The sequence below is a fragment of the Bidens hawaiensis genome, unplaced genomic scaffold (assembly GCF_021521415.1).
Source record: "Bidens hawaiensis isolate Kalapana, Puna unplaced genomic scaffold, B.hawaiensis_p1.1 tig00028592_1, whole genome shotgun sequence".
Classification (NCBI taxonomy): Eukaryota; Viridiplantae; Streptophyta; class Magnoliopsida; order Asterales; family Asteraceae; genus Bidens; species Bidens hawaiensis.
In genome coordinates, this window is record NW_027505125.1 from 187,121 (window position 1) to 259,209 (window position 72,089).

Sequence of the window (72,089 nt, forward strand, 5' to 3'; positions counted from 1 at the left end):
CATCAGACAAGCATTCAATTTCACCCAAACAGATCAAACTACTTATCATGACATCAGATCAGTTAACTCGATAGTCAAAAATTATCATCAATTTCAAACAAATTGCACAGATAGTTACTTAAGCACCTATCAGTTAACTTCAAACCAGTGACATATTCAAAACATGTTCAATCATTATTTAGTTGAAACATATTCAAAAACATATTCAATCAACATTCATTTAAAACATATTCAATCAACATTCATTTAAAACATATTCAAAACATATTCAATCAACATTCATTTAAAACATATTCAAAACATATTCAATCAACATTCAATTGAAACATATTTAAAACACATTCAATCAACATTTATAAGGTGTAACCTCTGTCAAAATAATCAGTTAGCACAGAGAGACACAAAACCAGGCACACATCCTTAATCAGATTTCATCAGAGTTGATCATTCCCAGGGCTTCAGAAGAAAGTTGAACCTGGTTCTATCAAGTGGTTTGGTGAATAGGTCAGCCAAATTGTCACTTGTATCAACCCTTTGCATTTCAATCAAACCTTTTTCACTGCAATCTCTGATGAAATGATGTCTGATTTCAATGTGCTTAGTTTTGGAATATTGAATTGGATTTTTAACAGTAAAATATGCAGCATTATTATCAATAAGAATAGGGGTGTTCAAGAAATTCAACCCATAGTCCAGCATCTGATTTTGAATCCATAGAACTTGTGCACAGCAGGCAGATGCAGCAACATATTCAGCTTCTGCAGTAGAGATTGAAACTGTAGTCTACTTTTTACATTGCCATGACACTAGCCTTTCACCCAAAAATTGACAACCTCCTGAGGTTGACTTTCTGTTCATGTTGCAGCCATCATAGTCACTGTCTGTATATGCAATCAGATCAAAAGCTTGGTTCTTTGGATACCAAATCCCTAAGTCTGGTCTTCCCCTCAAATATCTGAATATTCTTTTAACAGCATTCATGTGGGAGACTTTTGGACTTGATTAGAATCTTGCACACACACATACAGCAAACATGATATCTGGTCTTGTTGCAGTCAGATACATCAGAGATCCAATTTTGGCTCTATATTCATGTTCATCTATAGGCTCCCCCTTTTCATCTGCAATCATCTTTTATTTGGTGTCCATTGGAGTTGAAGCAGTCTTGTACTCATGACAGTTGAACTTGTTCAAGATGTCCTGCACATATTTGCTTTGATGAATGAAAATTCCCTCAGCCTTCTGTTGAACTTGCAATCCTAGAAAGAAGTTCATTTCTCCCATAGAACTCATGTTGTATTTGGACTTCATTACCCCTTCAAACTCCATACACATTTGTTCATTTGTAGAACCAAAGATGATGTCATCCACATACACTTGTACTAGAAGCAAGTCTGATCCCTTTCTTTTGTAGAAGAGTGTCTTGTCAATGGCTCCTCTTTTGAAACCATTTTCAAGAAGATGATTTGACAGCTCATCATACCATGCTCTAGGAGCCTGATGCAATCCATAAAGGGCTTTGTTTAACTTATACACCCTGTTTAGATACATTGGATCCTCAAAACCTGGAGGTTGAGCAACATACACCTCTTCATCAATCTTTCCCCATTTAGAAATGCAGACTTAACATCAAGCTGGAACACTTTAATGTTCTTTGAGGAAACATATGCAAGAAAAATCCTGATTGCTTCAAGTCTTGCAACTGGTGCAAAAACTTCCTCAAAGTCTATTCCTTCTTCTTGAAGACATCCCAGTGCTACAAGTCTAGCTTTATTCTTAATCACTAAACCCCTTTCATCCCTTTTGTTTCTAAAAACCCATTTGGTCCAATTGCATATCTGTCAAATGGCTTATCAACAAGATCCCACACATGCAGGTCTCTAAATTGTGCCAATTCGTCTTGCATTGCTTCCAACCAACTATTATCTTTTAATGCTTGTGCTATGTTCTTTTATTCTATTTGGGATAGAAAACAAGAGTAAAGACAAATGTTTGCAATTTCGGAATGACTTCTTGTAACTCTTTCATGCAAATCACCAATGATGTTTTCAGAAGGATGATTCTTTTCCAAATAAGGAGTTTGAACAATCATATCTGTAGACACAGTTGTGTCAAGATTTGACTCATTGAGTTCTGGTACTTCAATGATCAAATCAGTCTCTGCATCATGAAATTCTGGTACTTCATCATTATTTTGTCTTGAAGTAGATGCATCATTGTTTTCTAAGTTCAATCTTTGAAATAGATCTTGAAATCTTGCTGTAGATGCAGCTTCTTTTCCACTTGCTTGGTTGCTTGTGTCACCCTCATTCTGAACTTGATCATCCTGTACATCATGATTGTCTTGATTGTTCTCAGTATGATCATGTTCAACATTGTGATTGTTTTCTTGATTAGGTTCACCAATATCACATGAGGAGTTCTTCACAAAAGTATATTCATTTTCCTTTTCATCAACCTTCTTTCATAATTATTCCAAGTCCAATGACTTCTTCTTTTTCTCTTCAATTTCACTGGTCTTGTAAAAAGATTCATCAAAGTCTTCAGGATAAATCTTGAAAGACCTTATTAACTTCTCATGATCAAACAACCATGATGCACCAACAATTGTATTGATTTGATTCTCATTAAAAATGATGTCAGAAGATTCTATAACACTCAAGTGATCTTTTACATAGACTCTGTAGGCTTTTGAGTGTGTAGAATATCCAACAAAGAAACAATACAGGGACTTTGTTTGAAACTTATTCAAATAGTCTCTTGTGTTCAGTAGGAAACATTTTCATCCAAAGGGCTTGAAAAACTTAATGTAAGGTTTTCTGTTGTGAAATATTTCATATGATGTTTTGTTAAGCCTTTTGTTGACAAGCACCCTGTTCTGAACATGGCAGACTGTATTTATAGCTTCAGCCCAAAAAGTGACAGGCAGATTAGCATCTGCTAACATGGTTCTTGCAGCTTCAATAAGTGTTATGTTTCTTCTTTCTGCTACACCATTTTGTTCAGGAGTTCTAGGAGCTGAGAATTGTTGTTGTATTCCTTTTGCTTCACAGAATTCTTGCATAACTCCATTCTTGAACTCAGTGCCATTGTCACTTCTCATCATCTTGACTGTCTTTTTCAACTTGTTCTCAATCATTGTTACACAACCTTTAATCAACTCTGCAGTCTCATCCTTGGTACTTAGAAAATAAACCCAAGTGTATCTTGAATAGTCATCAATGATCACTAGACAATATCTTCTCTTCCCAATACTTGGTACACTAACTGGACCAAAGAGATCCATGTGAAGTAATTCAAGTACTTGATCAATTGAGTTGATGAGTTTTGACTTATGAGTAGATTTGTGTTGTTTTCCCTTTTGACATGAATCACAATGATCTTCCAACTTGAATTCTCTTGTAGGTAAACCTATGACATGCTCACCTTTGACAAGTCTATTCATGTTCTTCAAGTTCACATGACACAGTTTCCTATGCCACAATTTTGACTCATTTTCAGTGGCTTTGGAAACAAAACATGCACCTCCTCTTGAAATAGCTTCTTTCATATTCAATTCATACAAGTTACCATTTCTTGGTGCCATCATCATAATCATTTCAGGTGGGATTACAAACTCAGGTTTTAAAATGAAACAATGTGAATCATCAAAACTACTTTGTAACCCTTATCACACATTTGTGATATACTCAGCAGATTGTACTGAAGACCTTCAACATGAAATACATTATCAAATGAGACTTTCCCATTTGTTAAGATTCATTTTCCAACAATCTTTCCACCATTCTCATCACTCCCAAAAGCTACTAGACCTTCATACTTCTCTTCATAATTGACAAGAGATCTCTTGTCACAAGTCATGTGCCTAGAACAACCACTATCCATATACCATATGTCATTTAGAGGAGTGGACTGTTCCTGCACATACAAAGAAAATTTGACTAGTTAAGTGATGAAGTGCAAGCCTTATCAACTTGCAGTTCATCAGATTCAGTTTCAAACACAGCTTGGGAAGTGAGTGTTGTTGGTTTAGGATCTTCATGAGCCAATTCTAAGTTGTCTGAATGATCAGTTTCATAACCACACTCTCTTGGAGTTTTGACAAGTGAGGTTGGGCAGTGGTATTCATCTGAGTCAGTGGCATACTCCTTTATCACATAGTCCTTCTTCTCAGAGTAGTCTCTCACATCAGTAACTTGCTCAACCTTACTCTCAGTCTTAGGTTTCCAAAGGAAACCATGTGGTTCATATCCATGTCTTAATAGAAACTTCTCATCACCAGTGAGTTCTGTTGGTTTATTTCTAGTATGTGCATCTTTTCTTCTTGTCTTCTCACTGCTTGATGATCCTTGAGAGCTATCAGATTTGACTGATTGAGTATCTTGCTTGATTCTCACAGACTGATAGTTCTTTTTGGTCAATTTCTCATGCTTCTTAGGAGATTTGTCTTTTCTTGCTAGTTCAGCCACTTTCTTCTCAATCCTTGTCTCCTTTTCAGATTTCTTCTCTTCTTTGTTCATGGTTTCATTTCCACACACCTTTCCTTTTCCCAGATATTCATCATACTTCTGTTTATACAGGACAAAGTCTTGGCCATACTTTGTTCCATCTAGTACATGAAATGATTTGAATTTGAATCTTTCATTACATGAATCTGTGTGGTGACCATATTCATCACACCTTTTGCACCAAACCTTGCCTTTGAATATTTCATGTTCTTTTGGTTTCTTGTATCTTTCACTTGGCTTAGGTGTCTTGACTCCTAGAGTCTTCTGATTCTTTAAACCATCAAAATCAATTGAAAAAGGAACAAATTCCTCAATCTTGATGTCTTGTCTTTCAAGTTTGCTTTTGACAAAGACAATTTTCTCCATAATCATAGGTTCTTCATCACTGCTTTTTCTAACCCTTGACTGTCTTTTCTCATACTCTTCCATAGTTTCCACTTCTCCAACATCCAACACCTCATGACTAGAAAAGATTGGATAAACTGGGATAAAATTTTCTGTATCAACTTTTTCAGTCACCATCTTCTTTTTGTTGTTCTGCTTTATCTTACCCAATACAGCCTTGCTTGGTGGTCTGACTGCATTGTAGTTTATCTTCCTCATTTCACAAATATCAAAGGAAACATATTCTCTTTTCATTTTATCATTCTGTTTCTTCAATCTTGGTGGGACTAGTGGATACTTTGAGAGTTTATCAACAGATTCCGGTTTCTTATATTTTCTTCCTCTTTCAGCAGTTTTGATTTCCTTTTCAGTAATTTGATTACTCAAATCACTCAAATCATCTTGATCCAACTCAACTGAATCAAAGTCATCCTCAGAGACTTGAACTCCAATTGACTTATCCTCTTTTACTTCTTTCTTAATCACAAACTCTCCTTCTTCATTCACTTCTACCTTTTTGTACAAATCAACAAATTCTTCCTTGTCTTGAAAGACATCTCTGAATTGTTGAAAGTATGCATCTCTTTTCTCTTTGTCAACTTTTGGCATGAAGTTGTTGTTGAATGGAAGTGGTACTGTTTTGTATTTGTCTTGTTCATTCACCTGGTTCAGTATACCACATATGTTGCCTGTTGAGATCAAATTCTTCAGAAATTCAGTTTCAACCTTCAGTCTTGTGTTTTGCACCTTCTCTTCAACCAACATCTTCTTTAATCCATCAATCTCAGTGGTGTATCTGGTTTGAGTTCTGTAAATGATCATGCAATCATCTTCAAGGCTTTTAATCTTTTCATCACTGATCAACTCACTTGCCTCATACTCATTGATGATGCTTTGTTTTCTAAAACACTCACTTTCCAGCTTCCCTACTTTTGTTTTCAATTCAATGATAAGTTCATTTAAATCAACTGTAGGAGCAGAGTGTACCTGAGATGATGATCCTTTTTCTTTCTCAATTATGGCCATGAATGCCACATTTGCTTTCCTGATATCATCTGCAATGTCCTCTTCATGATTGCTCCAATCAAAATTTCCTTCATGCTGTGTAGTCACTGCCACATTTCCTTGATTTCTGATCTAATTTTGATTTGCTGGAACAGTGCTGTTTGGAACATTTTGAGCTGCTTGAAGGTTTTGATTGTTATTCATTTAAAAACCTTGAGTCTGTTACATACTTTGTTGTTGATTATTCATTTGAGGATGAAAGTTATTGAAGTTGGGGTTGTAATTGTTGTTGGGATTGAAGTTGTTAAAGTTGTTCATTTGACTGTTGTTGTTGTTGAATCTTGGCTGATTTTGCTGGTAATTCTGCTGACCTCTTGGTTGTTGATATTGATGCTGACCTCCTGGTTGTTGATTCTGGAATTGATTCATTTGAAAGTTTCTTGGTTGATTGCATTCTCTTGCAAAATGACCAGGTTGCTGACAATTGTAGCATATTGCTTTTGACTTGTCAAATCCAATCCTGTCATTAGGACCAGAAACCAGAGACCTACCAGTTCTGTTATACAGCGTTTTACTTTTCAAACCCAACATGGCAGCTTGCCACTTCAAATCCATGTCTTCCAAGTCATCTGCATCAATTTGTTCTAAATCATCTTGTACCACACTTGTGTGAATTAGATTCTTTGCAACAAATGCATTATATGACTCAGTAAACATAGACAACAAAGCTTGTGTTTCATTGCTTTGACCATGTCATGTGCCAGTATGAGGAACATTTCCACTTGGCATAGAGGCAGAATCAGTATCATCAATCAGTTGCACATTGAACCTCTGCTGATTTCCTTGATTACTTGTGCTACCTCCAATGAAAGATTTTGGAGTAACAACATTATGTTCAGCTGGTTCTTCAATAATGGGAATTTGCTGTTGGTTCTTGGTAGACAGTTTTCCCATGGGTGCAATCAATGCATTTGAAACATTAAAGCAGGGTATATCTTCCTTAATCATCTCATTCTCTATCATTTCAAGTTCTGCAGCCTGAAGAAAGCATAACACATCATCCAATTTCAATTCATTGAAATTTTGCTTCTGAAGGATGAACTTGCAAGCAGTATACCATTCTTTTGGCATTGAGTTGAGTAACTTTGTATTCAAATCAAAGTCAGTCATTACATAATCAGTTGTCCTCAACTCATTCACAATACTTAGAAAACGTTCTAGTATTGATTTCAACCTTTCTCCATCCTTATACTTGAACCTTTCCAACTGTTGCTTCAATATTTGCTTCTGTATGTTCTTTAGTTCAGTATTCCCTTCATACATTTCAAGGATGGCATCATACATTTTCTTGGCAGTTGTGTGATGTGCCACCTTGGTCAGAATCTCCCAAGACAAACCTAGCTTAATCATAGCTAAGGCTTTGTCATCCACCTTTCTCATTTTTTTCTCTTACAGCGGCAGTTGCAGTTGGATTTGCACCTTCTTCAACAGTAGTTTGTGGACCATTCTTGATGGAGTTCCACATATCAATATCATTATAGCATACGGCTGCTTCAAAGAGTACTTTCCATTTGATAAAGTTTTCCTGTCCATACAACCTTGGTATCTTGTTAGTAGACACCTCTTGTTCCTCATATCCAGACATTTTGAGAAATCAAAAAATCAGTTTCTTTGTAAAAACAGAGTTTCAAAAATAATCAGATCTGGAAACAGAATGCTCAGATCTGATGTGTCTGATGTGATTAGAACAAGATTTAGATATAAAGATTAGAACTTTAATTGAAATAAGGAAGAGAAAACACCGGTAGATTGTAGATCTGGAAGAAAAATGAAAAACGGGGCTGCTGATGTCACAAATCAATGGAACAGTGGTCTGCTTACGTCATTCTTCTTCAAATCTTCAATCAGCAACAATCTTTCCAAAATAGCAGTAACAAGCTCTGATACCACTTGTCGGTCCCCTCGATTTCAGCTGGATCTTAATTAATCATGTCATAACTCACACAGATTAACGTGTTGACAAGAGAGTTAATGACGGGTTGCTATATTTAGAAAGATATCCGTTTGTTAAAGGCGGAATCAATAACAAACATACGGTTGCAATGAATAATCAAAGGTAGAAAGCACACTTAAGATTCACTCAAAATATTTCCATTTATATAATATTAATCATACAAAAGGATAATCGATTTAGGGTTTTCTAGGAATCCTAAGACAGCCGTCACACAATATTCTTTCAATTAATGTGTCTGTCTTATCCGTATTGTGCCCCCTTTGGCGGCGTGCCCTAAACATTCTATTTATAGGCCTGCCAACCTAGGACAGCTGTCATTCCTTCTAGAAACCCTAAATACAGTCATACATATTCAAAATAAACTAAGTGTAAAACAAGTCTTCCGGGTAGGCTTTGCACCAATCTTGTCTTTCCGAGTATGCTCGGCCATCCTTCATAACTTGGTAACATAGAAGTGTGCTCGGGATCAGTTTCCGGGTAGACTTTACTTAAAGAGTATTTCACTAAGTAAAATACTCACCGAGTAGACTTCAGTCTTCTTGAATTTGCCAGACTTTGCCCGACAACTCCTTACGAGAAACCTTGTTCTTCAATGATCCATTTCAGCTCCTTGCTATAAAATAACTTATTAGCAAAGTGTACTCAGGAGTACTGTTCCTTGCTTGAGTTGAACCTTGCCCGATATTACTTAGAGATATTCCTTTAGATTATCAAGCATACTTAGATCATACTTATTAATGAATACCTTGCCCGGTCTTCCAATCACTTGGCTTCTTGGACTTGGTTAACCAAACCGTACTCGGAAGAGTAATATACTTGGCTCTGAAGAACAGACTTGCTTGATAAAGTGAACCTTGCCCGGATTTACATAAACTAGTGTACCTTACTCGGCAATGCACTACTTTGCAAACCCTGCTCGGATATCCACTTAAGAAGACTACTTGAAGTAAACCTTGCCCGGTAGGCAAAATATCGTACTCGGCCAAATAAAAGCTTGCTCGGAGGTCTAAGGTGTGCTCGGATTCATTACTTAGCAAATTCAGAGGAGGTTGAGAAGATTCCAATCTTCCATGTACTTTATTTAGGTCAAATATTGACTCAACAATCTCCCTTTAGGTCAATTGTTTGACTCAACAATTAACAAGTACTTAATCAAGTTTATGATCTTCTAAAAGATTTTAAGTCAAACATATGGTTATTGCTATCACTATTGTTTTTTATTATTAATGTTATTAGTATCGCTATTATCGTTATTATTTCATTACTACTATTATTGTCATTATTATTATTACCACTACAATTTTTGTAATATATAATATTTTTCAAGTCAAATGAATCGCTAAATAAAGAAAAATCGTTGCTTCAAACAAGTCCTAAGCCCTTTAGGATATTATATTATCATCATAACGGTTCTATCAAAACAAGTCATTTTTAGTTGGCGATCCTCTGTAAAGTTTTCATAGGACACCGCCATAAGAGAAACCTTTATTTTACATTAAAAATTTCATAAAAATGTCCCAAACTTTAGCACCAGCTAAGAATTTTTTTTATTATTATAAACTTTTTCAAAAGTTATTATAATAAAAGTTTCGCATTTTTTTTTTATTTTCATAAACTTAAACGAATTCTAAAGAGAACATTTTCCTTTTTCCCTTCGTCAACGCCAACAAATTCAGTTGAGAAATCATGACACCACCCTCACCATAACCTTCATACCTCAAACCTACCATTGAGAAGACAAGTTCATAAGTTTTCGTCTTGTTTTATTTTTATTATTATTTTTTTTCTTTTTCATATATATATTTATATATATTTAATCCTATTCAAATATAATTAAAGCAATTTTATGTATCAAATCATTTTAAGGATTATTAATGAAGTTTATAACTAAGTTTTCCTATTTGTGATTGTCGAGCCATTTTCGTTGTCATTCATGGTGCATTGCTAAATTTGTTTACTATCATCTCAATCGCATTTTATGACCGATTTCCCAAAACGTAACCGTTTAGTGGAAATGGGGATTTCAAACATGTTTAGGTACATGTTAAATTTATATTACTTTTACACGAATTGTTTTGATTCTCTTTTCGTCCAATGTTTGATGTTTATTTCGAAGGTTCAAGTATATACTTGGTTAATCTTGTTGTTATTCAAAATTGATGTTTTACAGGAATTTCATTCGTTAAACGAAGTTTCAAATTGATGTTATACGTTGTTTTAACTCCAAGAACTCAAACTATTTTGATATTTCGATATTAAAGTTGATCTATTTTATGCCAATGCATTTTCAATTTACGTGTTGATATTTTGTTAGCTCAATGCTACATTTAATTGCCATGTTATTCTTGACCCTGTTATTTACAACTAATTACTGTGACGGTCATGACCTCAATGTTTTATCCATGTTGTTATTGATAACCTAAGTTTTCCTGATTTCCATGTTATTATTCAAGAATCAAAAGTTTTATTCATCGACTTTATTATTCTTGAACCTCAATGTTTACATTTATCGAGGCATTACTGACTTCAAAAGTTTCATTTATTTATTTTTGTAATTTTGAACCCTGATAGCTCATTTATCAAATCTTCGATTTTGAATCATAAAGTTTTTATACATTAAAGAGTTCTCTTTTATTAATGTCTTGCAAAACCACACAATAGGGCAAACCACGTGGACCATAAGGCGAACTAAGTAATTACGGGTGCACACGTATCACACCCTCACTTAGGGCCTAGGCGTGTGACCAATAGTTGGTACCTGTTTTGAAATTTTATCAGAGTTTTAGCGGAAGTCTTTAGTTTATAATAAAATATTAGTTTATATTTTGAAACACTAGTTTATATGTAAAATATAATAAAATATTTGATTTAATAGAAAGCTTCTCGAATAATAGATATTCGAGTGTTTGATTTATAAACCTTGTTTGATTTTATAAAACTTGTTTAAATATGTTTGCAATATTTTAATAATTTAAAATATTGAGTCATCTCTACCTTGCGAGCATCTATCTCCATGAGTTGGCTATAATTCCATGCTACTTGTGCTAACTTTATTTCCTGTAATATTTGGGGGGGAAATACGTCAGCGATACGCTGGTGAATCGTTGACTCTAAAAATATTTTATACAATCTTTCTTTGACTGACAAGATAGTTTTCATGAAACATCCTCAGCAGAAACGTCTTTTATTTCTGGGATTTGTACCACTTGCCATACACACACAATTACGGTTCTCCGGGAACTGACGCCCATTGGGAACTGATGCCCATTAGAGAACTTTTATTATGATCTCTAGTCTGCGGCCACGTAGCCTTGACTGATAGACTAGATTAATTATGTTTGGATCCAGACACATGTGTACTCGGTCTGAGTTGCGTTTATTTTCTGTCTTGTATAAAACAGGGATCACGTAATCCCATAAATCTTTATTTGACTGACTTTGTTTAAGATAAACAACCCGTCTATCTTGAATGAAAAAGGTTTAACGTATTCACCTGTGACTGTCTGTTGTAAATGATGTGGTGATCTCGTTTGAAATCCTTTGTGAATGAATGAATGATTGACCAATAATAAAATAGGTTTATATAAATACCGGATCGTCTCTTAATCCGGCTACAGACCTTTAGTCTGGTTTTGATAGCTTAAACCTTGATTGATTGTTTGTTTGTTTGAATAAAACATTTTAGATATGAATTCCTTCTCTTTATTTGCCAATCATGTACTATGTTTCTTCTTCAAGAAGAAATGTCTATGATATGTTTCTTCTTCAAGAAGAAACGTCATTTATCTACAACCTTTATTTATAAAATCTAATGTTTCTTAATCATAAAGAAACACTAGTTTTTTATTATACCTCTTGTGGGTAAAGCTTATCTTTCTTACTATATCCTTAGGTATGTGAATACTTGCATTTCTTATCCATGAAGAAATTATATTTAGTTGTAGCCTTTGTTTATATAATTTTGTATTTCTTAATTATAAAGAAATTTTATTTAATTGTTATAATTTTATCAAGGTCTAGGCTATACCCCGGACTAGGGTCTAAGCCTTTTGAATAATAATATTTTATTTGGGCAGAACTCCTACCTTGCTTAGCTTATTATTTTCTAGGTTCTCGGTCAGCAATTCGACTCTTGCACGTATATTGAGAATCTTGATCAACAACTCCTAGACACGGAAATCTAGGCAACGTTCGGGCATCGCCGGGTCGTGCACATACCTCGAGGCGGGACTTCGGGTCGGAACGGTTTACGAGGTTGTTAAGCGTTACGAGGTCGACACGTAAAACGAGGTGCCCCGGTCGTCGGGTTTGTCGGTACGAACTTCAAGGTGTCGTCGGTATATGGTACGGATTACGAGGAGATGATGGTCGGGTCGGGGCACGAAAACTGAGGTAGAGAGAGAAAGTATTTTTCGAGAGATAGTGGGGTTGGGTGTGAAAATGAATGTGCAGAACACTCCTATTTATAGGCTGGTAAACAAACCCATCGTGATACGCGATGGTTGATGAAAACCCCGCCGCGTATCGCGACGTAGGGTTGATGACTCACCAGTAGCTTCGCCACGTGGCGAACGCGGTGCCACGTGGCAGCACATGGTGCCACCAGCACATGGTGCCACCTTATGACACGTGGCGGGACACGTGTCACGCTGTCAGACCACATCATCGCGATATGCGATGACGTTTGTTTTGGTTCGTCGGGTATCGCCGACAACCCATTTCTTGGGTTTTGAAAACATGCCCATCGCGATACGCAATGGGCGTCCTTCTGATCCGTCGCGTATCGCGACTGGACAGGAAGACATAATTTTCTCTTTTAGTCCTTGAACTTTTTAATTTGGCATTTTTGGTCCGAAATTTTCGTGATGTTACATCCTCCCCACCTTGGAATGAATCTCGTCCTCGAGATTCGGTGTGAGTGATTCCTTGCTCATCGATTTGCTATCAGACTTTTTCTAATTTGATGCTTAGGTTTAACTTAAACTTTGTTTGAAAGTTTGCAATTTATGTTATGTCATTAACTCACATCTTTGGATGATGTATTCAGTTAATAGTTCAGAATATCGTAACTAATTGTAAATTGCCAAGCACAGTGGCCAGTTGTGTTTAACTATTTACCTTACCTTTTGTATTCTAAACATTTACTGATGTTAACAAGACTGCTTCTTGGATTCAGTCTATCGAATCCTTTTAACTTACTCATCTCGATACCTTTCAAGATATTTATACTTGAGTAATGATATTCCTTTACTTCATGATTTTGATGAATTCTATCAATTATACTCTCGAACTTTAAATGTTCGGATAATTGATTTTCCTTGAGTAGACATGTTCTTATGTCTTATTTTAATTCATTCGTTTCATCTTTAGTTCATCCTTCTATTGATGATAAAGTGTAATATAATCTAACTTTAATTATCTCCTTTCATAGGTATTAGCATTCTTATGTAAAGACATGATCTGTATGCTAATATTTTTCATTATATACATTAGGGATTTAAATACCCTTCTATGATTACAAAAATTTCTCATTTAAAACGAGATTACAAACACTATACAAGAGCTAACTAAACTGTTAGTTATTTCTAATGCCTTGGCTTTCGTTGGCACACTCTTGTCTACTTCTATTCTTGATTATCGGTTGCTTCTCGTATGTTTAACATATTAGCCTTTCCTTTCTTAGCACCACTTCCATTTGCGTTGTTAGTTTTATTTGGACATTTTGAGCTGAAGTGTCCGTTTTCTCCACAGCTAAAACATACAACTGTTTTCCTTCTGCAATCGTCTTCCGAATGACCGAGTTTCTTGCAAAAGTTGCATGTGATCAATGGAATATTTTTGGGAAAGTTGGTTGGTCTTAAACATTTCCCGTGATGTCTTTTGCCACAGCTTTGGCAGATTGGTCTTGTAAATTTATAAGACCCTTCCTCTTTTTATTTGCTTTTTTTTGTTTTCTTTTCCTCGGTTTCTTCCTTTTTTCCTTTGTCATTCTTATCCTTTTCTTGATTTCTGATAAGACCATTCATAAGATAACCGGCTAATTCCATATCTGAATCAGCGGTTTTAGGCAAGTGAGATCTTACCATATCTCTAATTTTCCGAGGTAAACCCCAAATGTAGCGAGTTACTTTGTTGGATTCGGGTATTACCAAGTGTGGTACCAATCTACAATACTCATGGAATTTAGTATTGTATTCCTTGAGATTAGTGATTTCTACCTTGAGGTTCAAAAAACTTAGTTTGAATAAGATCGAGTTCGTGCATGGGAGAGAACTTTCATAACACTAGTTCTTTGAATTCTTCTTACTTCATTTGGTATATAGTTTCTCTACCCTTTGACATGATCAGGGTATTCCACCACTCTAAAGCTTCACCTTTTAAGTATTGAGACGAGTATTGAATCTTTTCAATTTCGGTACATCGGCTGATGATAACAATGGACTCGATTTCTTCAAGCCATCGTACAGCTAATATGGCACCTTTATCTCCATAGAATTCTTTTGGTCCAAATTCCTTGAATTTCTTAAAACTACTACCTTGAATTACTAGTTGTTTCTTGAATTTACGATTTAATTTGCTCTCCGCGTTTGAGCTATGAACACATTCTTCATGATGAGAAGGTTTCTTATACGGATGAGTTCTCGAAGATTTATTTGAATGTTCTATTTTATGTTTGTGTGACCCTTCTTTCATTGCATCGATGAAGGGAATCATTGCATTATGAATCATGTCTTAGATTTGAACAAGATATTGCGCAGGAATCTCCTGTGCAGATTTTGTTATATCCTTGGTGCTTCTATGAGTTGAAGCTTCATCTTTATTCCTTTGATTGTTTGGGTTCGACATTCTGTAAACAGAATAGATTTTAGTATGAACGAAATTCTTTATTTGTATACTAATGATTGAATGTTTACAACGAATGTGTGACATTATAAGTGCAAAATATTGATTTGTTTATGAAATGTTTAATTAAGTTCTTTGCATTTTGAGGAAATTTCTTTCTATTCTTTCTTGAGATTGTTCGTCTCATAATGACACAATCTAATTTTTTTATTCTTTGATTTAGAATTTTGAGATAGTCGTATGAAACGAAGATTATATATTATTTTCTAAGTATTTTAATGATGAAAGTTGATGGGGTTCTTGAGAGGCATCAATACTTTCTTATTGTGTATTCTTGAAATGGTTAATACATACCTTGTATACAAATAGACCCCAAGAATTTCTATAATTCTTATTTCTAGGTCATGTTTCATTTAATCCTTGCTAGTTATCTCGTGAAGTGTTGACTTGAGATTAATCATCTTTTTAAACTTTCTCCACGTGGACCTTTCCTTATTTTCTATCTATTACTCTCTTACTTCCAGAGGTACTTGGAAGAATTATCTTGAGAGTTTGTGCAATCTTTTTTTGACATGATTCTTTAAAAGATACATTACTAATTTCGAGGAAATTTAAATATATCTCTTATTTATGTTGTTACGAGATTGCACGACATTTATTACAATTGCATTGTTTACAACTACTAAGATTCTTATTTCTTCTATCGAATAATCAGATTCTTGATCTTGTTGTCTTGGTTGGTGTTTTCTCCTTTCTCTTTTTCTTTTCGCCTTTTCTCAGCATGCATTTCTTCCTTTAGTTTTGCTTCAGCTATTTTAGTGACATTGATTTCATAATGAGTTGAATCATCTTCAATGTCATACATTTCCATGTTTTGACATTCTCCTTTAGTGTGGGTAAAGTATAGATCTTGTATTGTTGAATAATATTCCTGTCCCTGAGGATTTCTTTTGAATAAGTCATTACTTCCTTTCCTTTCGACACCATTGGTTTCTTGGATCTACTTGATACGTCTCCATACGTGTTCTGATTCGGAATAATCTTGGCTAGCGGAATGTTAGAATCGAACGAATCTGAATCTTCCTCCATTGTTGTTTGGTATGAACTTTCATCACTAGATATAGGAATTGGGAGAAAAGATGTTCCCATATAGCCTTTCCCTTTACCGGAACGAAGCTTAACGGATTCTTCGCTAGATTGACGATCGTACATCTGTACGAGGTTATATTAGGGATAGGAGTGCGTTTTCATATCTTATCCGTACTTTTAATATTTTATTCGTATTTAATTTTTAATCATTCAATTATTTCTTTGATATCCTTACTTGGATACTAATGATTATTATAAACTTATTTCTGATCGAAGCCTAGGTATGATTAAATACCTAATTCGCTAAGATCGATGGCTCTGATACCAACTTATCACACCCTTAGTTAGGGCCTAGGCGTGTGACCAATAGTTGGTACCTGTTTTGAAATTTTATCAGAGTTTTTGCTGAAGTCTTTAGTTTATAATAAAATATTAGTTTATATTTTGAAACATTAGTTATTTGTAAAATATAATAAAATATTTAATTTAATAGAAAGCTTCTCGAATAATAGATATTCAAGGGTTTGATTTATAAACCTTGTTTGATTTTATAAAACTTGTTAAAATATGTTTGCAATATTTTAATAATTTAAAATATTGAGCCATCTCAACCTTGCGAGCATCTATCTTCATGAGTTGGCTATAATTCCATGCTACTTGTGCTAACTTTATTTCCCGTAATATTTTGGGGGAAAATACGTCAGCGATATGCTGGTGAATCGTTGACTCTAAAAATATTTTATAAAATCTTTCTTTGACTGACAAGATAGTTTTCATGAAACATCCTCAGCAGAAACGTCTTTTATTTCTGGGATTTGTACCACATGCCATACACACACAATTACGGTTCTCCGGGAACTGACGCCCATTGGGAACGGATGCCCATTGGAGAACTTTTATTATAATCTCTAGTCTGCGGCCACGTAGCCTTGACTGATAGACTAGATTAATTATGTTTGGATCCAGACACATGTGTACTCGGTCTGAGTTGCTTTTATTTTCTATCTTGTATAAAATAGGGATCACGTAATCCCATAAATCTTTATTTGACTGACTTTCTTTAAGATAAACAACCCGTTTATCTTGACTGAAAAAGATATAATGTATTCACCTGTGACTGTCTGTTGTGAATGATGTGGTGATCTCGTTTGAAAACCTTTGTGAATGAATGAATGATTGACCTATAATAAAATAGGTTTATATAAACACCGGATCGTCTCTTAATCCGGCTACAGACCTTTAGTCTGGTTTTGATAGCTTAAACCTTGATTGATTGTTTGTTTGTTTGAATAAAACATTTTAGATATGAATTCCTTCTCTTTATTTGCCAATCATGTACTATGTTTCTTCTTCAAGAAGAAATGTCTATGATATGTTTCTTCTTCAAGAAGAAATGTCATTTATCTACAACCTTTATATATAAAATCTAATGTTTCTTAATCATAAAGAAAGACTAGTTTTTTATTATACCTCTTGTGGGTAAAGCTTATCTTTCTTACTATATCCTTAGGTATGTGAATACTTGCATTTCTTATCCATGAAGAAATTATATTTAGTTGTAGCCTTTGTTTATATAATTTTGTATTTCTTAATTATAAAGAAATTTTATTTAATTGTTATAATTTTATCAAGGTTTAGGCTATACCCCGGACTAGGGTCTAAGCCTTTGGAATAATAATATTTTATTTGGGCAGAACTCCTACCTAGCTTAGCTTATTATTTTTCTAGATTCTCGGGCAGCACTTCGACGCTTGCACGTATATTGAGAATCTTGATCAACAACTCCTCGACATACATCGCGTATCGCCGTGTCGTGCACGTACCTCGAGGCGGGACGTCGGGTCGGCACGGTATACGAGGTCGTTAAGCGCTACGAGGTCGGCACGCAAAACGAGGTGCCCCGATCGTCGCGTTTATCGGTACGAACTTCAAGGTGTCGTCAGTATATGGTACGGATTACGAGGAGATGATGGTCGGGTCGGGGCACGAAAACCGAGGTAGTGAAAGAAAGTATATCTAGAGAGAGAGTGGGGTTGGGTGTGAAAATGAATGTGCCAAACACTCCTATTTATAGGCTGGTAAACGAACCCATCGCGATACGCGATGGTTGATGAAAACCTCGTTGCGTATCGCGACGTAGGGTTGATGACTCACTAGTAGCTTCGCCATGTGGCGAACGCGGTGCCACATGGCAGCACATGGTGCCACCATATGACACGTGGCGGGACACGTGTCACGCTGTCTGACCACGTCATCGCGATACGCGATGGCGTTGGTTTTGGTTCGTCGCGTATCGCCGACAACCCATTTCTTGGGTTTTGAAAACATGCCCATCGCGATACACGATGGGCGTCCTTCTGATCCGTCACGTATCGCGACTGGACAGGAAGACAGAATTTTCTCTTTTAGTCCTTGAACTTTTAAATTTGGCATTTTTGGTCCGAAATTTTCGTGATGTTACAAAACGTAATTATCAGAGTCCTCGCATGGAAATCATAGTAAGGACAGTTGTGTGCAATAACTCGAAACTTGGAACGATTTTGGAAAAACATGACAAATGCAATGTGATAAGTGCATGGTGGATACGACGCCGGTACATCCTATATATAAGTGTCCTTGTCATATTTCCCATTTGTGGCGTCTTTCGGTTCATTTAGAGATAGACATTATTCCCTTTTATTTTAATATGTATAAATAAAAATCTTTAAACCTTTAACAACTACATGTAGTAGTTGTTTTCTTTTAAAATTTTATTTTATTTTAATTTCGGCGCGAAATTTCTAAAAGTTGTGAATCCTGTAACATTCGTTAATTTTCAAAACTGAAAACCCGGCCCGTTTTAACTTTTCGATTTTGTTTCTATTTTAATTTATATAATATTATTAAGTAATCTCAATTTTTGTTTCATGTATTATTTGTGATCATTTCTATGAAATTATACTTTTCACCACCCTTGTAGTATTGTATACTTATTTAAAACATTCATAATCAAAGATCAAATATTCATGTACATGTCCCATGCAATTTACTTGAATTATTATTGAACTACTACTACTGCTGCTACTGCTACTACTACTTTTATTATTATTATTATTATTATTATTATTATTATTATTATTATTATTATTATTATTATTATCTTCTTAACTAATAAAAACTAATGAATGTTTTAATTAAAAAAAACTATTGAAAGAGTTAATGTAAGGTCCCGTTACCGGTAGCCCTACTTTCGTGTTGGATTTACTCATAAACGCAGTTCTAAATATCAGAGTTAATTAAAACATTCGCGGAACATTAAAAACATTCAAACCATTACATTCCATAACCATAATTCTTGTCTTATCGAGCATTCATAGTTATTTAAAAACAGAACATAGTCTTTTAAAATAAAACATCATAGAAAAATCTTCAGATGCCAGCTTCGTCCAACTCTGCCATGTGTCCTCCTCAAGCTACCTGCCTCATTCTACTCACCTGCGTGCATACTAAAAGTCAGCTACGCTAAGTGAGTTCTAGTTAATCACATACTCATACAATACCTTCTTACATTTCATACTTAACCTCTTAACTTTCTTTCATACACACATAAGTGCATACACTTTCATTCTTACCTTCATACTTTCTTTACATACATAATCATACGTTTTAAAGAGCCTTTCGCCCTATAACCTCATAGATATTATAAGGGTCTGGTCCCTGACATCACAGATGTTATAAGGGTCTGGTCCCTAACATCACAGATATTATAAGGGTCTGGTCCCTAACATCACAGATATTATTAGGGTTCCCTCTTCGTTACCATACAACCATGCCTTTCCTTCGTTTGTTAACCTTATCGCATTCATACATATAAGCAAATACATTATACTTACCTTATACGTAACACTACAACCTGACAGTACGTGCAATATCCGAAGATCGTTCACGTACTAACAAGCAATCATTCATACATTTCACATCATTCATATAAGGCATACACTTATCGCTTAGGATAAGTGTATTAACAAACATATAGAGTATGCACACAGCCCCGAAAACATAACACAGAAGTGGGGCTAGAAACTCACCTGAATCCTGTTACGCTCTCCGTTAATCGTTATTCCCTTCTTGAGTTGTGCACGGCTAACTGTATAATATTTACATGTATCAATTAACTACAACTACTCATGTTGTATTTCTATCTTTATATAACCCACAACGAACGGGGGTCCGGGGGCAGCGCCCCTGGCAGCGGGGTCTAGGGGCGGCAGCCCCTAGCAGGGTCCAAGGGGCGAACTTTTCACCAGGCGAAGTTATCAGTTAGGCGAACTTGTCACCAGGCGAAGTTATCAGTTAGGCGAACTTGGCCTTAGGCGAAGTTACCAGTTAGGCGAACTTGTCACCAGGCGAAGTTATCAGTTAGGCGAACTTGGCCTTATGCGAAGTTACCAGTTAGGCGAACTTGTCACCAGGCGAAGTTATCAGTTAGGCGAACTTGGCCTTAGGCGAAGTTACCAGTTAGGCGAACGTGCTTGCAAGCGAACTTGCTTGCAGGCGAAGTTCGCTTGTAGGCGAAGTTGTGCAGCAGCCGCCGCTGTTCATCCTTAATCCCCAAAATCATCATCGTTTTACCGAGAAATCCATGGGTATGGTGTTAACAAGTCCCGCGATCATTCCCATGGCCTTGTTTGGGTAAAACTTAGCCCGGAATGACGTAAAGTTTTGACCTTTATGGTAAAAACGTTCAATACTAATGTTAAGGGTTCATTAATCGAGACGTTTCCATTTTCGGGTTTATTACACTCGTTTTTATCATCAAGTTTACAACTTTATGTTTCGTTTATACTCGATCTACTCTCGTTCTAAGTTTCAAGACTAAACGTTTATAAAAACGAAATCTTTAGGATCAAAACATACCTTTTATACGTTCGGTGTGGTCGCGGTTTGCTTGGTTATCTCGTATATTGAAGATCTAATAATGGTCGGCTTGATTTTTGGACTCGAATCCGCTCTCTCTCTCTCGGCCGTATGAGGTGTAGTGTATGTGTGTGTTTTTGAGTGTGTAGAGATTTATGAAAGATGGAAATGATAGTTAGGGTTTTAGGATGGTTTAAGTGGATATTTATATCCCTTAAAGCCCATGGACCTAAGGCCCATTACCCTTAATCCATCTTAATTAATCTAAGTCCATGATCCGTTCTTTACTCGGTATTACTTACTTAATAACGCGAAATCACTAAACGTAACTTTCTTTATTTATTATTATAATATTCAGGATGTTACAGTTAAACCTTTTAAAAACCCCCACTAAACTATTTTTAATTTGTGTTTTAATTATATTAAACATTATTTAATTTCTTAAATTCTATAAAAATAACCACTCTAAAAATTCACTATAAAAGGAGGACTAATCCTCCATCTTTTTCACACCACAGTACATTATTTTCTTAAGTATAAGAGCACTAACAATTTGTGAGGTTCGATCGTTTCAATTTTTTTAAGCGCGCTTTCGGTTATTATTTTTAAGTTGTCTTCAATCTCAAAGGTGAGTTTCTCACACTCCCTACTCTTTTATTACTTTTAAGGGTAATGTAATACCCAGGCTAAAGCGGAATACACCCGGGTGTGATGTACAGATTGCTCAAAACACATGTGACACTATTAAGTGACAATATTATCATTAATTCATTCAAATCCCAAGTACACAAATTTATCAAATGAACAAATACAAAGAGAAAGGAACAAAACAAACGTATTCTTGTTTATTAATTAACTAACCTAACTTCTAGTGACTTCATCTGTTTCATCCTCTAATAAAGGTACCTGTAACATATATATAAAATAATGTCAACTAACTTAATAGTTGGTGAGTTCACACAGTTTAAATAATATATAAAAACCATACAACTCCATGAAAACTTGTGAAAACACATAAGGGTTCTTTACACTAGAATCAATGGTCCATAAGTGTAAAGAATAAATTAAGGTCTTTTCCAGTTGGGATTGTGCACCAACTTACTCAGATCGGAGTCTCTTTTCCACTAGAAACAATGGTCCATGAGTGCAAAGTGGGGCGTATGATCATACTTATCGAAGAAATTCATGCACGTAATAATTGAGCAAGTAACAAGTAAACACACAAGTCCATGATGAGAATTGTAGTTTGTAAATAATAAATAAATGAAATTGAATTTTGATAGGATATATATGCTACCCCCAAAATAGTAAAAAGGGTAAAAAGGAGGTGTGAGAAACTCACATTGAAGTTGAAGACAAACTTGAAATAAAATCGAAAGTGTGTAATTGAAACCAAAGCAATTGAACGTCACGAACTAAAATAATAAAAACAAAAGAATTACTAACTAATTTTATGGAAAATAAAGTGTTTGTTTTAAGGTTCATGCATTATTATTTATATATACTTTTACCCATTTTAGAGTATTTTAATAATTAAGTCTAACGGATTTTAACAAGCTATTATTTATAAGGTGAATATTTATAATGGAATTTTAGCATTGCCGGTATTGTTTTATTTTAGTATGAATGTTTGTTGGTTTATTTTAGGATTTATAAAATTACATCATTATTATATATTTTATTTATATAATTATTCTACGAGTTTTAACAAGTATTGTCGGGTTTGTAAAGGTTGATTCTTGAACAAAATTGCTAATGGAAATTAAAACAACTTTTATTTAACCATAAAAAATAATTTTATTGATTTTGAAATATATATATATATATATATATATATATATATGATCTAATATAATTAATAAAAAGGTTTTAAAAATATATAACATGGGTTTGCTGTGACCCGAATTCGAACCCGGGTCTCCATGACCACACAACACATACACAACCACTGGACCAAACAGTTTTGATTGTTAACAGATGGAAATAATTAATTTTAAACAAAAGCTCAACATCATCTTCTACACCAAAACCCTAGGTTTTCAATTCTCCAGATTCGTTCTAGGTTTGATTGATTTAGGTTGGGGTTTTGTTAGACGAATCAAAACAATGAAAACCCACCTATAAATTACCTCTAATGATGCTGGAATGAGGTTGAACGACGAGTTGGCCGGAACGGAAATATAAGAACAAGTTGATGATATCAACGAGTTTGTTAGTGAAATTTTATGTCCGTAACACGTTTAGGAGAAGATTAGGATGCTAATTATAGTTGTAATTGATCTGTTGGGTGATTAATTCACGTTAATGAAATTTTTATAATTATCCGGCGGTTTAGTGTTTGATTCCAAACGTTGGAGGTGTTAATACACGTAATGAGACTTGATTAAGCTTTAATATGATGGAGAAACGAGTTTATATCATTAAAATTGATTAAAAATAGAGTTTTGGGATGTTTTAATAGGTCGCCGGAAGTTCACCGCCGTCGCCGGATTTTGGGGCTGCCGGAAAAACGTGGGGGAAGAAGGGGGGTGGGGCTGGGCTTTTATTTTATTATTATTTTAAATGAAATTTACACATAAGCCCCTAAACTATCAAAACTTATATATTTTGTTTTTAAACTATATTTACACATTGAACCTTGGACTTTCATATGTTATAAAAATGAAACAAAAGTTTATAACCTTAGATATATTTTGTATTATACTTGGGTAGCTTGGGATTCGTTTAAGTACAACCTTAAATACCAGAGTTTTGTTATTTAAACGAAACGAGATTGAAAAACGATTAATTTATAACTTGACGAATCTTGAATTATATATTTATATTTATAAATAAAAACTAGAAAGTTAAACGGGTCGGATTTTCGGGTTTGAAAAGTAACGAATGTTACAGGTAAAATATGTATCCTACAAAATTTAATTACTTATGATTTCGCTTACAAACTACAATTCGTTACATGAACTTGTGTGTTTACCTGTTACTTGCTCAAATTTACTTGCTCATGGATTACTTCAAGATAGTATGATCATACTCCCCCTTTTGCACTCAAGACCTTGTTGTTATGAATGAAAAATGGCCTCATTATCCGAGTATGTTGGTGCGCAATCCCAATTGGAAATGACCTTATTTGCTTTTCACAAGTTTTCATGGAATTGTATGGTTTTTATGTATTATATCAAACTGTGTGAGCTCACCAACTATTAAGTTAGTTGACATTATTTTATACATATATTACATGTATGCTTATTAGAGGATAAAACAAGAGAAGATACTAGACTTATGATTATTAATAAAGTATTTGATATGTTTCATTTCCTTGTAACTTTCCTATTTCAAAACAACATGTTATTTGAATCATCAATTAAATAATGATAATATTGTCACTTAATAGTGTCACATGTGTTTTGAACAATATGTACGTCACACTCGGGCGTATTCCGCTTTAGCTAGGGTGTTACATATACCCCCGACTAGGGTCTAAGCCATTAAATATAATAAAATAATAACTTAGGCAAAACCCCTACCTTACGCGGGTATTCGGAGTTTATACGCGTAAGCTTTTACGCGCAACTCTTCTATTTTATGTCGCGTACTTGAATCTATATCGTTAGACCTTCGGGCTTGGCACGCACTTCGAGGGTTGGCACGCAAAACGAGGCAACATATGGGGAGGCCGCATCGTGCACATACTTCGAGATAGAATGTCGGATTACTTTTGGGTGGCACGAACTTCGAGGATTCGTTGGTTAAGAGCACAAATTACGAGATAACGATTGTCAGGTCGAGGTCACGATAAACGAGGTAGAGAAGTATACTAGAGAGAAAGAGAGTGATTTTTGGTGTGAAGGGGAATGTGCCATGACCCTCCTTTATATAGGCTGATTTTGCAGGGCCGCCGCGTATCGCGGCACGCCCTTTCTGGGATTTGGCGAGACAGCCATCGCGTAACGCGATGACTCCTTGGCTATACCCGTCGCGTATCGCAATGAGTTAAGATATTAGAATATTCATTTTTGATTCCTTTACTTTAATAAATTTGCCACATCTTGGTCTTGCTTCCACTTTCCAAAACAATAAGGCGGCTCTCAAGCGGCTCACGGAAATGCGAGCGTACGAAGTACGCCATCAAAGCACCACATTGCGTCCTTTGCCCATCGCCCAAGCCCGTGCCCGTGCGCGTCGGGTGCTTCACACCCTCCGCTAGGAACACTGGGTGCATGCTAGGCATAGAAGAATATTACTATGGAAACTCCACTCTTTATAAAGAGATTCCAAATCTTTCTTACTTTCCATGTGGGATGAGTTTTATCTTCCTTATTTATACATATGTGGAATGCTTTCACTTTTTTCCATCTTTCCATGTGTGATGGATTTTTTTCCCATTTTCTTAATATGAGATTGACTTCTTTATGGAATATTTTTATTTCCTTATTTAAAATTTTCCATTACTTATTTTTAAGAATAATTTTGATCCTTTAACTTTAATAATTTGTTAAATTTGAATCAAATTTTTTGGGATGTTACATGTATTGATGATACCATGGTCTTGTGATCTGATTTCACAGATCAATTTCGTGAATATAAATATTTTTGTACGTCAAAGTACGTTAAGAATTATTGTATTATATATTTTATCTATAAATTAAACTAGTTTCAATATAAATTTTAAGTTTCAATAATGTTTTTCTTATATATTAGTAGCGTCTTGTTTTCTTTTAAAAGTAACATCTAAAAGAAAGTTTCAGTCAATGAACTTTTGCTGAACTGATATTAGAGAGGAAATGAAGATTTAAACTGGAGGTCATAAAGTCTCAAGTTTGAATCCGATCTTAACATTACAGTGAGTCTTCGAGTGACGGGGTTTTCCCATCACTATCTATAATCGTGGACGTATGTTGTCGCCTTTTGCCATCGAGCCATCCCAAGTGACTAGAATTCATTTGTTGACCGTTTAAAAAGAAAAAAAAAAGAAAAAGGGTCTCCGGCTCTCCATTGGAAGAGAAGAAGAAGAAGTAGTCAAGGGGCTATAGTTAACCGGCTCTCCATTTAGTTATTAAAGTGACAAGAATAAAAAAACACCCAAAATATAATAATAATTCCAAGCAACGGTATAATAATAATCTAAAATCTTGGTATTTTGTTACATCAGTCCAAAACCAGCCTACAATAATAATATTCAAATTTCAAAAACCCCATTTACGCTCTATCATCTCCTTCCTTCCTTCCTTCCTTCCTTCCTGCCTGCAAACAAAACTCAAAATTAATTACAATCTTTACTTTCTGGGTTTTAATTACAAGCATCCGCAACCAAGCACCAATTTTCTTTTCTTTACTTTCTGGGTTTTAATTGCTTCTTTGTTTGTGTGGTGATCAAGAACAAGAATAAGATGGTTAAGCCGGCGGCTAATGGTCGAAATCCACGTCAGGTTCTGTCGGTTGTTAATGGCGGTCAACAACCGGAGAGCGTTGATTGTGGCGGTGGTGGGTTTGAGTTTACGAGAGATGCTGTTGCTGCCTTGTTGGCTGAGAGGATTAAAAACAAGAATACGCTTACATACAAGGTTTGTTGATTATTATTATTATTATTATTATTATTATTATTATTATTATTATTATTATTATTATTATTGTTTTTAATGGATGATGTTAATTTTGAGGGTGTTTTTTTAGGAGAAATGTGATGTGATGAATGATTATATTAAGCGCCTCCGGACGTGCGTCAAATGGTTTGAAGAACATGAAAGGGAGCTTTTGGTGGATCAAGAACAGAGTAACAAGGCCCTAGAGTCTGCAGAAAATAAATGCAAAGATACAGGTGAGCTTGTAATTTCGAGCAGGGTGTTCGTGGGTGGGTCGGTTCCATGCACACCTCAAATTTCAACAACGTTATCCGTCCTTTTTTATCCTAATTGAAACTTGTTTTTGCTACTTTACTGGTTGTAGAAATGCTAATGAGTGAAAAGGAAGAAGAACTGAATTCGATAATAATGGAGTTGCGCAAGAATTGCACAGTTTTACAGGACAAGTCTGCAAAAGAAGAATCGGATAAGTTGGTACGTGTTTGAATCTTGATCCTGGTTAAAGCTTATCGTTTTAATGGTGAAATTAATCGCAGGCCGCGATGGAATTGTTAACGAAGGAGAAGGAGGCTCGGTTGTCTGTAGAGAGATCACACGTGTCCATGTTGGAAGAACTTGAAAAGAATCAAAGAGAGTGTTCAAGTGCAAATCAAAAGGTTATTTATATATGATCTTGATGAAATATGCTCTTTTGTTATCTTATAAATACGTGCTACACTGAAATAACCCATCAACCGAATCAGAACTGAAATAGCTGACCTGAACTAATAACTGATGGTTATTTTTTTTAGTAACTGAAAGTTACAGTTAGATTTAATAACCAAACCGGACTTGTTTGAATCCAAATTTATTATTTCGTTCGGGCCAATAGGTTTCATGCCCAAGTTTACAAAGCTAAAGGACGAAAGGTGTAGTTTACTGTAAATAAAAATAAAAATGGCTAAGTTTGAGGAAAAAGCACCTTACGAAAAATAATAATAAAAAAAAACTTCACATTCACATAACTCCAGATAGGAAGTTAAGTCTATTTTAAGTTGGGCGCGTTTCTAGCCCAACTGCATTTTGTGAAAATGATTTGTAACCGAATCTAACTGTTTTTCATTTGGAAATAATTTGGTTCTCAGATATCATCACTTGACGACATGTACAAGAGACTGCAAGAATACAACACGAGCTTACAACAATACAACAGTAAGCTTCAATCAGAGCTTAATGAAGCAAACAAAATCCTTAAAAACGTCGAAAAAGAAAAGGTTGTGGTGTTGGAGAACCTCAGCAACTTAAGGGGCTACTGCACTTCTTTGCAAGACCAGTTGGCTGCTGCTAAAGTCAGTATCTTTAATCTTTTAATCAATTTACATTCATTTTTCATATATTAATATATGTTACGTATGTATTATTAGACAAGTAGCAATGAGACACTGAAACTAAAAGAAGCATTGGCAAGTGAAGTTGGATCTTTAAGATTGAATTTACAACAAGTGAGAGATGAACGTGATCGTGTGTTGTTACAAGTTCAAGATTTGTCAGTTGAAGTGTTGAAATATAAGGAGTCGACCGGGAAGTCGGTTGCTGAATTAGGGAGCCTTACTACGAAGTCAAGCGAGCTCGAGGTTCTGTTTGTTGGCTTTTTTTTATCTGCATCATAACTGCAATAACCAATGGTTTGGTTTTATATTTTTAAAAACTGAGTTTCCGGTTCGTTTTGGTTTTGCTATAGCCAAAAAAACCGAAGCGCAACAAGAAAAAAACCGATTTTAAGTAATTGTGCAGTTGAAACCTTTTAGGTCTAAGTGTGTAATAATAAAGTAACTATATTTTAACTAAAGAAAAAAAATCTAGTCCCAGCGTTTCAGGCCCAAATTCATGTCATTTTTCCAGTCCAAAATTTTCATGCACAAATGTTAAAACCGCTAAAACCAAAATCGAACCGAAGTCATTGTAAAACTGAAAACCCAAAAAACCGATTTTGAAGTAATTTATAAGAATTTAATAAATATTGTAGCCCAATAATTTTTTGCCGAAATGTGTAGTAATTGTTAACCAAAAAATTAGGCCTAAATTCATCATTTTGGTCCAAATAGTAAAACCGAACTGAATCATTGTAAAAAGCGAAAACTGAAACCGAACCCAATGTAAAAACTGAAAACCGAAACCGAATGGTTTCGAAACCCAAAAACCAAGTTTTCGGGCAACATGTTATTAAGTGTGATATATTTGCCGTTCTTTTTTCTGCAGGCAACATGTTCCTCACAAAGTGATCAAATAAAGAAATTACAAGAAAAACTTGCTGCTGCTGAGAATAAACTACAGGTTTGACCTTTTCTTTATGAACATGAGTCATGACACTTTGTTGTTTGACTTTTTTCTAGTTGACTGTTGACTAATTCTTGATTTATGTGCATGTTATAGATGTCTGATTTATCAGCATTTGAGATAAGAACAGGATATGAAGAACAACAAAGAGTTAACTGTGATTTACAGCTTCGTTTAGCCGAGGCAGAACTAAAACTCGTTGAAGGAGAATCTTTGCGTAAAAGGTTGCATAACACGATACTGGTAAGTTTCGTGCTCTATATAATGTGTTTTTTTTAACAAATATAATAAAGAAAGTGTGTTCATACTGTGTGCGTTATAAGTGGGATTATCCCGGGTATGCTTGTTTGTCTATTTTTAACAAATAATAATGAAAATAATAATACGAAAAAGCTGGGATTATACCGGGTGCATTTGTTTGCTTGTTTATTTTAACAAATTATAATTAAAAGTGTGGGATTATACTTTGTACATTTGTTTGTTTGTTTATTTTCAACAAATAATAATGAATAAAAATTTAGAAAGTGGGATTATACTAGGTATGTTGTAGGTGGGATTAGTGTGGGTGCATTTGTTTGTTTTGTTTAGTTTATTTTAAACAAATAATAATAATAAGTAGGATTAAACTGGGTGCGTTATAAGTGGGATTATACTGCGTATGTTTGTTCGTTTGTTTATATTCAACAAATTATCTATATAGCGTGCTTTTGTTTATCCACAGGAATTGAAAGGGAATATCCGAGTTTTTTGCAGGGTACGACCTATGTTGTCTGATGATGGTGCTGACAATGAACCAAAGACGGTTTCTTTTCCTACAGCAACTGAAAATATTGCTCGTGGCATTGAGTTATTGCAAAATGGTACCATAAAGATTCAATCTTTTTAGCAGGGTTGACTTTTTTGACCGTTCGTTTGATGCTAATATAATTGTTGTATTTTGTTGTGAAAAAGGACAAAAGCATTCTTTCACGTTTGATAAGGTATTTGTGCCTGAATCTTCACAAGAAGAGGTCTTTGTGGAAGTTTCACAGCTTGTCCAGAGTGCTTTGGATGGTTATAAGGTGATGCTTTTTGTCTGGTATTTAAAAGTTTTTAGTATGGGTAGAAAGGGTATAACAGTCTTTTCACAAAAAAGTTAAAAGAGTTTTGAATGCTGGTTAATGTCAAGGACCGAAAGCCGTAATATTACCGTCCATGCAATTAGCTCTTATTTTTATACATAAAAATGCGTTAATAGTTACAAAAAGCAATATTACCTTGATAATTGACTCGTACCCCTCTTAGCTGCTTGACTTGTTTGACCCAATTGACTCATTCTCTTTAAGCCGAACTATATATGTCCATTAAAAACACTCTTTGCGGCTTTCAACTTGCTTGACCCGTTTGACATGTTCCCCTTTTATCTAAACCTTTTTATTTGACCTGTTTGAGATAAAAACATAACCCATTTCGACCCATTCATGATTTTTTTTATGCAGGTTTGCATCTTTGCTTATGGTCAAACTGGTTCAGGAAAAACTCATACAATGATGGGTACACCTGGAAATTATGATGGTAAAGGACTAATACCGCGTTCGTTAGAACAAATATTCGAGTCCCGACAAATGCTTCAAAACCAAGGGTGGAAGTATGAAATGCAGGTTTGAATATTGAACCATGTTTCTTGTTTAGAATCCAAAGAAATTATTTCATATATACTGCTTTACAGGTTTCGATGTTGGAAATATATAATGAGACAATACGCGACCTGTTGACCACAAACCGACCCGTGTTAGCCGAGTTGGGTACCAAACAGTATGCAATTAAACATGATGCAAATGGAAACACACATGTTTCTGATTTGACTGTTGTTGATGTACGGAACAGTAGGGAGGTTTCGTTCTTGTTAAACCGGGCTGCACAAAGCAGGTAATGACATAAAAAACAGGTTAGGTTGTATGGGTGATGTGAGAAAAAGGGTAATTTGTGTATGGGGGAAAACGGGCCGGGTTGGGTAGGTGATGGGTAGAAAGGGGTAATTTTTTGTATGGGTCGGGCTGGTTGATATGAGACGTCATTTAATCCAAAATTTATATTTTTGACTCATTTGATCCAAAACACCTGGTCCAGTTTTTTCAGTTATAAACATATAGTGATTCTGTTATTTTAATAACGGTCTTATGCTTGAATAAAATGCTCAGCAGTTTTGTTGCCCCAAACTGTATTTGACCTGTTTAACCCGTTTAAATCATTTAACCCATTTGAGTTGTTTAGAAGGTCAAAATATGTAACCTTTTGTGACTGATCAAATGATGTAATTTCTGCATGGGCCAATACAGGATTCGGGTTCGTTGGCATGAGACATTCTTTTTTTTTTTAGATTTTCAATAATGCGGGTAACAGGTACTTTTTATGGGTCTAAACAAACCGGGCCAGGTTGGACCAAAGCACTTCTTGCCTACTTTTTTATTTCAATAACAATCTTTTTCTTTGAATAATGTTTCAAATTTTTATTTATTTGCGTCCTGTTTGACCTGTTTTCTTTTAAGCTAGTTATTGTTAAGATGGCCAATTTAAACTGTTTAAAATTCAGGTCTGTTAGTAAGACTCAAATGAACGAACAGTCTTCAAGAAGCCATTTCGTGTTCACTCTAAGGATCACGGGTGTTAACGAGGTAAATAAAAAACTTCATTGTTTTCTTTTTAATACCGTATCAATAATGGTGCTGTCGAACTTTCAAGCCTGGGTTAATTTGTAGAGCACAGAGCAACAAGTGCAAGGTGTACTTAATCTTATCGACCTTGCGGGTAGTGAGCGTCTTTCCAAAAGCGGGTCCACTGGGGATCGCTTAAAAGAAACTCAAGCTATTAATAAAAGTTTGTTAGCATTAAGTGACGTTATATTTGCTCTATCAAAGAGGGAAGAACATGTGCCTTATAGGAACTCAAAGCTTACATATCTTCTTCAGGTACCTAAGTTGACTTTAAGTTTGACTTTGTGATGGATTTGACTTTGACTTTGACTTTGTCTTTGATCTTGGGCAGCCTTGCTTAGGTGGAGATTCCAAGACTTTGATGGTTGTAAATGTTTCTCCAGCGCCTAGCTCGATTAACGAGTCACTTTGTTCTCTTCGCTTTGCTGCGAGAGTTAACGCATGTGAGATTGGAACGCCTCGGAGATATTTGTCTATGAAGCCATTGGATGCTAGATTTAGCTATGGCTGATGTGTTTTTGTGGTTATAAGAGTACACATGTGTTCGTAATTAGTAACTTGAAGTTGATGTCTTTTGAAAACTTTAACATTCTGGTGTTGATAGGTTGAAACATTGGAGAAAAAGGCTGAAATGATTGATGAATATTATTAACAAAAAAATCACAGTTTGGTTGGTTGCAATCTGATAGATGTTAGTATATTAATGTTGCTAATAGATGATATATGAATGTTGATACAGAGATGAAAAAACCCTGTAGTTTTGATAATTGTTTTCTTTCAACTTATATGTTACATATCTTATTGAAATGATTTAGTTTTTCGAATTTATGTGATGAAAATGACACGACATATTTAGTTGGATTGTTATTCACGTTGTCTCTTCATTGAAAATACATACCTTGCCTAACTTGGTTAAAGCTATATATGACTAATATAATATCATATTTTACCTATAAAATAGTTTTCAAATTCATGTCATATCATATATAGAGTTGTGCTTTTTGTATTGAGCTTAATTTTAACCATTATTGGCTTTAGACTATTAAATGCAATGGGGCTGAATATAACTTTCGGACACCCAAAATGCATCATGATTTTTATCTGTTAATTGCAAGGATTATGCATTATCTTGCGGATACATTGTGTATTGCTTCTCGGCTGTGATTGTGTCACTAAACAATAAGTATATGAAATATATACATATCATATATGAACTATTCAATCCCTTTACTGATGAAGGGGAACGCTTTATTGCGCAAATTGAAAGAGAAAATTGTCACTTTACACTCACGTCTCTTTCTTCATCTGCTTTCACAATACAACGAAAAACAAGGGGCTTCAAGCAAGTAAACCAGAATATGATGATTCTAAATTCTAATTTCCATATTGTAATTCAAGTCGAATAACAGAATCATAATTCACAAAACAAAACCCTTTTCCTTGCTTTTCTTGGTTCTCATCATTTCATGTACTCTAATTTCCATCTTGTAACTTTAACATACGTGTCTAAGATGGTCTAATGTGGCATGACTTGATGAACCTATCTGAAAAGTTAACATATTTGGTCCATAGTGACCGAAGCTGCGGAAATGCAATATCTAGCCACGGTTTTGCTCTGCCATTGAAATGAATTACCGCGGCATTTTGAGCATCCGCCTTGCTTGTATTTTCTTGATACCCGAGTCCCAACATATGCCATAAAGGATCAATAACATGAACATATCCACGAAATGCTATCAACCCCGGAGGGAGTGTTCCTAGCTGCCATAAACTTAAATCTGACTTCAAATTCTGCTTAAGAAAACAAGTTATTAGAGTTTAGTTGTAATAATATATAACCTTTTATAAATGTTTAAAGATTTTAAATTAAGTGAGGCAAATGCAACATATATGGATCATGGTTATTATGGTGGTTATTATTCTCAAATTTGACATATTGAACAATTATGAAACTTTATTATCAGTTAGTATTTTTTTCCCCTCCAGTATTACCTACTACATAATTTAGGTTAATTGAAAAAAAGTTGAGAGTTATTAGTGAAGAGGTATATACCCGCCTCAACACGGAGCAAGGCGGGTCAACCCACAAGATATAGACAAGAGGCTTGAAATCAAGACATTACGAAGTCACAAAGCCAAAACCTATGTGCATGGCGCATATCACATATGCTCATGCATCACATGCTCAGGCATCATATGCCCAGGCACCACACATGCTCAGGCATCATATGCCCAGGCACCACACATGCTCAGGCATCATATGCCCAAGCACCACACATGCTCAGGCATCATATGCCCAGGCACACATATGCTCGCGCATCACATATGCTCACGCATATCACATATGCGCGCGGCGCATCAGCGCGCGGCGCATATCACATGCTCGTGCATATCACATCTGCGCATGAAACATCTGCGCGTGAGAATAAAGAGAAGACCTCGCGCATCCTCAGGATTGGCGCATATCACACATGCACATAGTCAACCTCGTCCTTATCCAAATCAGGATTAGGGCAACCCTGATTGTGCACGTCAGACAACCTTCCAGAAGGTATCTTTTTAAGGAATAAGAATATGCTGATGTTGACAGCTGCCAAATGAAAGGTGGACAACTCAGCATGACACATGTGCTACCACGTGATTACAACCAATGAGAAAGCACCAGGTGTCCCAGAGGACACGTGGCGCAAAGCGATTGGAGGAGGCCAACAAGGCTGAGCCCAATCAGTGGAAACCCTAGCACTATAAATACAGCATCAACTCCACAAGGAGGGACATTCATTCACATTCAATCATATTCAATTACATTCAATCAGACAGTTACATCCAGCAACACAATCACACAGAGTATTCAGCTATTAAGCAATACTCTCCAGAATTCCTTACTCTCACATATTATTATCTTCTCCACAAATACTTATTCTCACACCGGAGGGTTACCCCAAAGAGGACCCCTCTGTCCCTTTCTGAGGGGTAAGTTGACGGTGCTGTTCATTTTGTAGGTGGAAGAACATAGATCCAAGAGAAACCATCGGTGAAATAGCATAATCACACCCGAGGAAAGTAGATCGTCTACCAGTGAGTCGATCCACGCTTCTTCATTGGCGCCATCCGTGGGACACGAACCCACGACCACGTTACAACGGCAACAAGATCTCATCAGATCTCTATAAAAAACCAATTTTCACCATGGTTTCTGGCGTCCGTAACGTTGATCAAGTTCTGGAGGATATTGAACGTGAGGATGTTAATGAGGGACAACAGTTTCTGAGGGCGCCGCGTGATTCTACGCGTGCCACCAGTAACCATCCTTTCATCACAACTCCTCATGACCAGACTGAAACTCCTCCAGACGATCTTACGTTACAAAATCTTGCCGGCGCGAAACAAAAAGGACCAATGGGTCCAGAAGATGAAACAAATGATCCTAAAGAATGGCTCATAAACGAGCAGCGGCGTCTAATGGACAAGTATAACGAGATGGTCAAACAGAAAAAGCTAGCCGACTTAACACAAAGGCAAGCGCTTGATAAGCAAACTGTTCATGGAACAAAAAGGCCGCGCGCGCCGGAAGAAGGACATTCTGTTCACACTGCACACACTGAGTTCAGTGATGAAGAAGTGCATAGCATGAGGAAGACGCGAGATACTCATGCAGGAGGCTCACAGCTCCGCGCGCCTGTGAACATGGCGCCTGGAGCCAGAGCCGATCTGGATCTACACATGCCGTACAGCCCACCAGTTAGAGGGCAAGTGGACGTAACCACACCGTATAGACCAGCCATCTTGGTGAAACATTCAAAGTTCACTGCGCGCATCGCGCAGGCTCCCATCTAGCACAAAACCAAGATGCCAAGTGGTTTGGGTAAATATGACAGCACAACAGATCCAGACGATTTCTTGCAAGGTTTTTACAACACGGGAAACCTAGAGAGCTGGACGATGCCAACATGGTGTCATATGTTTGCTCGCTGCCTAACGGGCGCGGCGCGTGTCTGGCTTGAAAGCTTGCCTACTGGGCAAATTGATGGGTTCGAGGAACTATTGGAAAAATTCCAAGCCCACATCGTACAGCAGCGCAGACACACGCGCGACCCTGATGACATCATGCACTGCGTGCGCAGGAATGATGAAACGATTGAAGACTACATCACTCGTTTCAATCAGGAGTCTCTGGCAATCGGAGGTATAACTGAGCAACTCCTGCGCGTGGCCTTTATACAGGGCGCGCGCAGTGATCAACTACGCCGAGCTCTCGTAAGCAGAGATGGCATGCCCACCACGTGGGCCAAGTTAATGGAAGCATCGCGAGTTTTCGCGAGGAATGAAAAACAAATTGCCCAAGATAGGGCAAGAGAAAGATCGCATCAAGCTGAGTCACCGCGCAGCAAAGAAAAGAGGGGCAAGCAGAACTCGGTATGGTCCAGGTTGCAACCAACCAGTTTTTCTTCCGCAGAAAAGCAGGCGCAACCAAGCTCACCCCAGCCCCAAAAAGATGTTCGTAATCGCGGGGAGGGTGACAAGAGGGAGGGCGGCAGAGATCCTAGCAGACCTCTGCCAAGAATATGGACTCCCCTCACTAAAACTCCTTCACAGGTGTTAAGCACCGAGAATGTCCAATTCAAAAGCCCCAAGCCACTACACTACAAGGGACCATCAGACAGTGGCAAGTACTGTGAATTTCACAAGTCCACAGGGCACAACACTGATGCCTGCCACCACTTGAAGGATGCAATTGAAAAGGACGTGAAATCAGGCAAGCTGGCTCACCTGGTGAAAAACTCAAGACCAGAAGATGAACAATCAGGAGCCTCAGCCAGCAAAAAGTACAAAAGAATCTGTGTAGCCGAGGGAGGAAGGCAAGGGCAGACCTCAAGAAAGAGAAGCGCGCAAATCCAAGGAGATTGGCGCGAGCAGCAAGTCATCTTCCCAAGAATCAGGGGAGGCCCTTCCATCAGCAGTCCTCTTGTTATCACTACACACATTGCTCATTACGAAGTGTCAAAAGTCCTGGCGGACACTGGTAGCGAATCAGACATAATGTATGAGCAATGTTTCAGGAAACTGGATCCGGCGGACCAAGCAAGGCTTGAAATTGTGAATGCGCCGATCTCTGGTGTTTCCAATGAAATCATTCATCTCCTAGGTCAAATACAATTTGAGCTAACTATGGGGGATGAGAAACACAAGCGAGCCGAAGTTGTTAACTTCTTGGTCTTGCCCACCACTTCTTGCCACAATATGATCTTGGGTAGGGGAACGATGGCCCAATTCAACGCCATACCGTCGCCAGCGCACGGCGCGTTGGGGTTCCCAACACCAACAGGTGTAACTTTTGTATACCGAGATCATTTGTGTGCAGTGACAAGTACTCCGCGGGAGGGGAGAATGAAAATTCCAATGGCAGAAAACGCGCCAGAGGAATGGTTTATCAACCCGAAATTCCCGGAGCAAAAAATCACAATTGGCGCTACGATATCAGACGACACGAGGTTGAGAATGAAAAGGTTGCTCACAGCATATATGTCGGTCTTTGCGTGGCAACACTCTGATATGACTGGGGTTCCGCGAGACCTGGCGCAGCATTCTCTAAACACCTTCAAGTCTGTAGAGCCAATTGCTCAAAAGAAGAGAGTCATGGGGGATGAGAAAGCGAGGGCCATGAATGAGCAGGTTGAGGATTTACTGCGCGCAAACATCATCCGCCCGATACGATACCAGACGTGGGTAGCCAATCCTGTGATGGTAAAGAAAAGTAACGGGTCGTGGAGGATGTGCATTGACTTCAAGGACCTCAACAAAGCGTGCCCAAAAGATTGTTACCCCCTCCCAAACATCGATGCAAAGGTGGACTCCGTGGCGCCATTCAAACTCAAATGTTTCCTGGATGCCTACAAGGGCTATCACCAGATTCAAATGGCACCACAAGATGAGGACAAGACCGCATTTAGAACCGACAAGGGTGTTTTTTGCTACACAAAAATGCCCTTTGGTTTGAAGAATGCGGGCGCCACCTACCAAAGACTTATGGATGCCGTTTTCAGCGAGCAAATCGGAAGAAACCTAGAAGTCTATGTGGATGATTTGGTGATCAAGAGCAGGGAGGAAAAGCAAATGCTCAAAGACATCGAGGAAACCCTTGGGCGCCTAAAGGAAGTTAACATGAAGCTCAATCCGAGCAAATGCACTTTCGGCGTACGAGAGGGAAAATTTCTAGGTGTAATGGTCACCAAGGATGGTTTCAAGGTGAACCCTGAGAAGGTGGAGGCCATCCTTGACATGCCTTCGCCATCCACCATGAAAGAAGTTCAGAAGCTCAATGGTAGATTGGTTTCAATCAACAGGTTCCTAGCGAACCATGCAAGCAAATCTACCCCATTTGTCAATACATTGAGAAACTGCTTAAAGAAAAGCCAGTTCAAATGGACTCCTGAGGCCGAGCAAGCGTTCAGCGAGATTAAAGAATGTTTGATAAATCTGCCCGCGCTCACAGCTCCACTTCCTGGTGAAACTTTGACATTATACCTATCAGCAGGAGAGCGCGCCATCGGCGCAGTATTATTGGTGGATCGCAAGGGAATCCAAACGCCAATATACTATGTGAGTCGGGTGCTGACAGATCCTGAGACGCGCTACTCCATCATGGAGAAGTTAGTTTTATCACTAACACACGCGTCGCGCAAGCTTCATAGATATTTCAATGGTCATCCCATTGAAGTTCTGACTGGTTACAACATCCAGCAAGTCTTGCGGCGCCCCGCGCTCTCAGGAAGGCTGACAAAGTGGGCGCTGGAATTAGGTGAGCACACGATCGCCTATAAGCCTCGTCCAGCAATAAAGGGACAAGTCTTGGCTGATTTCATCGCAGAAGTCCCCGAAGGAAGAGTTGAAGAGGCTCAGCGCGAGGTAGACCCTCCGCGAGCCAATGATGAAAAAAATGTTTGGAGATTGTTCACTGACGGAGCTTCAAACAATGAAGGGTCCGGCGCAGGGCTCAAACTGGTGGATCCAGAGAATCATGAATATACTTACGCCATCAGGTTGGACTTCAAGAGCACCAACAATGAGGTTGAGTATGAAGCCCTGCTGGCAGGCCTGCGCATCGCGCACAAATTCGGGGTTAAAAAGCTAGAGGCCCATGTTGATTCATACTTGGTAGCAGCACAGGTCAATGGCCTTTATGATGCCAAGGAGAACACCATGCCTCTATATCTAGAGCAGGCGAAAAAGCTCATCGAGCAATTTGACTGCTTCAGAATCATTCATATTCCGCGCAGTGAAAACAAATCTGCAGACGCGCTGAGTAAGATGGCATCAACCAGTTTTGATCACTTTGGCAAAGATGTCAGGGTAGAAGTAATGAGCAACCCGTCGGTGGTAGCGAAGTCTGTCCTGGTAACTCATACAACACCTTCATCATGGATAACTCCAATAATGGAATTCTTGAAGGAGGGAAGAGTACCAGATGATCGCGCGCAAGCGAGGAAGATAAGACACAAGGCGCAGAACTATGAACTGCTTGACGGTACATTATATCGACGCTCTTATCTTGGGCCGCTCATGAAATGCCTAGATGCTGAGGAAGCGAGCTATGTGATCAGAGAGATACACGAAGGAATCTGTGGAATTCATGCTGGCCCGCGCATGGTGGTTGCCAAGGCAATGAGCGCAGGCTATTATTGGCCAGGCATGTACTTGGACGCTCTAAAGGAGATCCAAAAATGCAAAGCATGTCAGAGCTATGCGCCAAACACCATGCGGCCAAAGAACAACTTGATTCCAGTGACCTCTGCATGGCCTTTCCACAAATGGGCAATCGACATTGTGGGTCCCCTACCGCAAGCGCCTGGGCGAGTAAAATTTTTGGTAGTGGCAGTAGATTATTTCACAAAATGGGTTGAAGCCAAGCCACTAGCAAAAATAACAGCCGAAGCGATGAAGCAGTTTATCTGGAGCCACATCATATGCCGTTTTGGCTTGCCCATGGAAATTGTGAGCGATAATGGCAAGCAATTCACTGACAAGAAGATATCCAGCTGGCTCAAGGAATTGCGCATCAACCAAATTTTCACTTCAGTTTATCACCCTCAGGGGAATGGACAAGTAGAACGCGCGAACCAAAGCTTGTTAAATGGGCTGAAGAAAAGGTTGGAGGGAGAATCCCGTTCTTGGGTCGAAGAGCTACCTAATGTCCTGTGGGCACACAGGACATTAAGCAAAACCAGCAATGGCGAATCCCCGTTCAGCCTAACCTATGGAACAGAGGCAATGATTCCAGCGGAAATTGGATGCCCATCCCATAGAGTGCTCATGATGAGCAAAATTGATAACGAGCGCGAAAGAAGGTTGGATCTCAACTTACTTGAAGGGCGCAGAGAGGCGGCTATCATCAGTGAAGCCAAGTACAAGAAAAAACTGGAAAAATATTACAAACAGCGTGTGAAAGAATGCCACTTCAAGAAAAATGATTTTGTCCTTCGAAACAATGAAGCTAGCCGCGCGATACCCCCGGGAAAAATGTCCCCCAATTGGGAGGGACCTTATCAAATCTCAGAAGAATTGGGGAAAGGCGCATATGCTTTAAAAGATTTGAATGGAAAGAAAATCCCGCGCGCATGGAACGCGGCACAGCTGAGAAAATGTTTCATGTAAATGTCAAATTTGTAATCAAGGCTTTTTAAGCCATTATGAATAATGATACGCGCTATCTTCTCTTAATGTGGATTCTACTACCTTTTGCATACGTGTTTCACACTTCTCTTTATTAGTTTTGAGCAATATGACAACATTGTATTGACATCAAAACGAAATAAAAACGAAGTAAAACATGCATGCGCGAGCTTCAAGCTCAAACGCGTTAACGAGTTTTAACTCTAAAACGTCAGGGCCTTAGCCCAATTCTACTACCTTTTGCATACATGTTTCACACTTCCCTTTATTAATTTTGAGCAATATGACAACATTGTATTGACATCAAAACAAAATAAAACGAAGTAAAACATACATGCGCAAACGCGTTAAAGAGTCTTAACTCTAAAACGTCAGGGCCTTAGCCCAATAATGTGAGCCTTAGCTCAAACAACTCACAACATCCATCCTGCATGCTGCGCAGCCTGACCATAAAATACCTAAACAAAACTAAGGCAAAGCGAATGCCAAAACATAGTTGTTAAGGTCTCAGGTCGAGGTCGCGCATAAAGTTGTAATGGATATCTGAGTAACACATTGACGCGTAAGGCTAAAAAACTCATAATTCCATAAACGCGCGATAACGTCGCGCAAAAGAGGAATAATGAAAGCGCCAAGACACGTGTCAACACAATCAAGATATGGCAAAATCACTTACAATATGACAAGGGTTAAGTATAATAAATTCCTTACAACCTTGTTCTTATTCCAACGTGCAAGCATATCTTATATAAAGAGATGAATGGGAATGCGCAAGATGCGAAGAAGGGAAAAACATAATTTCATTCAAAAGCATTGAAATTTACAAGTTTACAAGATGATGAGATACAAATTACAAATAAAAATAAAAATAAAAAACATGAAGGGCTTCTCAAGTCTCCACGTTGACATCAGCCTCTTCATCATCCTCATCATCGCCCTCAGCATCTGGCGCAGCCTGCTCCTCTTCATCTCCAAACTGACCATAGTCAAGTTCTTCATCTTGAATGGAGTCTTCTAGCACAACAGTGTCAGGAGCGGATCCTTTGGCCACGCCAGAGCCGCTAGCAATGCCAGCATTCCCCGCGCCATCATCGCCGCCACCAGCCCCTTCGCACTCGTCAAGTAATTTCTTTAGCGCGGCGAGATCGGGCTGGTCAGCAAGCGCGGATATCTGCAAATCATAAGCAAAAATATGAGTACAAAAAGACTTAGAAAATAAGTCAAGGTAATCTCATTAAGGTTAAAATACCTGCGCAAGGATGGGAATGGGAGTGTTCATATACTTCTCCCCCATCGCGGCCATTTCCGCGCAGGCAGCGTTGCTCTGATAAGGGTACTCGGATGGGTTCTTCTTCAACATGCCATATTCGTAACCATCCGTGAACCCTTCAGCTCGGCCCACCAAGCGTGCGGCAGCGTTGCAATCCATCACCAGGGCCTGAAACTCGCCTGAGTATTTCATCGCGTAAGCGCAACGAGTCATGCCCTGTGAGATCAGCCAGTGGCGATCCTGCGCGAGGCCAGCAACAGACGTCTCGAGGGCAGGAACCTGAGAGTTTAATAACTCAACAGTTTCTTTAGTCTTTGTTAGCTCCTCTTTGTCGGACGCTGCTGCCGCCAAGATTTCTTCTTTTTCCACCCGCGCAGCATCAAGTGCTTCCTGGCTAGACGCTGCCGTCGCCAGGGCTTCATCTTTATCGGCCTGCGCGGCCACCAGCTCCCTCTTCAGGCGCGCAACCTCACTCTCCAGTGATGATTTTTCAGTTATGGACTGGACAAGAGCTTGGTCACGCGCCTCCGCCTCAAGCTCCAACTCGCGCGCTCGGCGCGAGTATTTGGCCGCGTCCGCCTCCGCCGCCTGCAGCTTCTCCCGCGCAGCCTGAAGCTCATGACCGCGCTTCACGAAGGCGCTGTTGGCGCTGGCTCTGTTCTCACTGAGCTCGGCCTGGAGCTTCTCAGCTCTCTCGCGAGCATCAGAAAGATGCCAAGCAGACACCTTAGCCTCTTGCCTGGCTTCCGCAAGAGCATCACGTACTTTTACGTAATCAGAGCGAAGCTCTTGGGAGGCAGCAATGAAGGCCGACCCAGCAAACATATGATCATTGAGCAGGTCGTCGCGAGCGCGGTCCTCCTGGAACCTCCTTTCAGATGGAGGCACAGCATGAGCCCAGAATTCCGCACACACCCCCATGGACTGAAAGGTGCTGTCTTCAGTTATATTCCATCTCGGGCGGTAAATGTGATCGGCTTCCTGCAAAAGCAAAGTAATTATCTAAGTTATCAAAACACTAAGATGGAAGTACGCGCAGCGGAACAAAAAATAACCTATACCTGCGGGGATGAAGCAGAAAAGTCATCGCCAGCCCTACGAGAAGGCTCCGCCGCGAAACCTCGTGGCGCTGCAGGGCTGGCGCGGGCGCCCGCGGAGTCTTCAACTTCAAACTCCTCACCCTCCTCTGAAATAGGCCTCTTCTCCTGCGACCTAGAATCAAAATCGGTCTCGCGAGGAGGGCTATGCGCAGGAGGAGGTGAGGGAGGTCTCGACGCCGCCAAGTCGGCGCGCAAAACGGCCTCCTGCTCCTTAGTAATGCCGATGAGGGGAGATTCATCGCTTGCAGGAGCTGGAGCAGAGCCAACGGCGCTGGCACCGGCGCCAGGAGTGCCGCCAGAAGCTTGTGCGCCAGCTACGGCTTCTGTGAAAATAACAACAAAAAGAAATGGTTAAGGACTTGATCTAAAAGAAAGTCAGAAAACAAGAGCGCAATACGTACCTTGGCGCAACTCCGTTCGCGAAGCAAACATCACCATGAAGTCCATTCTACCCTTCTTTGAGGGTAAAACAGGGGACTTCGAAGAGACCGCCGGCGCAGCCTCGGCATCTTGTTGCGCTGTCGCCGGTTCTACAAACATTTGAGTGAACAAAGATTCATTAGTAACTCTATCAGAATCGCGCTCATAGAACCATAAAAGATAAGCAAAGGATAACAAAGTATACCTGTCGAAGGCGCAACACCGCTTCCCTTTTCCGCAGCGCGAAGGGAGGAGCTAGTGGCACCATGCCTCAGGTGGACAGGTGGTCTGCCCACTTTTTTAGGCAGGGAAGACAAGGAAACCTTGGTGGTAAACTCCTGGGTTTTCCCAAATCCCCCCGCCTGAGTAGGAGGGTCCTGAACAACAGGGGCAACATCTTTTTTCTGCTTCTTACTGACCCCTGCGCCAGTTTTCCCCTTAGCTTTACGCTTTAGTTGGGGCGCCTCCTCTTCCTCCTCCTCTTCCGCGAGCTCCAGCTCGTAATTTTCAAGCGCATCTACAATACATGCAACAGAAGTGTTAGTCAAATTTGGTATTATAAAGGAAAATGCATAAGTACAAAGGCTTACCAGGCGCATCGCTGTCGAAGACAAATCCCAGATCAACAGGGATGAACATGTCATCAAAGCGATCAGGGAAACCAACCTCCCCAGCGCCAAGCGCGACGGAACCACCCTCCATGTGCTCATCATAGGCAGCATGGATATACTCCTTGGTGACTGCACAAAACAAGTCAAATGAGTTCAGCAAAAAGAATTATATTCGCGCAGAAGTAAAGCAATGAGATAAAACTTACATAACCCGTCGACTTGGATAACGGGCTCAAGCGCGCTGTCCGCCCACCTCTTGCTCATACCAACCCCCACCAGCGCCTCCTCACAAATGTTCTTGGCGGGGGATGGTTCGGCGGTCAGCTTATTAACCCAGGCGCCAGTTGGGTTCTTGAAGACACCCACATCCGCGGGCGCAGAAGAAATCGCGCGCATAGTCATGCGGATGGGGATCACACCAGCCCTTATATAGAAGAACCTCTCAGACCAGTCATGAAGGCTCTTGAATGAAACAGTGGAGCACTTCACCTTCTGACTGCGAGGAATAAAAGAGAACCAAGAGTCTTGGATCTTGGGCTTGTAAAAATACTGAAAGCGCCGAGGGGTGGGCTCCTCGCGCTGGGATTTGCACATGAACTCAAAGTGAGTCATGCGCACAAGTCCAAATGGATGGACTTGGGATATATGAATCCCATAGAACTGAAGCAGTGCACCCACAAACCTTGTCATCGGGAGACGAAGGTTGCAGTGGGTGAAAAAATGGCTATATAGGGATATATAGCCGGTAGGCGGGTCCGCCGCCGTTTGCCCGGCCACAGGCAACATGCAGCCAAACAGGGTGGGAAAACCCTGAGAGGCGATAAGGCTGTCAAGATCAGCCTGCCTCAATTTGCAGGGGATTTCATTCCACCTCTTCACCGCCTTGGTCCTCCCTACCTCCTCCGATGAGCCCTCAGCAGCCTTCTTCCCCTTGCCGGTCTTCTTCAATGTAGACATTACTAACGATTTTCTACGGCAATGGATGGGGGAGATTGTATTGTCTGAACTATCAGACATACAACTGTAAAATCGAACAAGGGAAACTTCTGAAGAACAGATAGCTGGAAGCAGAACAAGGGTAATCGGAATACAAGGAAACAAAGAAAAGAGCTATGAATATTAAACAAGAAGATGAAGGATAAAAAGACTAAGGGCTGGCTTTTATAGGCCCAGGAGAGAGAAATTTTGGTGCTGAACGGACTTCACGCACCCCCACTCGCAGGTCTTGGCCAATGCGAGCGCGACACGTGTCCCTGACACTGTGTGAGGGGACATGAAAGGAAACTATACGGCTGCTGCCAGAGTTCACGCGCCACCACTCGCAGGAACGGACCAACGCGAGCGCGACACGTGTCCCTGACAGCGTGTGAGGGGACACGAAAGGCAACTGTAGCACCTCGAGCACACGAAAGGCCTGACACGTCTCCATCACGGGCCCATGTCAGCAACAACCAACCACGTCCAGGGACGATTCGTTTGCAACCAAGAGGATAGAATTTCGCGCAACGGTGAATAATAAGAAGAAAAAGACAAAACACCTATTAAAAGAGCAAACTATTTAGTCTAACATCTATCTTACCTCGCTCGCGCGAGACAAGACACACATTAGACTGGGGGGGCTTGAAGAGGTATATACCCGCCTCAACACGGAGCAAGGCGGGTCAACCCACAAGATATAGACAAGAGGCTTGAAATCAAGACATTACGAAGTCACAAAGCCAAAACCTATGCGCATGGCGCATATCACATATGCTCATGCATCACATGCTCAGGCATCATATGCCCAGGCACCACACATGCTCAGGCATCATATGCCCAGGCACCACACATGCTCATGCATCATATGCCCAGGCACACATATGCTCGCGCATCACATATGCTCACGCATATCACATATGCGCGCGGCGCATCAGCGCGCGGCGCATATCACATGCTCGTGCATATCACATCTGCGCATGAAACATCTGCGCGTGAGAATAAAGAGAAGACCTCGCGCATCCTCAGGATTGGCGCATATCACACATGCACATAGTCAACCTCGTCCTTATCCAAATCAGGATTAGGGCAACCCTGATTGTGCACGTCAGACAACCTTCCAGAAGGTATCTTTTTAAGGAATAAGAATATGCTGATGTTGACAGCTGCCAAATGAAAGGTGGACAACTCAGCATGACACATGTGCTACCACGTGATTACAACCAATGAGAAAGCACCAGGTGTCCCAGAGGACACGTGGCGCAAAGCGATTGGAGGAGGCCAACAAGGCTGAGCCCAATCAGTGGAAACCCTAGCACTATAAATACAGCATCAACTCCACAAGGAGGGACATTCATTCACATTCAATCATATTCAATTACATTCAATCAGACAGTTACATCCAGCAACACAATCACACAGAGTATTCAGCTATTAAGCAATACTCTCCAGAATTCCTTACTCTCACATATTATTATCTTCTCCACAAATACTTATTCTCACACCGGAGGGTTACCCCAAAGAGGACCCCTCTGTCCCTTTCTGAGGGGTAAGTTGACGGTGCTGTTCATTTTGTAGGTGGAAGAACATAGATCCAAGAGAAACCATCGGTGAAATAGCATAATCACACCCGAGGAAAGTAGATCGTCTACCAGTGAGTCGATCCACGCTTCTTCAATTAGTAACCAAGATTTATATACGTTTCACTTGCTTTACTAAGCTTTTAAACATTTATGAAATCATTACACAGGATTGGAACACCTAAAATTCATATATGCATGTTTCATTAAATGTTCCAATCATACGCAACTTTTTATAAATGTTAGAAAAGGACTAGAACACCTGATAAAAATTTTGTGTGACTTTAATGGGACGTTTTTGATTAGATTGTTTACCTCTTCAAGCCAGTAAAGGTAATCTTGACTTATGTTGGTATTCCTCCATGCTTCAAGATCAAATATGTTCATCCCATAGGCCCAAGCGCATTCGTTTGCGTTAAAATTAGTTGATATCAATGGATGAGAAAAGTTCAAGTAGCTCTTGAACCGTTTTGACATTACAAATTTATCCTCTCCCCTACATGTTTCAACCGCTCCGTTGACTTTACCATCCATATCAATCTCCCATAGAGGTGAAAGATCGGTTTGAACCACAAGGTCATCGTCTAGGAAGACTACCTTGTTAAGACTTGGGAACATCTGCATATACAATTATATTTGTATAGTCAAGAAAGTTATAAGTTGATTATTTTTATTCAACATATCCCCATAAATAAGCAAATTCTTAAAGGGTTTTGTACCGGTTGTGAATTTCTGACACCATATGTAAACCAATGTTACACGAAATTTATGGGTTTAATTGGGTTCCGTATAAACAGGTTTGACTCGAATCCACAAACACGATTAGCTGGGTTCACCTGTTTATCCCGTCTATTTTTTTTTATTTTAATCTGAAATGTTTTTTATGCCATAAGTTAAATTGGTGAGCGTGTTTTGCCAAAATTCAAAAACTCAAAAGAGAAACGGATACACAGCTTTATTATACTTGCAATGTAATTGTTTTTATATGCATTGAATCTTTGTGTTGTAAAACTGTATTGTTAAAAGTATTAATAAGGAAATAATAATTAAATAAAGGGTTAAAAAGGTGGTGTTTGTGAATATATGAATATTTATGTCATGTTCGGGATTCATATGTTTGACGCAATTTATGGGTTCGTGTCAGGCTAGACCCGGCCATGAACAGCCAAATACGAGTCATGTGACACCCCTAGCTTTATAGTATTGCTAATTGCATGACAAATTTATGGACCGAGTAACTAATTACGGTTAAAAAAAAACAATTTTCTTCCCAAAAGCATGACTTGGTATCAACACTACATACGTTTATATATATTCAAAAAATTAAATAGTATAAATAATAAGTGTTAAACTGAGATTACGTACCTCTGGTAGATAAATCCTAACATGGTTCATAAGCGAGTTATATTTGGGACTCATAGCCTGCAACTTGGCCGCAATAACAACCGGTTTCTCAGTGTTATTGGCCACTATAGCCGACGAGCCGCCTCTAAACTGTGCCCGCACTCTCTGATCCTTCTCCATGGCCTCCAACACCGGGACCTTCCCCTTGGCAAACCAATCAAAATGATGCAACGCCTTAACCTCAACAACCGCAGGCGTCAAGGGGTGCAACGAGAACCACGCTTGCATGGGTGAGTAGGTCTTTCGGTCCGTAATGATATGAATAACGACCGTTTCGGGGCGTAACGAGTTTTGGACCAGTGACGTGGCCACAACTGAGGCTGCGAGGATGTTGTCGGACGCAAGGACAAAGTGGAAGTATGAGTTGTCAACGAGTGCGGGCACGAGCTCGGGTGACGGGAGTTGGAGTCTGGCGTTGGCGTTTGTGGCGTGTTCGTTGGCCAGTTGGAGGGCCAGACAGTTGAGCTGTTTGGGTATGCTGCTGGATGCCACGTGGCGGTAGAGGTATTCTTGGATCTTGGCTTTTCTGGTTCTTTCTTCTAGAAGGGTTACCTGCAAAGGTGAAAATGAGGTGATGGTTAAGATTAAAAGATGGTAAAATGCAGTGTCAATCGTTGAATGGTTTAATCCAAAATGACATGTGCGTGTTTTTTATTCGTGTTAATTGGGTCTGCAAAAAGAATGGGTCAAAAACAAGTTACGTACACATGTTAACGCCCGATTTAACTCAAATGTGTCATACGAGTTGATGAGTAGTAATCAAGTTATAAAGACGTTAATCAGGTTGACATGTTTCAATAAACGGATTAATTAAACATGTCAATTAACCCGAACATGACCAATATAATTAAAATGGTCAACTTGGACACGACCTGTTAGTTAAAATGATCAACATTTTTAATTAAGCAAGTGAATCTGAACACGACATGACGTGTTAGCTATGAAAACACAAAACTGATTATTTTCTTGTGTGTGGAAGTATACCATGGATTTGAGCTTGATAGCAAAGGTCTTTGCATCGGGTCTACTACTACTACTAATGCCTTTCAAACTAGAAACAAAATCTTCCGAAGTTTTAGGAATATCAGCATCAGACCCTTCAGGTAAGTCATATTTTCCGGATGGGTCCTCCAGGATTTGGTATATTACTTCTGGGACCTTGAAGAAACCAAAATATCAAGCAAGTTAATTTAACCGGAAACTCTACACAATTACTCCTACTATATATATATATATATATATATATATATATATATATATATATATATATATATATGGTTTTGGGATATTACACTTGATTGGCGGTTTTTACTCAGCATGCTTGGTCCTAACTTCTTCAGACAACCTGCGCATAATAAAAAGGGTACTTTTGTCATTTACCTAAACATTTTGGTGACCTTTGACCGATTTTTTAGCATCCCATTAGTTGGCCTGTCAATTTAATATGGGTGGACTTTTGAATCATTCCATTTTTCTCATGTTAAATAATATAAAAAAAGTGTTTTTAAAGAGGTATTTTTACGTCATATGTTCTCTATAATTTTATAAATTTTGTATATACTCGATCGTATAAACTTATAAAATACCAGTTTTACCCCTCTTAAATGTACTATCATGTTGTTTTGTTACCTATGAAAGAACAGTTGAACATTATTGTTTCTCACTTTAATGGTTGATCATATTGTAAAAGAAATTTGAAAAAGAGATAAAATAAAGTATGAGAAAAAATTAAGTTATATTTTTATTAAATGGGCGAATATGATCTTTTAAGAAAATTATTTTTCCAAAGATCTATATGAAATTCAAATTATATTTTATTTACTTTGATGGCAACGTATGATAGTTTAAGCTAGTGCCTAGCGTTGTCGCGCTGGCTATATATGATATCTTAGAAGTTTGTAGGAATAGATATGTAATTTACTCTTTTTTTATTTATAAAATTGTTTATGAAATAATAACAAAAAAAGACTATGAATTAAGATCCTGACAATCACTTTTTACTTACTTAGTGAGAGTATGGGTTCCATTGATAGTAAAAATCATTATTGTAGTTCCGCTTACGGGCCGAGAGATTCGGTAAAAATGATATTAATAGATTAAACTTAAAATAACTAGAGTAATTATTATTACTCTACAGTTTTGAACTAAAATAAATTTACTAAAAGGGAATAAGTAGAGTAATAATAATTACTTTAGTATTAACGTATTTACTCTACTTAATTTTACGCACGTTAAATCTCTATATATGTATTCGATCCATAAACTCAGTGAAAAAAACTCAAGTTGTTGAAGATTTGCATCCATGAATATATTAAATATAGAATGTAATCAGTGGCACGTACCGATGGTGGAACATCTGGTCTGACCATCAATGGTGTCGACTGCAGTTAAGACGAAGACGAACCGCAAAAGAAAAGTTAAGAACAAAAGTGTATAAAAGAGCATCCTGTAAGACACCTTTTTTGATCCGACCTTCACTTTTATAAACTCCCTCACTCCTTTACCGGGTAGGACAGTTACATGTCGTAAACTTGGTGATATATGCAATTGCATTTTAACGATAGTGGTTTCGGTTTCGGTTTGTGAAGAGGTAGGTCCCAGCAGAGCCCAGTTGGACCCGCAAGACTCACCTTGAAGAGAGACGTCTGCGCAGAAACCAACTGGATACGCAGGACCCACCATGCTCAGAGACGTGACGTCCTTACGCGCAGTACGCAAGCTGTTCCCGCAGGAAATGCCTCCCAATGGTGAAGTACTCTGCCTGTTCCCGCAGCTGCGGATACAAGCCATCAGGGAAGGCCACCCGCGCAGCAAGGCTACACGCACAAGGCACTTAGCTCTCAATAATTCAGTTGTCACTTGAAGGAATGAGCAAAGCCGGGAACAATCCCGCACAAAGGCGGGAGGGGGAATACTCCCGCCCAACTAAGCCAGTCCGTACGATACGGGAAGATCTTCTGTACTGTACCTGACGAGGTATGGGCAAAAGATCTGACCAAAGATACGACAGCTCATTGACAACAGTATGGCGAGCAGCATGCTCTTGTACTGTATGTCACTATTAGCCGCTGCCTACTCACCAACTCCTGTCATACCACGTGCATAGCCGGCAGTTGGTGGAAAAGGAATAGTACACAGCAGGCCTGTTCACTATCAGCCGCTGCCTACCCACCAACTACCAGCAGGGCACGTGCGTAGGCCACAGTTGGTAGAACAGGAATACTATTCAGCCGGCCACACCTTCTTGGAAACCTACCTTCGGCTATAAATACCCCAAATGGTATGATCTTATCATCTTATCATCATATACTATCTCGTATTACATATTATACCTGATATCTGCTCTAGCAATCTCTTAATATACATTTATATTCAAGAGCAATCTAGTCTGATTCTCACGCCGGAGGGTGGTCACAAGGAGGAACCCCCCACTTCTCAGTGACGAGCTCACGGTGTCTGTTTTGCATGTTATCAGAAGAACCATCTTTGCCGGGTCTAACCCCTCGTGGGAAACATCTATTCAACCCCCAGGTTACCCGTAATCTGCCAGGGGTCCGGTTAGTGTTTCTTCATTGGCGCCATCCGTGCATAAAAGCTAGAACTTCATTTCTTTTCAGTTTTTTCAAACTTCTGGAAAGATGGTTAAAGAAACTCCGGTAACCACAACCCCACCTACTGGGGGGAATACCGGTGACTACACAGTCTTTACAAACACTACCCCGGTTACCCAAGCCGGGGCAAGTGAAGTAAATTTTACGAACACTACCCCAGTTACCCAAGCTGGGGCAAGTGCAGTAAATAATCGCTCACTGGGATTCACCGATACCCAGTTAGAGAAACGAACAAGGCTCCCCCGCCAAACACTCGATGAAGTTAAGGCATGGGCGGAGGCACGTCAGAAGGAATTCCAAGCTGAGCTGGACGAACGCTTGCGTTCCGTCCAACAGGCTGACGAATTCGAAGAATACTTGGACGATGATTCGGAGGAATCCGATAGAGACGCAAACCCTCGTCATAAGGCGAAAGGGAAGCGTAAAGAAACGGACTCCCAACCGAGAAGGCGTTTTGGGGAAGCCTTCAAACCAAAAAACCCAGGTGGAAGCCCACGTGACTTCTCCAAAAAATTTAGACCAACTGTTGCAAATGCGGGAACGTCCAAATTTGCAAGGGACATTGCGGAAGCAATTGCCCCAAAAAGTGCCAAACAAATGTCCAACATAGGCACATATGATGGTATATCTGACCCAGACGATCATTTGAACAGATTCATAGCGGGGGCAACCGTCAGCAATTGGACGGAACCTACGTGGTGTTACATGTTCCAAATGACGCTTGTTGGGCCAGCTAGAGCGTGGTTCGATCGTCTACCGGTCAACCACATCTACGACTGGGCAGACTTCCAACAGAAGTTTAGCCAACACTTCAGCCAACAACGAAAGTATACCGAAGAGCAATGGACAATCCTCAAATGCATTCGAGGGGAAGATGAATCTTTGCCAGACTTCATCACTCGCTTCAACTCAAAGAAGCTAAGTCTGGGTAACATTAGCGAAGATCTTGTTCGCGCTGCTTTTATTCAGGGTGCGAACGACCCAGAGCTCATCCGCACCTTAACGGGTAAAGATGGCATGCCATCCACATGGGATGCCATCATGACAGCAGCTAAACGCTTTGCGGAAACTGAGAGGCAACTGGGTAGAGATCTCCCACAGAGCACAAACCTCTACACCCAGAAAACAAGAGAAGACAACGTCCTTACCGCCCGACTAAACAAAAAGCGGAAGCTAGGCATTTGGCAGTCAAGGGTAAACTTTGACACCTCATCCGGCTTGCAACATCGGTTGGGCGGAAGGGATAGCGTACAGTCGCACCAGAACTCCAGATGGACGCCACTCACCAAAAGCGTCACCGAGATATTCGCCACGGAGGAGCTCCCATGGCCAAAGGCTCCAATAATCCGACATCGTCACAATACTGATCGGAGCAAATACTGTGATTTTCACAGGACAAAAGGCCACAACACTGAAGAATGCACAGACGTAAAGGGCATGGTCGAAGCATTTGTCAGAGATGGGACGCTCGCGCACCTCGTGGCGCAATGAATGCTGAGCAGGCTGATGCGTGTAGAACCCCAGCTGGGGAAAAACACGAATAAAATTGCAGCTTCAATGTTGGAGACTACATACTGCGTAAACAACGAGATCCCGAACCAGGTGCATATCGGCTCGATGGTACTCCCATCCCAATAACATGGAAGGGAGCTCAATTACACAGTTTGCATGTAGATCAATTCCAAATTTGTAAAGAAAAGGCCCAGAGCCACTTCTAATGGAAATGATTCTCCTTAGAACATCGACATTGATAATTTTACATTTATACTTTTAAACTTTCCACACGGATATGCCGGTCTTCACCGCATACATGTGTGAAAGTCGTTGCGTGGGGAAGGCGGCAAAACCCGCATAAACCCAAAAAACGGAAACCTTCACGCAGGTCAGTTAAGGGTAAAGTTCAGTCATCCCACTAAATGAAAGTGCCGGTCTATCCGCATGAATCATGATAGAGGAAACTGAACACTAACCTATTAACAACCGGGCGTCGAACGGTTAATTTATTCAACACTGATGCCGGTTTTCACCGCATACATAAGTGTGAAAGTCGTTGCGTGGGGAAGGCGGCAAAACCCGCATAAACCCAAAAAACGGCAAACCTTCACGCAGGTCAGTCAAAGGTAAACTTTGGTCATCCAACTAAATGAAAGTGCCGGTCCTAACCGCACAAATCATGAGAGGAAACCGAACCTATTGACAACCGCGCGTCGAACGGTTAACTTATTCAAAATACTTTAGAAAATTTCTAACAGAAGGATGAGGAAAAACCTCCATGCAGGTCAAATATAGGTAAAGTTTAGCCATCCTACTAAGTGCAAGTGACGGTCCTACCCGCACAATCACGAAAGAGGAAGCAAAACTTCAACCTATTATCTACCACGTTCAAAGGTTAACTTATCCTAAACACTAAGAAATTTCTAAAAAGATGAGGAAAACCTCCACGCAGGTCAGATATAGGTAAAGTTTAGCCATCCTACTAAGTGCAAGTGACGGTCCTACCCGCACAATCACGAAAGAGGAAGCAAAACTTCAACCTATTATCTACCACGTTCAAAGGTTAACTTATCCTAAACACTAAGAAATTTCTAAAAAGATGAGGAAAACCCCCACGCAGGTCAGATATAGGTAAAGTTTAGCCATCCTACTAAGTGCAAGTGACGGTCCTACCCGCACAATCACGAAAGAGGAAGCAAAACTTCAACCTATTATCTACCACGTTCGAAGGTTAACTTATTCTAAACACTTGGAAAATTGCTAATTTAAACTAAAGTATGCAAGTCATAACGTTTATAAAGCAAGGAATCCAGTGAAAAAAGCGGTCTTACCCGCACAAAGATTTATATTTCATAATATTCATTACAAGAATGGCCGGGTAACTACCCGCCTACAAGAAAATAAATCTATACAAGCTAAACCTATCCTAACAGTGGGAAGGGATCTTCAGGATCAGGCTTCAGGGCCACTTCCACTTGGACCCGCATCATCAGTAGAACGTGGCGGTTCAAGGAAAGCTTTAAGGATAGCTAGCCCATCATCAGCAGCAGCAACTTGGTTCACCTTCTCCACCACCGGATGCGGGAAGGCGGCATACTGATTCACTGCTTGGTCGTAAACAGCTTCAGTATCAACATTATACAAAAGGGAAGTTGGAAGGCGGGATGCCTTTCTCAACGAACCCTAGACTAAGCAGGAAGCCGGCCTTTTCCCCATCCTCATGAGAAGCGTTGAGGGCTGCGCTCATAGAATCGTCATAAGACGTATCTGCGAAGACCCGATGCACAACCTACAAGAGAATTACAAGTATCAAAACCTTTTCTATTTATAAAGAAAAGCGTGAAGACATGAAGCTAAACATACCTGAGACAACGCTTCTCGAAGAAGCCATTCATTGGCAACCAGAGCTTCTTGGAGGGCGGCTTGATCTTGGTTACAGGCGCGTTCGGCTTCACTTTTATTAAGGTTGGCAAGCAACACTTCCTTTGCAGCAGCCTCTTCGACGCCCTTTAGCTTCCGCTCAATGTGGTCAAGCACGCCCCTCTAGTCCAGGATCTCTTGGAGCTTCTTCGCGGTAGTTTTGATGTGGTCATTGGTATGGATTGGTTATCCGCGCATCAAGCCGCAATAGGTTGTCATGAGAAGGAGTTCGTATTCCAATAGCTAATGGAGAAGTCCTAACTGTTCAAGGAGAAGAGGGTGGTACCGCCATGGGTGTTATCTCGATGTTGAGAGCTCAAAAGTTGTTACGTAAGGGACACTTGGCAGTTTTGGCAATGGTGTCCGATACGAGGACGGAAGAGAAACGAATCGAGGATATTCCTATCGTCAGGGATTTTCCTGAGGTATTTCCTGAAGAGCTACTTGGTCTTCCGCCCCACAGACAGGTCGAATTTCAGATCGAAATAACCCCGGGAGCAACTCCTATTGCTCGCGCACCTTATCGACTCGCTCCTAATGAGTTGGAGGAATTGTCGAAACAATTGAAAGACTTGTTAGACAAGGGTTTTATTCGTCCGAGTTCATCACCATGGGGAGCTCCTGTGTTATTCGTAAAGAAGAAGGATGGAACTTTCCGAATGTGAATCGACTGCAGAGAGCTTAACAAGATTACGATCAAGAACCGATACCCTTTACCACGTATTGATGATCTGTTTGACCAGTTGCAAGGATCTGGTTATTATTCAAAAATCGATCTTAGATCGGGTTATCATCAACTCAGAGTTCGGGAGGAGGACATATCAAAGACGACATTTTGCACCCGTTATGGCCACTATGAGTTTGCGGTTATGCCATTTGGGTTAACGAACGCACCCGCAGTATTCATGGATCTCATGAATCGCGTTTGTAAACCATATCTAGATAAGTTTGTCATTGTGTTTATTGACGATATCTTTATATACTCAAAGACTAAGGAGGATCATGAACGACATTTATGGTTGATTTTGGAACTTCTGAGGAAAAAGCAACTTTTCGCAAAGTTTTCAAAATGCGAATTTTGGATCCGAGAGGTTCAATTCTTAGGTCATGTGGTTAACACGAAAGGTATTCATGTTGACCCAACTAAGGTTGAGTCCATTAAGGATTGGCCGACCCCAAGAACGCCAACCGAGATTCGCCAATTTCTTGGTTTGGCTGGTTATTATCGGAGGTTCATTGAAGGATTCTCACAGATCGCACAACCACTCACTGCTCTAACCCAAAAAGGAATTTTGTACAAGTGGGGATAGGAGCAGGAATCAGCATTTCAAACGCTTAAGCAAAAACTTTGTAGTGCACCGATTCTATCTTTGCCAGATGGGGTCGATGACTTTGTTGTATATTGTGACACTTCCATCCAAGGTCTTGGATGTGTACTTATGCAACGCATGAAAGTTATAGCGTATGCTTCTAGACAATTGAAAGTCCACGAGAGAAATTATACGACTCACGATTTGGAATTGGGAGCTGTTGTCTTCGCATTAAAGATTTGGAGACATTATCTTTATGGAACACAGTGTACCATCTGCACTGACCATAAGAGTCTTCAACATATATTCGAGCAGAAAGAGCTCAATATGAGGCAAAAGAGATGGGTAGAACTTCTCAACGACTATGAGTGTGCTATTAAGTATTATCCGGGAAAAGCGAATGTGGTAGCTGACGCTTTAAGTCGTAAGGAAAACGTGAAGCCTCGAAGAGTTCGAGCATTGCAGTTAACTATACATACATGATTGCCGGAAAGAATTCGAGAGGCTCAGCTTGAAGCCTTAAAAGCAGAGAATTTTGATTTCTAAGCCTTGCGTGGAATCAATGGGAAATCCGAAGTCGAATCCGATGGAATTCGGTATTACAACGGCCGGATTTGGGTACCTCGTTATGGGAATTTGCATGAATTGGTCATGTACGAGGCGCAAAAATCTCGGTATTCTGTACACCCAGGTTCAGATAAGATGTACCAGGACTTACAAGAACTCTACTGGTGGCCTGCTATGAAAGAAGAAATTGATAACTATGTGGCAAAGTGCTTGACATGTGCTAAGGTAAAGGTTGAGTATAGGAAACCATCTGGTTTGCTTCAGCAACCAGTAATCCCAATGGGTAAATGGGAACAAATATCCATGTATTTCATAACTAAATTACCTAAGACTCCTAATGGATACGATACTATTTGGGTAATAGTGGATCATCTGACAAAATCAACACATTTTCTAACTATCCGCGAGACCGATAAGATGGATAGGTTAGCTCGGAATTATATTAAGGAAATTTTCGCTCGTCATGGAGTACCAATTTCTATTATATCTGACGAGATGCTCGATTTACTTCAAATTTTTGGCAGTCATTACAAAAGGCATTGGGAACACGCCTAGATAAGAGTACAACTTACCATCCGTAGATAGATGGTTAGAGTGAACGAACGATACAAACTTTGGAGGATATGCTTAGGGCTTGCGTCATTGATTTTGGTAAGAATTGGGAAACTCACTTACCTTTAGTTGAGTTCTCCTATAATAATAGTTACCACACGAGTATAAAAGCAGAACCTTTCGAAGCTCTGTATGGGCAAAAGTGTTGATCACTACTCTGCTGGGCAGGAGTCGGTGAAAGTCAGCTAACTGGACCCGAGATACTCCACGAAACGGATGAACGAATTGTGCAAATCAGGAATCATATGGCAGCCGCCCGAGATCGCCAAAAGAGCTACGCTGGTAAACGTAGGAAACCTCTAGATTTTGAAGTTGGAGACAGAGTGCTTTTGAAAGTGTCATCTTGGAAAGGTGTTATACGTTTTGGGAAACGTGGAAAACTAAACCTGCGCTATGTAGGACCATTCGAAATTATTAAATGAATTGGCCCTGTTGCATACAAACTGGAATTACCATAACAACTCAGTGGAGTACACAACGTTTTCCATGTGTCGATAAGAAGTGTTTAGCAGACGAAACTCTCATAGTTCCTTTAGAGGAATTAGAGACTGAAAAAAAGTTACACTTCGTGGAAGAACCTGTTGAGATTATGGATAGGGAGGTAAAAACCCAAAGACACAACAAAACCTCTATTGTTCGTGTACGTTGGAACTCGAGACGTGGACCAGAATTCACGTGGGAGCGCGAGGATCAGATGAAAGAAAAGTATCCTCACTTATTCGAACCCAATGACAACTGCCAAAATTCAGGTTAACTTCGTTAACTAAACACAGTTAGACCTTGTTGACTACGTCTGAAAACTCAGTTAGTTCTGTTAACTATGTTAATGAACTCTTATACATGTAGTGTCATGTATGTGTACATTTAAGTTAATGTGTCGTTGGTGACTTAAACAAGAATAAGTGGCTAATTATAACTAGAATAATAAACTCGTCATGCATGTTATAATAAATATGGTATGTGGCATGTACTGTATATGATAAGTATAATGTGTTATACGATTAATATGTTATATTATAGTTGTTACATGATTATGTGATTTATAAGAAAGCTAGGTGATTAAACAAGTTACATTATATGTCATATTACATGTTGGTTATTTAATGGAACCTTAGATTATAATACATAGGAAATGTTTTATAAATTATGTAACATGTCACATATGGATTAATAAAAAATAGCCTAAGGTATTATTCCATTAAATCAATAATAAAGGTTTATTAATACAAAGAGGTTACAAACTATTGGATTTCCAAAACTTTTCCTTACCCTTTCCCTCTCTTGCCTTGGCCGTGAACCACACACACACACACACTCTCTCTCTCTCTCTCACTTTGTTTTCCAAACACTCTCTTTCAATCTCATTTCCATACACAAAAGGTTGGGTGATTATTGGGATGCAAGGGGAGTAAACATTTGGATCAATCAAGTGAGTAGGTTATTATGTTTTATTTTATAAATATGAACCTTGTATCCAAATAATTTGGATCATAGAAAGGGGATGATCAAAGTTTGATGAATCAAAAGAGTTGTATGTGTTTTGGTTTAGAAGTTTGAGTCTTTTATAAGTACATTTGTTTTTCTTATGAAATCAAATGGATAATAAGAATACATGAAATTTGATTGTTTAAGAATAAACTTTGATGATTTAAAATCATAAGGATGTAAAAATCATGACTTTTGTGAATTGTGGTTTGAATCTGTTTGCTGACAGACTTTGTGTCTTAGATTGTATGGTGAATAACTTGATGATACGTTGTGTTTCTGGTTGATTTTTGATTCTATGAATAATTAATTTGAATATCGTTTTCAAAAGGTCGAGATTATTAATTTTTGGAATTTGTTTGAATGTTTTTTATTAATTTACAAAATCGGGTTGCAAACCTGATTTAGAGGTAAAGTTTCTGAGTTGTGTTACAAATTGCATAACTTGATGTTAAAACTTGATATGGATATAATTCCACTTCTGTAATGTTGTAAATTGAAGTAGAAATCTAATCCAATTGGTCTTCCATCAATTGGACAAATATAGAATTTTTGACAAATATTTGTATACTGCTGTGTCAAAATAGAGATAAAAATTAGGTTGATGTAGTGTGTGAATATTCTGTATGTTTTAGCAAATTATAAAATTATGAGGAAAATATATGTTATACCTAATAATTGTGAGAATATGTGTGAATTATTTGGTAATTTAATTTCAAGGTTTGGTTGGTGAGAAAAATTGGTTTGGATGATTGAAAATTATGATCAATATATTGATTAGTTAAAATAGTTGTAATTTGTAATATATTGATTATGCTAATTTAAATTTTGACTTTATGGATCAACTTAGAACTAATTGACTAAGTGGTTAGTCTTACTTGTGAAATGTTGAAAGTGATAGAATTGCATGAAAAGTGGCTAAGTGCACATTACTTGATTGTTGTTAAAGTTGTGACTAAGAACATAATGTAAACATTCTAAGTCTAACGAATTGGTCAAAAGTCATCAACGGGTCGTCGGTCAACATTTTGGTCAAAGGTCAACTTTGGTCAACGGTCAACATTTTGGTCAACGGTCAACAAAACTCAATTTTTAGTCTTCGGTCATCAAGACTTGGACTTTTTAGTCAACGGTCAACAACTTGGACCTTTTAGTCAAAAGTCAAACGAAAAGTCAAACTTTGGTCAAAGTTAACAAAAGTCAAACTTTGGTCAAAGTCAACAAAAAAGTCAAACTTTGGTCAAACTTTAAATAAACAAGGGAATTGTTTGGATACTAAGGGTTCTAGGAATCGCTTAGCAAATACTTAAAGTGCTTGTATGATTTAGGCACTAGAACAACTTGACTTAAGAAGTTGACTTTGAATTTGAAACGCATTCGAGGTGAGTTTCACTACCCCACTTCTTACTTACTCCTTTTGGGGGGGGGGGGGGGGAAGCATGCAACATGAAAAACTGTTTTTGGATATTGTAGACTTTTTAATACCTCATGTGTACATTGTGAACTTAAACTGAAGTCCCCCATGCACATTGGACCGTTAACGATTGTACATTGGCTCGGTAATGAAAGGTAGTACTGCTGGGTTTGACAAACCCCCTAGGGGCTCTCGGTTGAGGGAGTCGTCGGGCGTCTCATTTACTAGAAACACACTAGTCTTATATTAGACTCTGTGGGTGGCAACAAACTAACAAGTCAGCCTCGGTCACAATGGAACACACATTAATGTAACATGATTGCTAGCCTAATTAACTAGCGGTATTACTAATGCATAAATTATCCATGTTTTACTACTTACACTGTTTACTTACTAAATGGTTTGTTTGATAAACTTGTTTTAAACTCAAACTGTGAACTCACCAATCGTCGTGTTGACCCGTTTTAGCATGTCTTTCTTAGGTCGTTGATAGTGCAAGGATAGGAGTTGCATTCATGATCACCAATAGACATTGCATCATAAGTTGGAATCTTCTTACTTAATATTGTTATGGTTTGCGCGTGTTTTTGGCGCCTTAGTCTATTTGATTTTGTTTAGGGATGTTTTCCCGTTATGTTTTGCTTCCGCATATTAAAACTGTAACACCCCGTAACCGCAGCGGAAACGTAAACGGGATGCAACAGACGCCTCTGATATCAACCACATTATTTATAAAAAAAACTGAATGCATTAATATACTTCAAAATTACATTATCTCGTAATTCATTACCGTTTAGGTGATACACACATCATACAATACGATTCATAATTCTATTTATTATAATGTATCCTAACATCCCGCACGCAAATCTTACACACATCAAGCACTTAGCACGTAAGCAATCACTTCATCTTAGTTGTACCTGAAAAGCATGTGAGAAAACGGGTCAACTACGAATAGTTGGTGAGTTTCACAATTTGAGTAAGCCTTGATAAATCAATATCATAATATAATATTATCTGGGGTCACTGTTAACCCAGTACTGTTCCCTTTCCGGGGGCAATGTTAACCCAGAAACACCTCTTTGGACATCTGGGGACACTGTTAACCAAGTACGGTACCCATTCCGGGGGCAATGTTAACCCCGATACACTTCTAGAGACATCTGGGGACACTGTTAACCCAGTACTGTACCCATTCCGTACGATTCCCGTACAATCAAATATTTATAAATACACGCAAATCCATGCGTTCAGTATGTACTTAAACATTTCAATAGTAACATGCTTCCGCCGCGGGAAAATATTTGAAAACAATTCAGAAAAAGGGGCTCGTGAAACTCATCTTAGCACATGCAAGCAGGTAACAACAGTCATTATCAGTTAACATGTCCAATCTGTAATATGATCCTTGCGATCGTTACTATACAATCACTATTAATATAACTTTAGCCAAGTTAACCGGTACATCTGGGGACACTGTTAGCCCAGCACTGTACCCGTTCTGGGGGCAATGTTAACCCAGAAACACTTCTTCGGACTCAGATTGTGATATCGTTTAGAGTTCCATGGTCACAATTACTATTAGTCGTTTTTCTCGTTTTGCGTGTCTAGCACGGTTATCCGTTTTTACGTTTCAAAAATAAGTTTGGTCACACACGACCCGAAAGTAGTGGTTGATTGATAATTTAATTAAATTTGTGAAATTTGAGCTCGGTTTAGACGCCTCAATTCGTCGCGGGACCCGTTTCCGTCTTTAGTGCACCGGAAACCGTTAAATCGTTTAAAATTACCCAAATCATCCGAATTATTTTCGGATGATTTATTTTTACTTGTTTAACTCAGTTAAATGAAAATAGTTCATTTTTAGGGTTTTTATACACCAGTCAGTTCGTTTAAGCGAACTTTACCGGTTTACGCGTTTTAAGCTTTAAAAGTTTGTTTTTATCTTCTTTTTAGCACAATTAATTATCCGTTTAGTCTCGGATCTTGAAATTTTGCACAAATCACTTTTTGACAGTGGGGAAGTTTATAAAAATATTTCCAGAATTAAGTTTTATATTTATAATTTATTTATCTATTTTTAAACACCATTTAAACACTAAATATGTCGTTAATACCAAACGATCTTAGAAAAAAACCCAAATTTTTCCTGGATGTCCCCTGCCATCCACATAGTCCCCTGTAAATTTTCCAGAACCAAAATCTCTTTTTACATGCCATTTTCACTAAAACCGAGCTAGAAAACCCTAGAACTCGTTTAACCCAAAAGCCTACTTAGACTTCTCCAAATAACCTAAAATTTTGTGTGTGACTTATACATGTTATGAAAAGCTTATCTGGAATTTTCCAGAATTTTTCATGATATTTAACTATTTTTCACCATTTTTAGCCAAAACCGAGCATTAAATTCACCAAATATTCATCCTTTGTCCAAAAATTACCAAACATTCACAGAACTCATATTTTCATGTGTAGAACCTCCCTGTAAAATTTCATGATCCAACTCTAAACCTACCACAATCTGTCCTAAAACTCCAAAACCGAACATAACCGAATATACCTTTCGTTTTCCGCCACTACAAGCTACAAACTCGTCTTTCCGCCTTATCTACCACTAAACACAGAACCTACAACCAACATACCACAATACCAAGCAAGTTACACTCACTATCAAGCCTCTTACGCTATAGTTTCGGTTATGATTCAAAAACAAAGATTTAAACCGTAAAAATTCGTTTTTGGTTCGTTTAACTTCTTTTTTGGACCAAGATCCATTGTATAACCCGTATACATCACTTGATCATGCAAGAATCGGTTTTCATCTTTGAAACCTCATTTTCTTGCAAACAAACTCAAGAAACGAAGATGAAAACGAATATAACTCGATCTTTACCTCGTTGTTATTGCTATAAAACCCGGTTTTTAGTTCATGATCTTGAGAGGAAAGGAAGATTGTTGATGGTTGGATGAAAAAAAGAAAAAATGAAAGAATGGGGATAACCCCATTTCCGATCGGCACTCTTAGGGGGGTGGGGTGGGACCCAGCTCTCCATTTCTATCCACACATTTGGATTCTCGTAATCCGGATAATGTTTTGGATAATCTGGTTCAGTTCGTTTTTCGGTCAAATGTCTAATTCGGCTTAAAACGAGGCTAAAACGATCGTTTTCGGCTTAAAAAATGTAATTTATTTAAAACCGATTTAAAAACTTTAAAAACTTAAACAACGACATTTATTAACTTAAAACATCATATTATTAATTATTGCACATCTTTTTCGGCTTGATCGATTGTCTCTTGCTCTGTTTGGTATTAAAGGTTTCGTTTACGTACCGACGTATCATTAAATCGAAATTCTTTTTCTGTGCCGTACTTTACTTATCCCGAAGCATTAATGCTTCGTAAAATCACTAAATATTATAGATATCGTCTATAACTGAACCCTCGATTCGTTCGGGTTTCAATAACTATCGATCGATCAATCGCATATTCAATACGATGAATTATATATTCACGTGTAATCAATACAGTGAATCATGTATTCCCGTATAATTACTATGGTAATTCATGTACCCGACATTAAATATGAAGTAACTATTGTCTACCGGTTAGGGTATACCGGGTTTCGTCGGAATCGTTACATTCTCCCCCCGTTAAGAAATTTCGTCCTCGAAATTTTACACGCCCACTATCCCCTTCCGAGAGAAAGGTGGGGGTTTTCCCTTCAGAATTCACCATCGCGTTACCAGGTATAATCTGGTCCTCGCTGTGAATTCCACTTATTCTTAATCAATAAAGCTTGGTGTGTCAAAACTGTTTAGTTTTCCCGTTTACTATCTCTACGGAATTATTTATTATATCAAGCATGTTTTCTATGAGTACCTCCATTACTAGTACTTTCGTTGACTCATCGCTTAGGTACTTTTCAATCCTTATACATGGAAAAACATCATGTATAGTACTTAGCCCCTGGAGTACTTTAATTGATAAACTAAATGACCAATCATGAAGATAGTCTCAAGAGGTCCAATTTATTAAGGTGCTATTTTCGGTTTTGCCAAACCTCATATCACCTTTCTAAGGTGATGCCTTAAAAATGCCTTGTCACCTCTTTCCAGTGACAATGGTTTCCTTTGAATGTTGGCATAAATCCTTTGCCAATCTCACGTTGCTTTCAACTTATCTTAAATATTATAAATCCGATTGGTTGATTCTCGAATCGATTCAAATATTATGGCTTGAGTGACGCCCATTTTCAATTTAACAAATTGGTGATAATTACTTCACCCATAGAAAGCATCAAGCTCTCGATGCTTCCTTCCCCGCCTTTCAATAATGGAAGTAGGATGACTATTTCGATCTGAGATAATTGAAAATGGTACTCCACGACGAGATACCGTTTCACCATCATGAACCTGGGGCGAGAGTTCATTGTGGTAATCGTCATGGATTGTGATGAAATGCGAGGATTGGTTAATCGATCCGCGATTACCCAATTTACATCATGCCTTTGATATACCTTGGGAATTTGCGTCCCGAAATCCATTGTAATCTATTCCCACTATCATTGGCGAATTTTCTGTCGTTGTGGCGTTCCCTAGGGTTTTCGGTGTGCAGCCTTATCTCTTGCATAACTTCAATATTCACCAACATACGTAATCATATCTTTCTCCAAACTCGGCCATTAATAAAAATCCTTTCAGATATTCGTATCATCAATAGTCTAATCCGATCCCGGATGTATGAATATTTCGATCTATGCACTTCGTCCATGATTAATTCACGAAGGTCATGGCGGGTCGGGATCAAAACCCGATTTTTGAAGTAGAGAATTTCGTCCACGCGATGTTCGAAATTCTTCTCATTGCCGTAAGGTTCCTCCTTTTCCAATTGTTCCCCTCTCAACGCCTCACGTTGAGCGACTCGAATTAGGTCCGAAAGGTTCGACTGAACTATCATCCCCAGCGCTCGCACTCGCAATGGCTTAACCCGATCTTTCCTAATCAAGGCATCGGCTACGACGTTAGCCTTGCCGGGGTGATAATGGATGTCACAGTCATAATCGCTTACCAACTCGACCCATCTTCGTTGAATATGAGACTGCGGTCTCTTATCATCTATAAAATTTGTACATTTGCGTCGTACAAAGGATTATGAGTTGGGTAATGCTAAAAATTTCTTCAATAACCCGCTGATAGTCTCCGGCTAGTCCTAAAAATTGGCGCGTTTCCTTTGGCGCCTTGGGTGACTGCCAATTTTAATGGTTTCTATCTTATTTGAATCTATGTGAAATCCTTGTTGCTTTACAACATGACCAAGGGATTATGCTTTCTGTATTCAAAGTCACATTTCCAAAACTTCGCGTATAACTCCTCTTGCTTTAACACTTCCACCATTTTCCTTAGATGTCGTTCGTGCTCTTCCTTACGTTGCAAATATATCAAAATATCATCAATGGATGCTATGACAAATTTGTCAAAATAAAGTTTACAGACTCGGTTCATGAGTTCCATGAACACTGCCGGCACACTTGTTAGCCCGAACGGCATAAATAAGAATTCATAACGGCCGTAACGAGTCCGAAACGCTGTTGTTACAACGTCCTCCTATTGGACTTTTCATTTGGTGATAACTATATCTAAGATCAATTTTCTAAAAATAAATCGCCCTTTGCAGTTGGTTAAACAGATCGTTTACTTCGAAGAAGTGAATACCTATTCTTGATCGTCACTTTATTCAATTCTCCCTAATCAATACATATCCTAACACTTCCGTCCTTCATTTCCCAAATATCACTGGTGCACCCCATGGTGACTAACTAGATCGTATAAAACCTTATCCAATAATTCTTGCATTTCAGTTGGTGCAAGTCGGTAAGATGCTTTAGCAACAGGGCCAGCTTGAGGTATTAAATCGATTCTGAATTCGACCTGTCGGGTTGGCGGTAATCCAGGAAGTTCTTCTGGGAAAACTTCTGGATATTTACGTATCACCGAAACATCTTCTATATGTTTTCTTTTAAATCTGTGGCAAACACGTTTGTTAAATACACCACGTCTTCTTGACGTAATTATTATAACACCTCAAGACGAGATTAGAGTGGTAACATAATACCATACACTTTTCTCTGTATCTAATCGCTTCATCGTCCGAAAGAGAGCTTCTAATCATCTTCTTTTCATATTTAATTTCAGCTTCATGTTGAGTTAGCCAATCCATGTTAACTATTACGTCAAAACTTCTTAACTTTACTGGTCGTAGGTCAATAAGGAAAGGTTAATCGTTCAGAATAATAGGACAATTCCGAACAATTTAGTTAACCATTAGGGGTTTACCGTTAGCGGTTCTACAGTATAGGGTTCTATAGTTTCACTAATCGGTATCTTTCCAAATGATAGGAGGTTAATAGGAACTAACTTCTATCGACGACCGTAAAAATATCACTGAAGCCTATTGATTTAAAACTACAACATACTTAACACCACCTTTGGATCATGACGTGCTTTATTCGAATTACTCACAAAAGCACGGCTCCTTGCTTGATCAGAGGTTGATGCTTGCCATGAGGTTCGTCTTCCAACGACACCTTGGTTCAACTTTGGGCAATTTCTCTTGAAACGTTCTGTACTGCTACATTCATAGCAAGTACAACTGTTTGGTATAATTTGGTTTCTTTGGATGGATTGTTATTGAAGTTGTTGGGTTCGGAGTGGTTGTACACGAATGGGTTGGGGTTGCCGGTTCACATGGCTTCAATTGGTTCTACAATTGGGGCATTACGTCCATCTTTACCACACCTGTGGCCTACTATCACTCGACATTCTTCTTCCTACCGATAACCATATTTTCCACATTTAGGGGAGGACCCTTCATGCGGTTCATGTTTTCACACCAGAACTAGTCTTAGTATAATTTTGGGTTGTAGGACATACCTACTTATTCAAAAGCCTATCTTGCACTATTCCTTTATCATTTCTCTTCTTTAACACTCGACGTCTCACCTAACGTCCTTCCATTCCGCTTCCCAAAGAGTCAAATATATCAATGCTGGCTTGCGACACAACCCTTCTAAAGGTTGTATATTTTACAGGATTGACTATACTCCTTATCGATGGAGTTAGTTCCCAATATAGCGCTCACTTCGCTTAGTTTCAGGAGTAATTAGCCATGTTACCAGACATGACAATTCCTTCAAACGATTAGCGTGTTCTAAGTGATCAGCACACCACATTTCTATCTGCCATAGCTCAGTTTCCAATCTCTGAACTTAATTACTTGAATAAAAGTGCTCTAGCACAAGAATTTTAAATTCTGACCATATCGTCTAGGTAATAATTTTCTAACTATAATTTTGTACCATCGTGTTCCATCACGATACAACATAATCTACCAACATATCTGTAGCATATTTCACTACACCATGTTCTAGACTCTTACCAATATCCTTAACCATTTCGATCTTTTCTATCCACTCGCTAATCTATTCCTCCCTTTACCATCAGCAAACTATTAATAATTTCCTTAACACAACCAACAAACATATCCTTCATACCGGATCTAATTCATTACGACTACTATTCATGTTTAGTTTATAACTAATACTTGTAGTCATAATAGTATTCGGTGGGACATTATCACTCTTAGTAATACCACTAAGAATTGAAATATTTCTATTCATGTGATTGCTCGATCCATAATTCTGCGATCACATTTGCATCAACACTAGCAGTGATCTGTGATACGTCATTCGGTATTATTATCTGCTATCTTTGAGCAATCAACTGACTCATATCAATCTCCATCATTGGAGTTATTCTTTTATGTCATTCTGCCGTACCCATCCCGTACGCAGTAATCAATACTAATCTCACCGTATAACTCGTTACCAGCTCAATCATAACAGCAGGTACACATACACACCAAATATTATCATACATATTACACATACCGGTATCTAGTATATATGTCCCACAAATATAATAACATATGGACTTAACCTGATGTCGGTTAACATTCAAATATGTTTCATAATCCTTGTCACCAATTGACTTATAGATCTTTCTCAACAAAGATTAATGTTTAATAAGCTTGATTTCAATATCCTTCTGCATGTCAGCATAACCGATACATGCTCACCGTGAGCACCAAACGATTACTTACCACGGAGTTATAATATCCGTGTCTATTTGTATATCCGACATACACAGTATACCACCTACGAACGAACAACCAACTAGGCTATAATGATTCCAACACCTCTTTGTGTATGGGTAATCATTCTATTCGAGTATACATGGGTATGGGCATCTAACGGATGTAAGGTTAACATAGGGAGTTGCAAGGTTCAAGGTGATCGCGCACATGGGTTACCTTCAAATATTATCAATTACTATTATGGGAAATTCTATCACTTGCTCAGTCAATGTCCTCAGGCGTTCTAGGTTCGCTAAAATCGGTGATTCTCGATCTGGAGGTGGTATGACTCATATGTTTGAGAGTGAGAGATACACATATATATTTATATATATTATTTTTATCTGCATTTATTATCAAATTTATTGTTATTATTATTATTTTGTTTTATTCTATTTATTTATTTATTTATTTATTTATTTACCTTAATGGAATAGGAATGGGTTCAGGTACAGATCCGTCCGTACGTGAGGGTCGTCGGTTCGGGTGAACATAGGGGGTTATTAGGATATACGTTACCGGTGTTGGTAGGGTAAGGGATTTATAAATTCGGTTGGGAGTGACGGTTACTAGATATTTCTGGTTAATGTCAAACGGGAGACCTAACTTGGTAATATCATAACTATGGCCCGATAAGTCCGACTTATCACCAACCGATGCTCTAGAAATTTCAGCATCCTCGGTACTTTTTATTATTTCATCCCCCGGTTCCTTATCCGGGTCCTATTTCTCAATACATGTACCCACAAGATACCTACATATATATATATACACATTAGCACGCATAAATAATATTATATACTTTACACATATGTTGCCATTTTTACCTATTAATGTTCCCCGTGACTTCCCCTGAGTTCCCTCGTGCGGACAAGTCTGTTATTATGTTCTGGACCATAATAACTCACTTGTCCATCCAAGTTCATCCAGATCTCGTCACTATATATTATTAGTTGATATTCAGATCCTATAATACTTGAGCTACTGGTTATATTTTAGGTATCTTTTAAAGACATCCCAAATCTTTATAACCAATGGCTCTGATACCAAGTTCTGTAACACCCCGTAACCGCAGCGGAAACGTAAACGGGATGCAACAGACGCCTCTGATATCAACCACATTGTTTATAAAGAAAACTGAATGCATTAATATACTTCAAAATTACATTATCTCGTAATTCATTACCGTCTAGGTGATACACACATCATACAATACGATTCATAATTCTATTTATTATAATGTATCATAACATCCCGCACGCAAATCTTACACACATCAAGCACTTAGCACGTAAGCAATCACTTCATCTTAGTTGTACCTGAAAAGCATGTGAGAAAACGGGTCAACTACGAATAGTTGGTGAGTTTCACAATTTGAGTAAGCCTTGATAAATCAATATCATAATATAATATTATCTGGGGTCACTGTTAACCCAGTACTGTACCCTTTCCGGGGGCAATGTTAACCCAGAAACACCTCTTTGGACATCTGGGGACACTATTAACCCAGTACGGTACCCATTCCGAGGGCAATGTTAACCCCGATACACTTCTAGAGACATCTGGGGACACTGTTAACCCAGTACTGTACCCATTCCGTACGATTCCCGTACAATCAAATATTTATAAATACACACAAATCCATGCGTTCAGTATGTACTTAAACATTTCAATAGTAACATGCTTCCGCCCCGGGAAAATATTTGAAAACAATTCAGAAAAAGGGGCTCGTGAAACTCACCTTAGCACATGCAAGCAGGTAACAACAGTCATTATCAGTTAACATGTCCAATCTGTAATATGATCCTTAAGATCGTTACTATACAATCACTATTAATATAACTTTAGCCAAGTTAACCGGTACATCTGGGGACATTGTTAGCCCAGCACTGTACCCGTTCTGGGGGCAATGTTAACCCAGAAACACTTCTTCGGACTCAGATTGTGATATCGTTTAGAGTTCCATGGTCACAATTACTATTAGTCGTTTTTCTCGTTTTGCGTGCCTAGCACGGTTATCCGTTTCAAAAATAAGTTTGGTCACACACGACCCGAAAGTAGTGGTTGACTGATAATTTAATTAAATTTGTGAAATTTGAGCTCGGTTTAGACGCCTCAATTGGTCGCGGGACCCGTTTCCGTCTTTAGTGCACCGGAAACCGTTAAATCGTTTAAAATTACCCAAATCATCCGAATTATTTTCGGATGATTTATTTTTACTTGTTTAACTCAGTTAAATGAAAATAGTTCATTTTTAGGGTTTTTATACACCAGTCAGTTCGTTTAAGCGAACTTTACCGGTTTACGGGTTTTAAGCTTTAAAAGTTTGTTTTTATCTTCTTTTTAGCACAATTAATTATCCGTTTAGTCTCGGATCTTGAAATTTTGCACAAATCACTTTTTGACAGTGGGAAATTTAATAAAAATATTTCCAGAATTAATTTTTATATTTAAAATTTATTTATCTATTTTTAAACACCATTTAAACACTAAATATGTCGTAAATACCAAACGATCTTCGAAAAATCCCAAACTTTTCCTGGATGTCCCCTGCCATCCACATAGTCCCCTGTAATTTTTCCAGAACCAAAATCTCTTTTTACATGCCATTTTCACTAAAACCGAGCTAGAAAACCCTAGAACTCGTTTAACCGAAAAGCCTACTTAGACTTTTCCAACTGACCTAAAATTTTGTGTGTGACTTATACATGTTATAAAAAGCTTATCTGGAATTTTCCAGAATTTTTCATGATATTTAACTATTTTTCACCATTTTTAGCAAAAACCGAGCATTAAATTCACCAAATATTCTCCTTTGTTCAAAAATTACCAAAAATTCACAGAACTCATATTTTCATGTGTAGAACATCCATGTAAAATTTCATGACCCAACTCTAAATCTACCACAATCTGTCCAAAAACTCCAAAATCGAACATACCCGAATATACCTTTCGTTTTCCGCCACTACAAGCTACAAACTCGTCTTTCCGCCTTATCTACCACTAAACACAGAACCTACAACCAACATACCACAATACCAAGCAAGTTACACTCACTATCAAGCCTCTTACGCTATAGTTTCGGTTATGATTAAAAAACAAAGACTTAAACCGTAAAAATTCGTTTTTGGTTCGTTTAACTTCTTTCTTGGACCAAGATCCCTTGTATAACCCGTATACATCACTTGATCATGCAAGAATCGGTTTTCATCTTTGAAACCTCATTTTCTTGCAAACAAACTCAAGAAACGAAGATGAAAACGAATATAACTCGATCTTTACCTCGTTGTTCTTGCTACAAAACCCGGTTTTTAGTTCATGATCTTGAGAGGAAAGGAAGATTGTTGATGGTTGGATGAAAAAAAGAAAAAATGAAAGAATGGGGATAACCCCATTTCCGATCGGCACTCTTAGGGGGGTGGGGTGGGACCCACCTCTCCATTTCTATCCACACATTTGGATTCTCGTAATCCGGATAATGTTTTGGATAATCTGGTTCAGTTCGTTTTTCGGTTAAATGTCTAATTCGGCTTAAAACGAGGCTAAAACGATCGTTTTCGGCTTAAAAATGAAATTTATTTAAAACCGATTTAAAAACTTTAAAAACTTAAACCACGACATTTATTAACTTAAAACATCATATTATTAATTATTGCACATCTTTTTCGGCTTGATCGATTGTCTCTTGCTCGGTTTGGTATTAAAGGTTTCGTTTACGTACCGACGTATCATTAAATCGAAATTCTTTTTCTGTGCCGTACTTTACTTATCCCGAAGCATTAATGCTTCGTAAAATCACTAAATATTATAGATATCGTCTATAACTGAACCCTCGATTCGTTCGGGTTTCAATAACTATCGATCGATCAATCGCATATTCAATACGATGAATTATATATTCACGTATAATCAATACAATGAACCATGTATTCCCGTATAATTACTATGGTAATTCATGTACCCGACATTAAATATGACGTAACTATTGTCTACCGGTTAGGGTATACCGGGTTTCGTCGGAATCGTTACAAAAACATTAAGACTTTAACTCTAAATGGTTTTCCCAAATATGGGACAATAAAGATTATTTAAAATATTTAGACGTTTGTTGTAACTAATGATT

The 72,089-nt window shown here is 38.7% G+C and overlaps 2 protein-coding genes across 2 annotated transcripts; one reads left to right on the forward strand and one right to left on the reverse strand.

Moving 5' to 3' along the window:
* Window positions 1-26,126: 26,126 nt before the first annotated feature.
* Window positions 26,127-31,845, forward strand: LOC143610884 (kinesin-like protein KIN-14N). The gene is made up of 15 exons (XM_077085240.1): window positions 26,127-26,300; window positions 26,410-26,554; window positions 26,683-26,792; window positions 26,855-26,974; window positions 27,443-27,646; window positions 27,722-27,931; window positions 28,557-28,631; window positions 28,731-28,877; window positions 29,356-29,494; window positions 29,586-29,695; window positions 30,113-30,274; window positions 30,343-30,542; window positions 31,207-31,288; window positions 31,373-31,582; window positions 31,659-31,845. The coding sequence occupies exons 1-15, from the start codon at window positions 26,127-26,129 to the stop codon at window positions 31,836-31,838; spliced, it is 2,268 nt and encodes a 755-aa protein (XP_076941355.1). The 3' UTR covers window positions 31,839-31,845.
* Window positions 31,846-32,557: 712 nt separating this feature from the next.
* Window positions 32,558-49,912, reverse strand: LOC143610882 (putative galacturonosyltransferase 12). The gene is made up of 6 exons (XM_077085238.1): window positions 49,700-49,912; window positions 48,650-48,702; window positions 48,342-48,515; window positions 47,319-47,909; window positions 46,269-46,571; window positions 32,558-33,118 (listed from the first exon to the last, which is right to left on the reverse strand). Exons 1-6 carry the CDS (start codon window positions 49,908-49,910, stop codon window positions 32,834-32,836), a joined length of 1,617 nt encoding a protein of 538 aa, XP_076941353.1. The 5' UTR covers window positions 49,911-49,912; the 3' UTR covers window positions 32,558-32,833.
* Window positions 49,913-72,089: the final 22,177 nt, after the last annotated feature.

Bases quoted from the DNA above. Each gene is read 5' to 3' on its own strand.
- LOC143610884 (XM_077085240.1), top strand. From the start codon at position 26,127: ATGGTTAAGCCGGCGGCTAATGGTCGAAATCCACGTCAGGTTCTGTCG. The intron at 28,632-28,730 runs GTTTGACCTTTT...TGCATGTTATAG, and splicing joins CTGCTGAGAATAAACTACAG to ATGTCTGATTTATCAGCATT. The intron at 29,696-30,112 runs GTGATGCTTTTT...TTTTTTATGCAG, and splicing joins GTGCTTTGGATGGTTATAAG to GTTTGCATCTTTGCTTATGG.
- LOC143610882 (XM_077085238.1), bottom strand. From the start codon at position 49,910: ATGCAATTGCATATATCACCAAGTTTACGACATGTAACTGTCCTACCC. The intron at 48,703-49,699 runs GTACGTGCCACT...TATTATGCGCAG, and splicing joins GACCAGATGTTCCACCATCG to GTTGTCTGAAGAAGTTAGGA. The intron at 47,910-48,341 runs GTATACTTCCAC...TCACCTTTGCAG, and splicing joins CTATCAAGCTCAAATCCATG to GTAACCCTTCTAGAAGAAAG.